The sequence below is a fragment of the Phragmites australis genome, chromosome 21 (assembly GCF_958298935.1).
Source record: "Phragmites australis chromosome 21, lpPhrAust1.1, whole genome shotgun sequence".
In the NCBI taxonomy this organism is placed as follows: domain Eukaryota; kingdom Viridiplantae; phylum Streptophyta; class Magnoliopsida; order Poales; family Poaceae; genus Phragmites; species Phragmites australis.
This window is the reverse complement of record NC_084941.1, coordinates 12229237-12301325: the sequence shown is the minus strand read 5'-3', so window position 1 is coordinate 12301325 and position 72089 is coordinate 12229237. Positions and strand designations below refer to the sequence as shown.

Here is a 72089-nt window from a genome sequence, read left to right as displayed (position 1 = left end):
AAGTCTATAGCCATGCCTAACAGACCGGACCGTATCTAAACGTGTCCGTACCAACTCGACCCATCAGGCCCACTTGACCAGTACTATGCTACACACACATATATATATAACTAGTCTGTACTTTCAGAGTATATACTTCCTACTATGATATACCACATAAATAAACTGGATATACTCTTTTATCACTATAAGTAGACTTATATACTTATTTTAAGATACTACGATGTGAACTACATAAAAAAAAAATCCATTAATTTTAATAGATTTTGATAATATCTTTATATTTATACATAAAATGTAATATACTCAAAAAATATGTACAAACTATAAAAAACTATACATACCATTTGGATGATCTTATATACTCACATGCTCTATATACATATCATTTATCACATGAGATACTCTTTATATAATAAAATACGTATATATTCGGTTCTAATCCTGATATCAATCTGAATATACAAAGAGGGCAACCCAACATTGTTCTCTCTGGGCCTCTCTGTTTTTTATCTCGCACACCACTCACACAGATAAGCTGCCGTGTCGATGGTTCTATGGAACTTCAGGGTGGCATTTCGGAGATGCGGTGTTGTGTTCCATTTGCATTGTAGAGGACCGAAAGGATAGTTTGTCCTAGTTCTATTTTGATCTGCGGCAGTTTTTATTAGGTGATTTGAATGCTTGTCTAGAGATGGTAATGAGCTCATTTTATTCATATATCTATGGATAAAAATTCTAACGATACGGGTTTGGATTCTAATTTTTACCCGTGAGTATATGTGTGGGTTTGTAGTTGAACTCAACAGGTACAAAGAGACGGGTATGAAATTAACTTACCAGTGTGCACTTCACCGTATACCCCTTTTACACATGTTTTATTGATATTTATTTGTATGGTTAGACTTGTTGTGTTGTTGAACAATGTTTGTTTATGTTGTATTAAGTATGATTGAATTGTGAGACAATATTGTGAGACAATATATTGTATATATGAATTTTATGTGATGTACTAATGTAATATATATGCTATTTAAGATGCATCTGTGAGATACTTATTTATTATCTCAGTTAAGATACATGTTTAAATTGATAATATTATTGTTACATGTTTGCTTTTACGTTTAATGCTTGTTTACTATATTTATGGGTATATAGGTTGTCCATAGGTGATGGGCGTATGTTTTAATTTTTATCTATGACGTGGTAATAGGTACAGACGCATGTTTAAAAATTAGCTTGTAAATACAAATTTATATAACTTCTACGCATAAATATTGTACCGTTATTATCCCTATGCTTGCCACTGGTTACTTTTGGTCAAACATATTTGGCATGGAAATACGCCTAATTGCAAGTATGACATTAAAATAGGGAATGAAGCTTTGGCGCACCATCGGAATCAACGGCACGGTGGATGCCTCGCGCCGCTCCTCCCATCCCCGGCGTGCGTGCGGCCGTCGCTGCTCCTCATGCTTCTTCTGTCTGCCGCCGCCCAACCCGGCCACCGCGCTGCTTCTCGTGAAGACAAACGATAAGGTCAGTGAGGGGTATTGTCTTACCGTATCATTCAGAATTTACAATTTTGTTTCTTTATCTTTTTTGCGCACAAATCTAACTATGTTTGCGGAAATCCAAATGAGTTTCAATGTCAATTTTGCGATTTTTTTAACAGCAAATCTTATATTGAAGGGTGAACCAATGGAGGGATTCGCAATAATTCGTTATTATATTTTCGTGTCTACCTTGATCTACATCTTGTTTAGTGTACCAAATTGAAAATCAATTACGTAGAAAGGTGTGAAGCAGTAGCATTTTAAAGTCAATCAAGGGGCAGCCTCACTACATTAAAAAAAACTCAAAAGTGACGGATCATAATCGTTATAGGTGATAGGTGTTGTACCTGTCACTCCGAATGTGTCACTGAGGACTAAGTCATAAGTGACGCGTAAGGACTCGTCATCAATAAAATCATTGATGACAGGTCAAAACTTAACCCATCAGTTATTAAGGTAGACAGAAAGGTGTGATGACGGGTGCCGTACCTGTCACCTGAACATGTCACTAAGGACTAGTCATAAGTGACGATAAGGATCTGTCACCAATAAAATCATCGGTGACGGGTAAAAACTTATGACCCATCACTTATAACTAATTTATATTTTTTCGTGTTTTTTGATAGAAAAAAATCAAAAAAATATTATTTCATCCAAGCTATCCCAACGCATGTCTATCATCACTGTTTATGAGTCATTTCTATTTTTTCAGCACTATTTTCTATCTTTACCTCAAGCGGGAATTGAACCCGCTACCTCCCCTCACGCGCGCATATTAACACCTCAGCTATCGTGTATTTGTAATGGATATCGAATATTTTATCCTTTTATTTTCTTTATCGAAGGTCATAAGTGACGGGTCACGGTTATGATCCGTCACTTATGAAGGTTATAGGTGACGGGTTGTAATCTTAACCCGTCACTAATGACTAATTTTTTTATTTTACATATAAAATTTGTATTAATATTTATATATAAAATATGTATTAATATTTACATATAAAATTTGATAGGTGACTGGTTATAATTTACCTATAAAATTATATTAATATTTTATAAATTTCTGAATATCTCATGCAAACAATCGCAATTTGATAGGTGCTTCGGAGTGCATCTGGTAAAACGGGCATAAGTATATGAACTCAAATTTTGAATTTTTTTTTGACTCTACGGATATCTATAGAAAAAGTTGCATCCGTTTCTCCCCCACTTTGTCAGGTTCAATGAATTTTTCGAGGCTAAAGACGGCTTGAAAGATTGAGTTCTCGCTTCTTGAAGTTTCTGCACCGTTTTCGAAACGTGTGTTTGTGTCTATAGCCGTCACCCCTTATATCAAACTTGAGCAGAAATTATATATATTTTCCCATTCTAATGCTACTTAGGTGATAAAAAAATAAGAAAAAAATATTAATGAACTAAATATCTATGACTATTATCATTAGTGATATGTCACAATTTAACCCATCACTTATGAGTGCTAAGGTGATCCGTCACTTATTACTTGTCATAAATGATGAGTCATCTTAGATCAGTCATAAGTGACAGGTCAAATTGTAACCATCACTTATTATTTGTCATAAGTGACAAATCACCTTGCACCATCGTCACTTATGACATGATATAAGTGACGAGTTATGTTACGACATGTCATTATTATCATAAGTAACGAGTCATATTACAACTCGTCACTAATTTCATATCTATTTTATCTATTTTTCACGTAGTGCCTCTTTAAGAGTAGAAGTAACTAGAAACACATGATAGAATTAGAGGCTAGTCTATTCTTTAACTCTATATTATTGTACAAGGTACTAATCCAGTGTTCCAAACGATTCGACAGGGGTTTATTTGAGAAATAATCCCTATACTCTTGGGAGGTCTTAATTAAGATGCTTTGCGGTCGGCTTGCCAAAACTTTTTCTCTTGTCATGATTGCTTATTATTATTATTATTCCGCTTGCAGGGTTCAATTTGTCGACGCTAACAGGTCGAAATTCTTGGTTACCGAGTTTACTGCTCCGATCCGATTTCAGAAAACGAACGCTAACTGAATTTGAATTCCAAAAAATTTGAAAACAAATAAAAAAATCCTAAAAAAACTAAGACAATTCTAAGACCTTATGTGAATTTTTTTCAAAAATAATGTCGTTTGCATTATATTTTATAGGGAGGAAGTTTGAAAAAAAGAAATAAGTTGAAGCGTGCGACTCAGTTATTAACTTATATTAAAGAAAAACTTAACATACAAACATATATTTTTATGTAGGACGTAACTTAAGAAGATCTTTAAAATTGATCTCACTTCATTTAGAGTTTTATTAATTTCTCCATGATTTTTACAAAATTCACCAGTATAAAGTGAATATGTTAAGAAACAACACTGTAATTAATTTTTTCATGTCTACCATTATTTTTTCTACATAAATAATAATATAAATAAACTAATAAAAGTGGTTTCACTAATTTTCGAGCTGTGATGGGTCAGTTATGAATTAATCTAGTCGCAACATATTTATACAATCCTGCATATTACAATAACTAATTCATAAGTTAATTTATTTTTAAAAGACATAGGATCATGTAAGAAGACTAAAAAATTAGTTTCATGATTTTTGGATTAGCAAAGAATAAACTATACATTTAACTTGGTTTAACAAATACATTTTCTCACAGAAACTTCTCAACTTTTTTATGAGTATAAATACTTTTATCATGTAGATCATGTTACAAGGAAACCAAAAAAATTTGTTTCACTTGATTTGAAGCTCAGATGAATTAGTTATTGATTTTACAAGATTGAGGCAATTTTTAGGTTTTTTTATTGAATTTCACTGAAAATCGAAAAAACCGCTCGATGAACCGAGAAAACTGAGCGGTTACCGACAATACGTAAAATTCCAGAAAACCGCTCGAAAAATCAAGAAAATCTCTCGGTAACCGGTCCGATTCGACCAGTTACTGAACGGAGAATCTGACATTTTTTGTCCAAATTTTAAATTTTAGCAAATGAATTTTGTGCGAATGTCAAGTGGTTATCGCGATAACCGCGTATTTTCGGTTACCGCTGGGGACCGGTTACCGACACCCCCAACGGTAACTAAAATCTTGTCCGATTGTGCCTGCGAGGTTCACTTTGGCCTTGATACCCTGCATGCTAGTGCTGTATTTATCTTTTTTGAACAAGGTTTATGTTTATAATTTTTGTGTTATGGATCGAGCCTCTGGCACGCAGATCAGCACAACACGACCCAATTCTATAGCCATGCCTGACAGATCAAGGCGTGCCTAGGTGTGCGCGTACCAACCCGAGCGGTTATCGACAATTCTATAAACAAGACCTTTGCAAGTGAAGAAGAGGCCTACTCATTCTATAATAAGTACGCTTCGGACAAGGGTTTCAGCATAAGAAGGCAGAATGTGAGGCGTGCCAAACACTCGAGAGCAGTGCTGTTCAGATGTTTCGTGTGTGCCAGAGAAGGCGAGCGAGAAGCAAATATCTAAATACTGAGGTTTGCAGCCGTAGAACAAGAGCTCTTGATTGTCCTCCACAGCTCGCTATCCGACTGGATAGATCCCGTGGAGTATGGTTCGTGAGTAATTTTGTAGACGAGCATAGGCATTGCCTAGCTGGGCCTGATGCAGTTCCCTTCCTGTGGTCTCACCGGAAAATGAAGGATTTCCTGAAAACTGAGATCATGTCAATGGAAGCAGTTGGAATCCGTAAGCATGTCATTATGGATGTTCTTCAATGCAGATATGCAGTTATGGTCTATAAAATGCATGTGGTCAGGTCGGTCTTTGAGGTCTAGTTATGAGTCGTCTTTTGGCGTCAATTTGTCAAATTGATTTGCGCTGTGGTGCTGCCGTGACATACTACTTTATTCCTTGTGATTGTGCTTGATTTCGTGATCGGAAATTCGTTTTTCTGTGTGCGACTTGGAATTCTGCTAAGTTCTCTTCTCTTCTGATCGTGTTCTCTAGAGACTTGTGAAATTTGAAACTTAATGCGAAGTAGTAAAAGATCTAATTGGTCTCTCATCCTCCATTCATGGATTACGCTGCTCCTGCTTCTGCATAGTTCGACACGGCCAACTACCTGACTAAAATGAAGCAGCGATTCCTACTCCTACAAGCTTCTCTGAAGGGCCGAGCGTGGCATGTGTTACCTGGGAATAGGAAGCGGTTATTCACAACAAAATGGAGTTTGCAATGACCTCCAACGATTCCTACTCCTACAAGCTTCTCTGAATGGCCGAGTTTATGAACATGATGTGTTAACGCTGCCAAATCATGCTCTTGGTCGCACCCAGTTGCTAGTGCTGTAGCGAATATATTCAGGTCGCATTCCTGGACACAGTTGAAATTTGATTCTCCAATTGCAAAGATCAAAAGTGTCTTTTCAGTTGGATTTTTTCTTACCTGGTGAGTGAATGATCATCAGAATGACAGAAAGATAACAAATCCAAGTATGTCATAGATATCAGAAGAAAATCAGAACTACATGATCTACTTCAACAATGCTAGGTTGCTCTAATTCTAATAACAAGTGTCACTTCAAGTCTCAAAACTGTTGTAACAAATGTAATTCGCTGGGACTATGAGCACCAGCAGGTGCCTCAACAAACCATAAGCTTAATGCGCTTTACAGCTTAGTCGACTGCCTGTTGTTCTTGACACTAGACTTGGCAATCTAGATGTTGCGGTACACTGAGCTCAGCTTAGCAAGAGCCGGTTTGGTCAGACTTGGCAACCTGGAGGCTACGTACACTGAGCTGCAGAAGTCGATGAAATCGGACGCGGACAACTAAAAACATTTGTGCCGTACCTCACGTTGTTTTCTTCTGAACTGAACTTCCGTCTTGTGTCTTGTTTATTTGGCGCATGCAAATATGAAATAGTTCTTCTCATGTTGTCCTCCATGCCTGACATAAGCTAATGTTTTGTAAACCCTCTATTCATTCATCTCTCTGCCCAAGAAAACAGAAAGATCACCAATTAGGCCAATTCCAACCAATTCGACAAATCCATTTTTTTCCAGTGCTACAGTACCTTGCGTTGTTACTGTAGCAGCTGCAGCGAACTCCACCGGCGTCGGCATCCGTGGGTACAGGAATGCAGTGGCAGCAAATGAGGAGAGAGGAGCAGCTTCTTTGCGGTGGCGGCAAATGAGCCGCATCGCTGTCGCTCTTCTCATTGAGGATGTCGAACGCACACAGCCGGAGCAGCCCACCAGCCGACCCCAGGGACCGCCCCAGGCGCCCCTTGGACCCCTCCACCTCTGGCGGCTCGCGGAGCACTGATGCGCGGCTGTGGGAAACGTCGTAGCGGAAGAGGTGGCGTCGAGGGAGGGCGGCGGTGGGCCAGCAGGTTGGTGGCGAAGAAGATGAACCCGTACGCGTACCGCGCCCTCAGCGACTGCCGCCTCCTCGCCTCGTACACGCCGCCATCTCCACACAGCTCCGCGCCTCCTTCCTTGGTCATCATATCCCGGCTCCTGCCGTCGCCGTTGCTCCCGAGCGAAACGCTTCCTCCGGTCGGTTCAGCGCTTGATTTCAGCGCAGAGCAACCGGATTGGTCGCCGCAACAATGCCGTACGGAATTCGGACGCAGAAGGGAAGGGGAGACGAGTAACTCACGGGCGCGCGACGTTGCTCCTGCTCGGCAGAGGCACTCCACGGCGGTGCGGGGCGGCCGAGGGTGGGTGCTGTGCTACCTCGTTCACTTTGTGCTGCAGGTGAGTTTGTACCCAAAAAAAAAGAGAGAAGATAGGGTTAAAGTATAGAGTATCTGTTGGATATGGTTGGAAAAATAGTTCTGTAATAGTGGTAGTGGATACTGTAATAGTATTATAGAGTACGAAATTTTAAGGTAGCTGTTAGAGTTGGCCTTAGGGTATATTCAGACTCTGTATTTCTGCTAGCTTCAACATCCACTTCCATCTTGCACAAATTAGATTAAAAAAACAAACACTTTGGATGCCAGAACAACAGCAGGAAATATTTCCTCCTTGCTATGTTTTGCATCAAAAAGAAATGTCCAAATTGAATAGGAACAATGTTCAGAACATTACCTTCTCAATTATTTACATCTTTGCATTTTTTTTTCGCGAATGACGCAGGAGAGCTGCGTGTCAATATATTAAGAGCAGGGAGAACTCGAAGACGAGTTTAAATACAATGCCGTTCCAACGGCCGGGTTAGTTAGAGGTGAAACAGCGCGCCATAAACTCAGCACGACCAAGAAGTGTAGGTCAACCTAGCAAGACATGCAACCTAGATGCTCCACCTAGATACCACAACCAAGCCTCCTCACGAATGTCTACTAGAAGACCATCAATTGAGGGACTAGCTCCATCAAACACACATCGATTCCGTAGCTTCCAAATAAACCATGCCACCAAAATCACTAGCGAGTTGAAACCCTTGCGGAGCTCCTTGGAAGCTTGTTTCATCGCGCGACGCCACCAAGCTTGAAAGTTTGTGTCGTCATGTGTTGGTGTCAAATACCCCAGATGCACCCGTTGTAGCGTTTTGAACTAGATCTTTCTAGCAAAAACGCAATCAGTCAACAGGTGTTGCACCATTTCCTTCACCTAATCACAAAGCGGGCAGCTCGGTGGGTGCTGCAAGCCCGCCGCGCGAGCCTGTCCGCTGTCCAACATCTATTCAGAGTCGCCAACCAGACAAAGAACTTGGCTTGCAGCGGAGCCCACGTCTTCCAAATCCTCTTGTATGGTTCAAAGTTAATAGCACCCGTGAAAAAACGATGGTAGGCCGAATGCATCGAGAACGTGCTGAAAGCCACCGGGGTCCAGCGGTGCTGGTCCAGAACCCCCTCATGTAACTGAAAGCCCGCGACAGCATCCCACACCTGCAGGAATTGCTAGGTCGCCAGCCCATTGAGGGTTGCACTAATGTCTCTAAGCCAAGCCCGATTCTGCAAGGCCCATACACCGTCCTTTTGCCGACTGCCCTTTTCGCAACAAAAGGAAGTAAGTTCGGCGCCAAATCTTTCAGAGAGCGACCAAATAGCCATCTATCCGACCAAAAGAGAGTCGAGTGCCCATCTCCGCCTCGAATATCATGGATGCCGCAAACATCGCTTGGACCTTGGTGGGTATGTCCAGGCTGAACATCGACGGTGGCCTATTTGGCAGCAATTTTTGCAACCAAAGACATCTCATCCGGAGGGACCATCCCAAGATCTCAAGATTGTGGATACCAAGCCCTCCAAGCTCCATCGGCCGGCAGACATGAGTCCAGGCAACCGCACAATGACCATCTTGAATTTCCTTTCGCCCCTTCCAAAGAAATGCTCTCCACCTCTTGTCAAGAGCTTTGATCACCCATTTCGGGATATCCAGAGCGAGGAGCATGTATATCGGTATGGCAGTGAGCACCACACGCACCAGGACCGAGCGACCAACGCTGGTCAATAAGCCGGCCTTCCAGCCAGGCAGCAAGTCATCAAATCTGTCAATGAGTGGCTGTAGGTCCGTCTTTCGCAACTTGCGAACAGAGAGAGGTAGGCCCAGGTACCTACATGGTAGGTTTGCAATTGAGCATGGCAGGACTGAGGCGACCAGCTCCAAATCTGACTCGCTGCAACCAATGGGAACAAAAGAGCTCTTTAGCATGTTTGTATGCAACCCAAAAGAATGTCCAAAGGAACTCAGAATAGCCTTGGACAGAGAGATATCACGGGCGCTTGGTTGTAGGAACAAAACGACGTCATATGCGTATAAGGATAGGTGGTGACCGAATCCCCTCGCCGCCAAAGGTGACAAAAGACCTTCCTCCGCAGCTTTGAGGAAGAGGGAATTTAGCACATCCATCACCAGGATGAAGAGCATCGGCGATAATGGGTCGCCTTGACAGAGGCCTCGGCGATGAACGATGACCATCCCCGGGCACCCATTCAGAAGAACACGGGTTGAGGAGGACGAAAGTAGCAAACATAAGATGTTCATCCACGAGGGCCGAATCCCAAATGCGAAAGTACTTCCAAAAGAAACGACCAAGAAACCGAATCGAAGGCCTTTGTAATATCCAACTTTAGGAGGATCCGAGGCAACTTTTGCCTGTGGAAGTATTTAGCCATATGTTGAACCATAAGAAAGTTGTCATGAATACAGCGACCCTTGACGAACGCACTCTGATTCACCGACACCATGGCCGGCAACCGGGGCGCCAGCCGGTTAGCCAATACCTTAGTAGCAAGCTTCGCGAAGCTATGGACCAAGCTAATTGGTCTGAAGTCCCTCGGGTGGTCGGCATCCGGAGCTTTGGGGATGAGAACAAGTAGAGCCGAGTTCAGTAGGTTGAGATTCCTACCGTCCCCGCCATGCACCGCATGTAAAGCCTCCATGATGTCATCTTTAATAACCGGCCAACACACCTTATAGAAACGACCCGTGAACCATATCTTTTCTTGTGAGCCAACACACCTCCATGACATCTTTGCATTTTACACGGTTTGTTTCTACATCTCATCACTTACTTAGAAATCCATATCTTTTCTTGTGCTTGTGTAAATTGTACATGATTCCAAGGAAACAAAGGCTAGCAAAATGCGGCCTGAAGTGATCCTAATTCCAGTTACAGCTTAGGTTCCAGACAACCAAAATTTCAGGCTGAACTAAATTGACTACCCAGGTTCCAAAATAACATGCAAGAACAATGTGATTTGGTGCTCTGCAGAATGACCTTCCCACGTATTCTCATGCTACTACATTCCTGAGCCAACAGTGCTATAAATTTTTTTTTTTGGCTATGGTACAACAAAATTAATAGCACTCAATCGGGGTCATACAGTTTCAGTCATGACTATGGAACAATTTGCCAACAAGATTAATAGTCAATTTCACAATAAATTGGCAAAAGATCTCTCATTTTCAATACGGAACGAACTCACTCATGTAGCAAACCGTAAAAGCAAGATTTGGGTTGCTTACCAACAAGACGAAGGATTCGGTCCAAGTCTGATGGGTGGATCTCCGCTCCAAGCCAAAATCGGTGACGAAATGCGCCGACACCACCTAATTGGGGAAATTCTTCAGGCACCAAGCCATGGGTAGATGTCGCTCGGACGGCGGCGGACTCGCCACCCACAGGGGAGCGGTGGTGCTGCACCAGGCCCCGCATCTAATGCTCACCGTGCGCACACCCCCTCCTGCTCCTCCATCCTCGTTAGAGCCGGCTCTGAGGGGGTCGAGCGGGCTTGCGGCCCCAAGCCCTAAAACTGAGGGACAACTTCTCTTATACCTGTGTATAGTATGCATGTCTAACAATACGATAGCAGATAGAATTAGGTTTAAAGTAGTAGGTAGGCCAAGCAGTCCGCACGGTCACAGGTGGCATGGTTCCTCTGGTCCATAAAAAATCAAGTAACCTGCCTGCCTAACCTATTTGGTTGTTTGCCTATTTCGTGTTTTCTTCTGTCAACATAGTTCAGTTTCCCGCGTTCGGGGGACCACAACTCCAAGGTGCCCCGCATGCCCGCAACTTAGATTGAGAACATGCGTCAATCATTGCATATGAGTTTTCGTTGCTGATTTTTCTCCTATATAGTTTCTACTCCACCTCAAATGGATCTGACCCTTGCTAAGATCGCACGTTTGAAATATGGAAAGGTCTTCGCTCACTCCGATAATCAATGGGTCCAGCGTTTGTACTGTGGTGCTGACACCTGCGAGCAGATAGATTCAAAGCTACTATTGTTGTAAGCTACCTGCTGCATGTACCGATGAGTAACTAAAGTTGCACGTAGCAAGTTGTACATAAGCATGTGAGTATCTCTACCTAGCTATCATGCATTAACGCAAGCATACGTACGTGTACTCCGATCCCTCACAATTTTGTTCCCGCGAGTATTTACGATAATTTTGTTCCAGCTTACCGTAACGGACGCATTCCAGATTGTTCAAACTTATCGTAAATGCTCGTGGAGTCTACCAGAATATTATATTTGTAATTGATATATAAATATTGCAATATTTATGTTCAATGGGTCCTATTTTTAGTTTCGCCCTGGGTCACTGAAATCTCAGAACCGGTCCTGGTCCTCATCCCCGCCAACCGCGCCATCCTCCACTGACTCGACGTCATGTGGACGGCGCGACGAGAAGGGACCTCGACGATGGCGGTGCGCTGCCAAGCTGCGATCGGCGAAGGGCGGCATTGATGTTGGAGGCAACCCTGTGAATGGAGGCGGCGTGACGGAATGAAGTTGATTAGATCATGAACCTGGGTCTGGGCGGGGCTGGGCTGGCCGGGCCGGGCCTGGACAGATTTAACAGATTAATTAAGTCGCTTAACTATCCATGGCTGCTTTGGGATTCGTGCAACCTTTTAGAAAAAGCTCCACCGGAGCACTTCTCTTAAGAAATACATTAGATGGTTTAAATACACAGTTGTATTCGAGTTGTACTCAAATAGTTGTACACGAATCATTTAGGTTATGTGTTTATCTATGCCATGTGTTATGTTCTTGAAAAAATTACCGAATGAAGGCGCCATCAGAGGACACTTCACGAAACTAACATGCTGAAAATAATAAAAAGGGGAATCGAGTAGGCAGAAGCCAGTACTAATTCATTGACCATCTAAAAGAATATTAATGTCTAATTGACATTAGTTACATGTGATCCATTTGATCAAGAGTCTCTACAGGGCTGTTTGGATTCGGCCCCAGTTTGCCCCCGCCAAACCATCGGCGTGCCAAATCCTAGGCGAAGATTTCGGCCGCCGCGTATTTGGCTGCGTGTGGGCGTAAATTAACACTGGCGCGGACGCCGAACCAAGCAATGAGTCAATGACCCTCGCGAGTGTTGGCGCGCAAATTTTAACAGGGCGCATACTGGCTATGAACCAAACAAACCATACATCTTGCTAAGGTCCAAACTAATCAATCAATGGAACTCTATAGCGACTTCTGTGGTTTCGTCTCACATCCAGACAAGTTGGCAAGTGCCATCGCTGCCTTGTCACTGTCACTTCTTAGTTGTGATCTAATGTATTGGAACAACAAAAGGGCCCCGAGATGCTCAAGCTGTGAGAAGTCACCAGCTCAAGTGTTCAACTATATGTAATCAAAATCACTCAGGTTTTCTTTTTTTTTTTGTTGTATCCTCTTTCCAAAAGCTGATATATGTGAATGTATAATTCTCACTTGCTGTTCTATATACGGTGCTTTAGACTAATGAGGAATGCCCAACATAACATCTATAATACAAACTTATAAATCTTTGTCGGACCTATCAAACTTATGCAATGTCCACGTCAGGGATAAGGTCAATTGTACGGTTTTCGCAGCACACTTTGTGAGACGGACAAAAAACATCACAAAAATATTCTATTTATACGGGTTTTGAGATGAAGACTAGTTGGCAAATCAGAGTGATAAGGAGTCTTACATTTGATAAATTAGTCCTTGCAGCAACCTATCATGAATGGAACACTTGAAACAGTTACATAGCGGAAAAGCTAAGAGAACAGAAAGAGGGACATTTCAAATAGGTTAGCAGAAAACATATGGTGGACTTGACATAATGCCGTGTTAGCGACTGCTTGGACTAGAGGGATTTTCAAGAGAGGAATAGCAGAGAATTTGAGGCTGGGATAGCAAGCATAGCTTCATAGGTTGGATTCAGCAAGAACAGAGGAAGATCGAGTTCATAGAGTAGTTCATATGCTCGTTAGCTTCCTCTCCACGCTCTCTCGCCCCTTTAATAGTGTTCCTTACATGGCCTCTGGCCCACACTCATCTCCAACACCACACGACGCTCACGACAGCTCATACCCATCCAGGCGGACATTAGGATGCTTGGGCCTTCTGGTTCGCTCGGCCTGAGTCCTCTGCATGACCGTCTTCCTCCTCAGCCCACAGGCGTCGTCATCCTTAACACCCTCCCCTCCTTGAGAAACAGCCTGACCCCAGGCTGGAGCATGAGGGAAGCGAGCACGAAGCTGATCCATGTCTTCCCAGGTGGCGAGATGAACATCCTGATTGGACCACTTGATCAAAGCCTGAGAGACCAAGGCGTTACCCACTGGAACACGCCGAGTCTGTAGGATAGCTTCTGGGTACTGATAAGGATCGACGGCGGGAGGTGGTGCTGTGACGGCACGTTCTTTGTCTCCCAAGGCCTTGTGCAGGTGTGAGACGTGGAATACCAGATGGATGGAGCTTGAGGGTGGTAATTGGAGACAATAAGCGACAGCACCAATGTGTTCCAAAACTTGATAAGGTCCAAAATACTTGAAGGAGAGCTTTTGATTGGAACGAGTGGCCATCGAGGACTGCACGTATGGCTGTAGCTTGAGGAAAACCCAATCGCCCACCTTGAAGATGCATCCAGTTTTGTTCTTGTCCACCTGTTGCTTCATGCGTTGCTGAGCTCGATGAAGGTGCTGTTGGAGAAGCTTGAGCACCAACTCACGGTCACTGAGCCATTTCTGCAGATCGTCAACTTGACAGTGCTCTTTTGGGTCGATGCTGAAGTGGCGGGGGGAATGACCGTAGAGAACCTGAAAAGGAGACTTGTTAAGAGCAGAGTGGAAACAAGTGTTGTACCAAAACTTAGCGAGAGGAAGCCAATCACTCCACTTACCCGGGCAAGCCTGGACAAAGCAGCGAAGATAAGTTTCGAGACACTGATTCACGAGCTTGGTCTGGCCGTTCATCTGAGGGTGGTAGGCGGAACTCATGCGAAGCTGAGTGCCTGTGAGTCAGAAGAGTTCTTGCCAAAAAGCAATTGTGAAGATGCGGTCACAGTCTAAAATGATGGATTTGATAACTTGTCCACAACCATCAGAATAAAGTTAAAGGATGATGAGCGAGGTAGGCCTTCGATGAAATCCAAAGAAATTATTTGCCATGACCGAGTAGGAATGGGAAGGGGTTGCAGAAGACCTGGATAGGGAAACCGCTTAGGTTTTGCTTTTTGACAGATATCACAACTCTGAACATAAGCACGAATGTGCGCTTTCATGTTTGTCCAGAAGAACAACTGAGAAATGCGCCAGTAGGTGACAAGTAACCCAGAGTGGCCGCCTGATGCACTATCGTGTAAGGCTTGAATCACCTTCAGTTGAAGAGAAGAGTTGTCATCTAGCCAAATGCGGTCGCGATAGTAGATGATACCTCCCTTCAATGAGAATCCGACAGCAGAGGGACTGGAAATAGACAATTCAGTGAGTAATTGCCATGCGCGGTCACTCGAAGAATAACTAGCGTGCACTTATTGCAACTAGACAGGGACCCCAGAAGAGATGGCGATCAATTCGGCATCAGGGGCATGAGGCCGACGGGACAAGGCGTCGGCAGCGCCATTCTACAGGCCTTTCTTGTACTGAATGGTGTAATCAAGGCCAAGAAGCTTTGTGAGGGTGTGTTGCTGCCATGGAGTGGTAAGACGCTGGTCGTCCAGATGCAAGAGACTGCGCTGGTCGGTCTTGATGGTGAATGGTCCATGCTGAAGATAAGGACACCATTGTTCCACTGCTAGGAGAATGGCGAGGCATTCTTTTTCATAAGTGGAGAGGCCACGATTGCGTGGACCCAACGCCTTGCTGAGATAAGCCAAGGGATGGCCATCCTGAAGAAGGACGATGCAGATGCCGGACTCGCACACGTCTGTCTCAACTGTGAATGGTTTCTGGAAATCAGGCAAGGCGAGCACTAGCGCCTGTACGAGAGCAGCCTTGAGCTCTTGGAAAGAGGCTTCCTGTTCTGAAGTCTAGATGAAGAGAGCATTTTTCTTCAGTAATTCAGTCAAGGAAAGACTAATGATGCCAAAATTCTTGACGAATTTGCGGCAATAGCCAGCGAGGCCTAAAAATCCATGCAGCTCTTTGGTGGAGAAGGGCGTAGGCCATGCCTTGATAGCTTCAATCTTGACTGGATCTGTGGTGACGCCTACCGCACTGATAACATGACCGAGGTAAGCCAATTTTGTCTAGGCGAAGGAACACTTGGAGGCTTTCACCTGGAAGTGATGTTGTTTCAACAGTTGCAGCACCTGGGTCAGATGTATGACGTGGTCCTCCAAAGAAGCACTATAAACCAATATGTCATCCATGAAGACAAGGACAAATTTGCGGAGCATGGGGGCCAATAGCTGATTCATACCGCCTTGGAAGGTCACTGGAGCGCCTGACAAACCAAACGGCATAACATAAAACTCATAGTGGCCACTATGCGTTTGGAAGGCCATTTTGAACTCTTCCCCAGGTGCCAGACAAATTTGATGAAATCTAGAATATAAGTCCAATTGTGTGAACCAAGAAGCACGGGCCAATTCATCAAGAAACTCATCAATGATTGGAAGGGGAAATTTGTTTTTCACAGTCATCGCATTGAGGTGCCAAAAATCAACACAAAACCTCCAAGACTTATCCTTCTTGGAACAAAAAAGACAGGGGGAGGAGAAGGGACTTGTGCTGACTTGAATCATGCCCTTGCTCAACATGTCAGCGATTTGTCTTTCAATTTCATCTTTCTGCGCAGGTGAATAGCGGTAAGGTTGAATGTGGACCGGCTTGGACCCAGGCAGTAGAGGGATAAGATGATCCCAGGAACGGCGGGGTGGTAGCTCCTGGAGAGGCTCAAATACAGAGGCAAATCATTGTAACACAGCCTGAACAGCAGAAGGGACATTTTCAGTAGTATCCAGTATATGCAGAGGGCAAACGTCCTGGAGGTGGCACCAGGCAGTGGAACTGCTAGCAATACAGAGTAGGGAGGAAGAAGAAGATGATTGCCAAAGAGATGTGTGTTGGATGCCCTGAAGAAATACGTGTTGAGAACCATGCAGAAATTTCAGAGTCTTGAGCTTCCAGATAACAGTCATGGGGCTGTGATGTTCGAGCCAATCCATACCCAATATGACATCGTAGCAACCTAGAGAGAAGATCTTGAGGTTAGAAATGAAGGTGACACCCTGCACTTGCCATTCACCCTGAAGAATTTTGTGAGTACACTGCACAATAGCTCCATCTGCCACCTTAACCTGGAGAGGCTGTGGAAGAGGTGTAATACCAGAGAGATGGAGCATGACCCGATCAGCAATGAGGCTATGTGTGCTGCCCGAGTCAATAAGAATCAAAACTGGTTGTTGCTGAATCTGGCCACTCATACGCACAGTACAGGGAGCATGCGAACCTTAGATGGCATGTTTGGAGATAGCCATGAGGACTACATCAGAGATAGCATTGGCTACTGGCACGTCTTCGTTAGCTGAATCAATGATTTGCATGAAGTCCAAAATTTCCTCCAGCACATGGATCTGGACCGTGGTAGCACAGCGATGATTGTGAGACCATTTCTCGCAACATTTATAGCAAAGACCGCGCGCTCGACAATAGGCGCGTAGAGCGTCGAGTTTGTCAGCCACGCCAGGTGCTCGAGCCGCTTCAGCGCTCTTCTTGTCATAAATAAGTTCGCTGAAGGTGGATCACGACTTGATTGGTGGAGGAGGCAGAGGCCATGGGGTAGGGGGCCTTGATGGAGCTTCAGAGAAGGGGCAGGTTCTGCTTTCACTTGTAGAGATTGCCGGGCACCCTCACTAGCTTCTTCCTACAAGCCAGCAAGAGCAATAGCAGTATCCAAGTCGCGAGGTCGATGCACAAGAACAACGGTGCAAATGTCATCGCGTAAACCATCAACAAAATGAGTAACAAAATACATGTTATCAATTATTTTGCTGTAGGAAAGCAATTGTTCCATTAGTGCTTCAAATTGTTTAATGTAATCTGCTACGGAACTTGACTGACGCAAATGAAAAAGTTGACGAATCAACTGTTGGTATTGATCACGACCGAATCTATCAGAAACCCAAGAGCAGAGTTGTGCCCAGCTAGCCTTACGAATACGGTGTTTAGCAAATTGAGCCCAATGGGCAGCATTACCCACAAAGTGCATCGTGGCCATGCGAACCCATAAATTGGCTGCAATACCACAAACTTCGAAATAGGTTTCACATTTTGTTTGCCAAATTTTTGGATGAGAGCCATCAAATTGAGGAAAATCGAATTTCGACCGAGACATGCCAAAAAACTGAGACCCATCAGGAGGAAACAATTCGGCACGAGCAGCATTGTCATGGCGAACAAATGAAGGATAATTGGAGGTGAGGTTTTCGGTCGCACCTGTGACCGCATGTAGCGCATAGTTGGTAACCTGCCTATGCGCGACCCTCCGGTGATGAATATCATCGCAGTGCCCAAATGGGCCGAGTAATCCGTCTCTAGAGAACGCGCTCGGAGGAGGACGAGCGGGTGATGGGTGAACTCCTTGAGGTGCGGACACCTGAAACGGGTCATGGAAGGCATTGGATGGGGACGGAAATGTAGGTGGTGGAGGCGGGGTAGCGGGCGCGGGTGCAGGAGGAGCACCCGCAGACTGCTTGATGGTCTCGATATCCGATCTCAACTCCTCGACCTTGGCCTCCATGGATGGCTTCCAGGCACCAAAATCCGCCATGCACATCGAGATCCCTTTAAGGGACGCGACGATGGTGTCGAGGACGCCGAGCTTGGACTCGATTCGCGCACCCATGGTGTGCATCTCACCTTCGAGCTTGGACTCAATGCCATCGATCCGATCGCCCACGGCCTTCATCTCTTCCTCGAGTTGATGCATCTTCTGTTGTTGCTTGGTGCAGTAGGTGGGACGATGGAGGTACTCGGGGATCTCTAGGATGCTAACGAATCTGATACCAGGTTGTTAGAGACTACTTGGACTAGAGGGATTTTCAAGAGAGGAATAGCAGAGAATTTGGGGCTGGGATAGCAAGCATAGCTTCATAGGTTGGATTCAGCAAGAACAGAGGAAGATAGAGTTTGAAGAGTAGTGCATATCCTCGTCAGCTTCCTCTCCACGCTCTCTCGCCCCTTTAATAGTGTTCCTTACATGGCCTCTGGCCCACACTCGGTGGGTGACGATGAAGCTCACGGGCGGCTTGGACAGAGCAAAGGGTGACGGATTTGACCGGTGGCAAGCTCGGTCGAGGCGACTAAGGTGGTGGGCGGTGGTGGGCTAGGGTTGGCGAAACAGATCGAAAGAGGGGGGGTCGTACTTATATAGGCGGGGAAAACACCCACGAGGGAGTCGGATAAGGCCGGGGGGTCATTGGGATTTGGGCTCAAGGAGGTGGTAGTGTCATATCCGAGTCAGGCGGCGCGGGTTTCAGCTCGGGTCGGAGGAGGAAGATGGCACGGGGCCTACATGGCGGTGACATTCGATGTGAAGGCAGCTTTTGGTTAGGGGCCCCAACCGGGGAGGCGGACAGAGCAGCAGCTGGGCCTTGCCTTCGGACAACCCAAGTGGGGAGGTGGGGAAGGACACATGCTCAGCCCTAAAAGGCGGCCAGACGGGAGGGAGGTGAAGGAGGTCGGCTCGGGCTGCCCAACAGGCTTCGGCCAGGGGAAGAAAGAAGGGTGGGCCAAAATGGAAGAAAAATCACTAGCATTAAAATTATTAACCTCACTTACCAATTTCTTTTTACCTTTTGCTATAAGGCACATAGGAGAATTGGTGCGAGGGAATGAGCACCTTGGAGGAGTGGATGATTCACTTCCAAGTTGAGGACAATCCATACAATAATGTCTATATTGCTGACATGTATAACACATCTTGTTTGTCCTTTATCTTCTTCTAGGTAGACATCTCTTCTTGATTTTCCTTGTGGCCTTTCCATCTAAGCTTTGTCTCAAATAAGCTTCTATTTCCTTCAAAATATTAGTCTCACAAATACTAATAGAAATAGATGCATTACAATGAGGACGATTAACCATATCATCATGATATATATGCAATTTTGCACTAGATGATATGCAAGGGTTAACAACACTAGCAGATATAGAAATTTCATTGCAAGTGTTGTTAAAGTCTAGAGAGAGACTTGGATACTTACTAATCCCACTCACCATTTCATTACCTTGCTTCGAGTTGTATGTGGGTGAGGCAGTTTTTGCGGCAAGACCACTTTGGTCGATGGAGGAAATCATTTGAGGCTCTTCATGACGTGTTGATGAAGTTGAGCAATCCTCAATTGACACCTCCAAAGGAAGTTCTTCTCCATCACATTTGGGTTTGTCATATCTTTCTTTAAGTGTAGTACAAATGAGATGAGCGTCTTCAAGCAACATGATGGATTAACCCAGAACTTCCACACTTTCGAAATCAGCACAGCAGACCCGATTCGGACACTTTCACACTTTCGGCACCGGATTCCTAAAGTGAACTCTCAACACAACCTCAAGTTAGCACTACCCGATATTCGTGGGTGTTTTTGTGTCTCTCACTTTGGATTGGTTAGATACTCTTCAGCACTAAGACACGTCAAAATATTCTACGTTTCATCTCTCTTAATAGTACGGCATATCTATACTCAAATTCAAACAAAAAACTCGTTTGAACCACTTTGAGCCTTTGAATACCTTCAAGTACCACTTCTTTGTTTCAAACCTTGAGGGTTGCCAACGTTCATATAATTCTCATTCCATCTCCTCTTGATTCTTCATGTGATTGATGCGAATCACTATTAGCTTTCCATGGCCTCACACGGCCCATTGGCGCAAACCCTTCACCCGCCTTTCGCCACCGCCTTGGTCCTTCGGCGTCAAGCCCTTCACTTGCCCTTCACTACCGGTGGTCCATCGCAGCTGAGCATCGTTTGCCCTTCACCGTCTTGCCATAGAAAACTACTTTATATCTGGCGTCTTCAATAAATTTACTTTATCATATATGGAGTCCAATCTTTGTTCTTCACTCTTGGCATATTGGATATCTAAATTCAACTCATACCTTCTTATGGATCCTAACCCCAACTCACTCTCAAGTATAAAGCACATGGGTTAGTCCGTAGAACTTTATTGATAACTTTATACCTTAAGTTACTTGACCTCCGCAAGTAGCTTTGCCTAGCTTCATGCTTCTTGTCAATCTTATTAAGACCATCCTCAACATTCAAGATGTCTTCCACTCTAGCTTCTCCTTCGATGCATATCTCTTGATCTTCATGGCATTCCTCAATGAAACCATTCTCTATTAATCATGCATCACCTATGGAACATTCTACAAACAATTCTCAACATAATTGTTAGTCCATAGGTATTGTCATTAATTACCAAAACCACACTTAGGTGCTAGATTCACTTTCAAAAACATATCGCTCCAAAATTATTCTATCATCATGAATTATAGAAAAATGAAGAGATAGAAATTTTGCAAACAAAATCTTATGATAATCTTGCAAATCTATTCACAAAGTCTCTACCGAAGTCTACATTCCAAAAATATGTTCATGGAATTGGTATGTGAAGACTCCAGGATTTGCAAAGTTCAGTGTAAACTCATGATATGTAATATGTTAATAATCTTCACAACATACATATATTGCACTATTTTCCTTTATGAGTTTACCAAATTTTGTTTCTCATATAAAGTTTTTAATGAGGCAATAATAATACAAGAATATATATATATATATATGCCATAATATTACAATTATATTTTTTTCTCATATTTTTCCTATAGGGTTTTTAGAGGAATCATCAATTTAATCTATACAGATAACGGGATTGATCAAGGGGCACAAAGATGATCAATTGCCTCATGCCCCTTCCGGGAGTTGTTCGTTCGAAAGGGATGCCTTCCGAATGGACATGAACTTACCCATTCAACATGTTTGAGAGAGATCAATCAATAAAATATATAATGAGTTTCACTCTCAATTCTTGCCCGATTGTTGTGTAGTCAGCTAGTTGTTGGTTTCGCCAACTTGTAATGATCGAATAATAGTAAAAGGTGAACAGTAACTTTTAAATAGTATAAAAAAATCAAATCTCTAGATAAGGTTCTGCCTTGTCTTCTAGCTCCTAATTTCTTCATTTAATCTCCCAATTTGTCTATATATTTTTTCTAAAGTCCTTACTCTATTAGCTAATATTATTTCATCTGATTCTAATTCTATCTCCTTCCTCCACCTTTGCTTTTTTGCCTTTAAGCATTCAGAACATGCCTGCTTTAAACATAAGCTGCACGTCGCTCTGTTTTCTTGGCTTGGATAGTAAATACAAAATGCACATTTTATATTATAATCTCCTTTTCCTCTAATCCAATCATATTCACATTCTAATTGGTTCATCATCTCAACCTTCAACCCAGCTAATTCATCTATTAAATTTAATTCATCATTACTTGACTCATATTCTTCTTCATTATTTTCAATTCCATTTGTTTCTATAATTGAATATATGGACTCGTCATCATTTATCTCATCATCACATACTAATATATTTTCATTCACACTATATATTGTTAGCACTCTTTCTTGTTCTTTGTATTTTCTTGAATATCTTTTTTGGTCTTTATTTGGTCATGTTTTACTTAAATGATCTGGATAATTGCATATAAAGCATCTACATGTTCTATCATAATTTTTCTTAGAATTATAATGTCTTACATTCCTTTTATGCAAAATGATGCTTTATTATCTGACCTTCTTGGAAAATATCTTCTTCTTGTCTTCAAATTGTTTCTTCCTCTGTTTTGAGTTTTATAGTGGATCTTAGTTCTAGGTCTATCCTTTCCATAAGCTAAGGGTATTTGGACTATTTTCTTATAGAAATTATACTCTGAATACTTCATGGATCTCTATGCTTGTATGTTTGTGCAAATTTTTCTTAATTGCTTAAACACAAATGTTATAGCTTGAGACAAATTTACCACATTGCCGTCAATTTTCTTTTTATATTCATCAAATATCATAGTTCCTAGAGGATCACCTTTCTACTACTCCTTTATTATAACCTTGTTTTGTGGTAGTTCCATTATATAGATGATGTTATGAAAGTTTCTTTATGCCTTTCCAGTTAGTGAGTGTTAATTTTTCTATTTCTCTTAATCTTTCAGTATGTAATCAAGTATATCCTAACTCAGGATCTTCCGCTATAATAATGTTTTGATATTATATTCGCAAAGTTATATATATATATATATATATATATATATATATATATATATATATATATATATATGAGAGAGAGAGATCAATCAATAAAATATATACTGACTTTCACTCTCAATTCTCTCTCAACTCTCTATTTGTCACATCCCAAAATCTGTAATTACATAATTAAGCATAAATATGCTTCTTAAGCATTATGTTTAATTTTGTGTGATTTTGTTTTGTAACATAAAGCAATTCGTTTAAAATCATTTGGATAAGATAAATAAATTTAGGAGAGAAAAGAATAGAATTTGCAGTTAAAATAGACCCATTTTCTCCAACACGTGGGCCCCACAAGTGGCCCTACCATCCCAACCACTAAAAGGGGCAGCACCACCTACTCCCTCTCTCTCTCCTCCCTCACTCCCCATGCCCTCACCTGAGCAACAAAGCTGCTGCTGCTGCCTCTCTCTCACTCTCCCTCAAGCTCTCTCTTTCTCCTCGGATTTTTCTCTCTAGGAGCAAGATCAAGGTATGCATGTGATACTTCCACGATCACGGGCTCGTAAGCTATCCATCTCTCCAATTTGTTTTCGTTTTCCCAAAGGATTCAAGCTTATTTTGGTGTCTTTTGGTGTTTAGGGTAGAAACGTGAGGAACACCGGATTTCTTCATCTCCCGGGCGATTTCCTCCATTTCCTCTATCACCCAATGATCACCCAACTCCACAACCATCTTGGGTAAGTCTCTTAGGTTTTCCATGGCAAGAATACATGATTTGGTTGGTCGATTTTGAGTTTGGAGCTTATGTTATGATGTTATGGTGTTCTTGAGTTTTGGGGTGAATTAAAGGATTTGGATGAGTTTTGAGTTAGGAATCGAGTTGCTAGGTTAATGAGTGAATTCTGAACCCCATGAACTATCCCAAACATGTTCCCCTTTGGCTTAGAGAGGCTCCCAAATCAAACTGGCTAATTTTTGCCCTCAAAACGGTTGTTCTGGAGCAACCCTGTCGGAGGGTGAACTCCTCAAGCAGGGATCCGAAGGGACCCCCTTTGAGATTCGGCCGGGGGTATGATTCTGAACCTGCTTCGTAGGTGAAATAAATGAGAGTAAATGAGATGCAGGTGGGGTGGAATGATCGGATGCAGGAGTAAGTAAATGCTCAGGAGATTTTTAGACAGGTTCTGGCCGCACTAAGCGTAACACCCTACTCATGTGTGTATGCTATAAATGCTATGCGAATGTCTCTCTGAGGATCTGCTGTGTTACAAGAATGTTTGTCTAAGTCTAGAGCTTCGCGCTCCTTGTTCTTCGGTTGATCCAAGTCTAAGTCTCCACCTTCTCTGTCTTGTGTGTTGCCTAAGACTCGTCGATGTGTTCCGTGTCTTCTTCTCCGGGGAGCCCGCCCCGCTTATATACTCGTCAGGGCGGTAGCATGCCCAGAAAGGATGGCGCAAGTTCCAAGGCATCATAAATGGAAAGCAACCATCATAGGTGCTGCGTGAGGTGACGGGGAGGGTTGAAAATGCACCCCTATCCGGTCTTGTTTGTCGTCATTCTGCTTTTCGGCGAGTACTGCGGGGGGCCCATCGGGCAGCCACCGAGCAGCCCCGCGTGCCCGCCCGGTCAGAGCAGGTTTGACACAGCAGGGCGACAGGCGGCGTGCCTCGAGTCCTGCGATGTTATCCTGAGGTGCGCCGGATGACGCGAGATGGGACCCGTGCATTAAATGTCCCCACGCCTCCCTGCCAGGCCGTGGCAGGGACTGACAGCGGGCGTGGGGGGAGTGGTTGGAAGTGACAGGCCACGTGCCCTCTTAAATGCAGCATCGGGCCTCTCACCAGTTGAAGTCTCACCGCTGAGCCCTTGTGGGAACCATCGGTGAAGGACTTCTCAGGCCCTCAGGGAACTGTGAGTGCTCGGGGGCTACTATTCACTACCCCGAGTACTCTCTCCCGGATATGCTCTTTTCTTGGTCCTCAGGGAACTTGGGTACTCGGGGACCACTGTTCGTGACCCCGAGCGCCCTCTCCCGGTACTGTACTGCTCGGGTCCTCGGGGAACTCTAGTGCTCGGGGACCACTGTTCGTGACCCCAAGCACCCTCTCCCGGTACTGTGACTTCACTTGTCATCGGGGAACTCGGGTGCTCGGGGACCACTGTTCATGGCCCCGAGCACCCTCTTCCCGGAACTTGGTCTTCTCGAGTCATCAGGGAACTCGGGTATTCGGGGACCACTGTTCATGGCCTTGAGCACCCTCTCCCGGAACTTGGTCTTCTCGGGTCATCAGGGAACTCGGGTGCTTGAGGACCACTGTTCATGGCCCCGAGCACCCTCTCCCGGAACTTGGTCTTCTCAAACCTCGAGAAGATAATCCCCGAGGAAGGGCGCCACATGGCACATTGCTGTCCTGGCCTCGGGACTCGAGAACCCTTGGTTCCCATGTCACCGACAAACCTCGAGTATCCGGATCAACCCGGAGTATCCGGGCGGCCCTAGCCGAAAATGACAGAAAACCCCCTCGCGGAGGTCAACTTGGAGTATCCTGACGGTCCCAGCCGAAGATGACAGAGGACCCCCGCCTGGAGGATCACCTAGAGACTCCGGAACCCAAAGTGTCCGGCCCAACCCGGTTAGTCCGGATATACTGTTCATCATAGGTTTTTCCTGTTTGTCTACCTTTGCTGATAGCTTGTAAAATTCATAGTTAATTCATACGAGCTTAAAAAATTATGAAACCAATTTTGTTGGCTTCATAATAACCTCCTCTACCTGTTAAATGTCACCAGCCATTAATAGTTAATTAAATTTCTAAGATTAATTAATTAGGCTGAGACTTCATTAATTCACCTTTAATTCTCTACAAGTCCAAAATTAGCGAAACCAATTTTGCTAGTCTCCTTATGACTTGTTCTAGCTAGGAATAATGTTTTCATGCTTTATATGGTATATTTTATGGCAATTCATTATATGCATATTGTAGCATGCATTATTGCATTTTACTCATGCTCATCATTGCATGCGCTCTTCTTTAGTGAACAAGGAGCCGGAGTGGGAGACCCCTGTGGTTGAAAACGATGCCAACCTACTGGAATTCTGCGAGTGTTGTTTAGGTAATTATAGGCAGTCACCAGAGCAGCAAGGCAAGCAACTAAGCATATTGCACCATTGTTCAATTGAATGAAGTCTAAAATTGATAAACTATGCTTATATATATTTGCATGTGTCGAGTCGAGATCGGGTACGAGTGGGTAGATCCTATGTTGAATGCATTACTTCTACCTTGAATTGTTGTTCATCCTTTCCTTGTCGCCTTGACTATGTTGTTGGTGTCTAGATTACAAGTTAAATCAAAATGCTTAGCAATGCATAGGTCATTCGGTAGAAGTCGAGTGGTGAATTGTTTCATCGTTCGCGAGCATAGGCATTACTTACTTTCATAATGATCACAATATTAGATATGGGTTGATGATGGTTGTATGAGTGGTGAGTATGAGACGAGACGTGGGCGGTGCTAGGAGGTGTTTGGGTAGGTCAGAAGGGGAAACTGGACACCGTAGATTGCTTGCGCCGTTTAAGCACCAATCGTCGGTGTAGTCGGCTTTAGCACTTACCGTACTCACCACATGCCGATCTAATGGTAAGGCGAGCCAAATACCTTTGTAGTTGTGGTCATTTGGGATCTGAACATCGACGGTGTGAGCGGGCGGGCTTGTAGTGGTACTAGTTTGCTCCAGGAGTAGTTCTAGTACCGCCGTACCGAGCGATGCATGTTTCAAATGATCGGGGTTTATTGTGAAATGTTGACACGAGTATCCTCTTGTGTGCACTTTAGCGAGTGGCACAATTCGTATGGTTCTCGTGTCGTGTGGGTCCAGGAGAATTCCCCTGCAGGGTGTAAAAATATTTCGAAATGCCATGCTCTCGGTCATGAGCAAGCTTCTGTCTATCTACATTGATCCTAAAGTTTTCGCTTGTGGTTGATGGTTGGATATGTGGAAGATGATTTAGTTGGTCTTTGTTACATGTATGTTCATAATGGTTCCAGTTATTTATGTTTAGTTGGTTATGGCAGGTGTCAGAGGGTGAACTCCTCAAGCGGGGATCCGGAGGGACCCCCTTTGAGATTCGGCCGAGGGGGATGATTCTGAACTCGCCTCGTAAGTGAAATAAATGGGAGTAAATGAGATGCAGTGGAGTGGAATGATCGGATGCAGGAGGAAGTAAATGCTCAGGGGATTTTTAGATAGGTTCGGGCCGCACTGAGCGTAACACCCTACTTCTGTGTGTATGCTATAAATGCTCTGAGAACGTCTCTCTGAGGATCTGCTGTGTTACAAGAATGTTTGTCTAAGTCTAGAGTTTCGTGCTCCTTGTTCTTCGGTCGATCCAAGTCTAAGTCTCTGTACCTCTGTCTTCTTCAAGACTCCTCTCGTGTGTTCCGTCAAAACTCGTCCTCTTCTCCAGGGAGCTCGCCCCTCTTTTATACTTGGCGGGGCCGGTGGTGTGCCTAGGAAGGATTGGCGCAAGTTCCAATGTACCATAAATGGAAAGCAACTATCATGGGCTGCTGCGTGAGGTGACGGGGAGAGTTGAAAACGCGCCCCCGTCCAGTCTTCATCGTCATCATTCCGCTTTTCAGCGGGAGCAGCGGGGAGGGCCCGTCGAGCAGTCACCGAGCAGCCCCGCGTGCTCGCCCGGTCAGAGCAAGTCTGACACAGCAGAGTGGCAGGCGTCACACCTCAAGCCCTGCGACGTTATCCCGAGGCGCGCCGAATGACGCGCGATGGAACCCGTGCATTAAATGCCCTCACGCCTCCCTGCCAGACCGTGGCAGGAACTGACAGCAAGCGTGGGGGGAGTGGTTGGAAGTGATAGGCCACGCGCCCTCTTAAATGCAGCATCGGGCCTCTCACCAGTTGACACCTCACCGCTGAGCCCTTGTGGGGACTACTGGTGAAAAACTTCTTAGGCCCTCGGGGAACTGTGAGTGCTCGGGGACTACTGTTCGTAGCCCCAAGCACTTTCTCCCGGATATGCCCTCTCTTGGTCCTCGGGGAACTCGGGTGCTCTGGGGCCACTGTTCATGGCCCCGAGCACTCTCTCCCGGAACTTGATTGCTCGGGTCCTCGGGGAACTTGGGTGCTCGGGGGCTACTGTTCGTGGCCTCGAGCACCCTCTCCCGGAACTGTCTTCTCTTGTCATCGGGGAACTCGGGTGCTCGGGGACCACTGTTCATGGCCCCGAGCACCCTCTCCCGGAACTTGGTCTTCTCGGGTCATCAGGGAACTCGGGTGCTCGGGGACCACTGTTCATGGCCCCAAGCACCCTCTCCCGGGACTTGGTCTTCTCGGACCTCGGGGAGATAATCCCCGAGAGAGGGCACCACATAGCACTCTGCTGTCCTGGCATCGGAACTCGGGGACCCCTGGTTCCCATGTCACCGACAGTAAGGTAGAGTTATGTTGTTATTAGTTAAGTTAGTTGCTCACACATATATGTCTGAGTTGCTTACCGGTTATGTTTAACTTAACCATGTAGCTTTTCTTTTCTAATGGCTCAATGCATAATTCTTGGAGTCGAGTTATGTATATGTGCTCTATATGATTTAAGTCTTCCGAGTACCTTCGTACTCATACATGCGTTTTCAGTGCTACTGGTGAGTAAAAGCTGGTATTTAGCTACTTTGTGCCTACCGATCAAGGTGACGGACAAGAGTAGTTCATCCTACTCTCAGAGGTCGTGCTTTTGGGGTGGAGCTTAAGGGTATGTGGTTTCACTCTCTTTTGTTGTATAGGTTTATGTTTCCGCTACGTAGATGTTGTTACCTTTTGATATAAATTATTGTAAATAGTTGCATGTTAAAGACTTATAATATAAGTGTTAATTACTTAATTATGTTGTGATGCTAAATGTTGAAAGATATGTGTTCTAATTTTGGACATAAAACATGTGCCGAGACTATCGAGATAATATTCTATTTAATTATTGAGATTATCATTATGAATAATGATCCTCTAATGATTAGTTAGAATATTATTTCGACGATTTCTCGTACTATTGTTATTCATACCGAAACAGCCGCATGGGCCGCAGCAGGGCAATTTCCTCCTGCTGCGTCACGCCAGCGGCAATGTCCATCGCCAGGGCATCCCGCTCGGCGCCCATCATAGGTCCCTCTTCCCAAGAGGTGGATCCTCTGCCATCACCGATTTGTCCACAGCTACGTCCATCTGCCATCCCCGTATTTTGGCCTCAAGGTTGATGTTCATTGCAGCCATCATCTCGATCTGCATCCCCGATTTCAGCTTCTATCGACTCCTTCATCTTTGGTTTCTTAGATTCCCTTCCCCTCATTTCTTCATCCTCATCCTCTTGCTGTTTCCCATGATCCAGATCATTAGCCTCATTTGGGTTTTGATCAGTAGAGTCCTTGTGCACAACTTTCTCTACTTCGAAAAAGACTTCGTAGAGACTATCATCAACTACAATGTCTGCACCATCAGGAATACTTCTTCAGGAGTCTACTATCAATCTTTGTACAGTGTGATCAATTTCAGCGGAGTAACCCTAGTTTTTATTTCAGCCTTGTGGAAAATACATATTCCTCCTAGAGTGCATGTTTTCTTGTGGTTTTTATCTTAAGGAAGATTCCACAGTTTATCATTGAATAACTTGTTATATTCTTTATATGCTATCATTATGTCGATGACAATTGGATCTAGATCTCACATCTCATCCTCACATTGGATGATATATTATGGATTAGTCAATTATTCGGTGGCATTTCGTGGATTTGTCCCTTATCTAAAAGCAAATTGCTCACTAGGTTTATGTTTATATTTATATTTTTTGAACAAGGTTTACGTGTTCACTGCTACACGATATAACTATTTTCTTATAACTTGAGTACAACTCAGGATATAATGGAGGCGCCATCAGAGGTCACTACAAGAAAATAACGTGCTGAAAATAATAAAAAGGGGATCGAGGTAGGCAGAAGCCAGTACTAATCCATTGACCATATAAAAGAATATTAATGGCTACTTGACGTTAGTTGCATCTGATCCATTTGGTCAAGAGTCTCTACGTCTTGCTAATCTCAAAACTAAGCTTCGAAAGTGTGAGAACACTTCATCTTTACTCACAAGAAAGAAGACCCAAGAGTAGCGAGAGAAATCATCAATAATGACAAGAACATACCCCTCCCCACTTGTCGAATGAACTCGAGAAGGACCAACAGTGTCCATATAGAGAAGTTCTCCCGGTCGTTCAGTCATCACCATATTGACTGGTGGGTGAGGAGCGGCAACCATCTTGCCATGCTGACAAGGAGCACACACAATGTTCTTCTCAAACTTGAGCTTCGACAATCCTCAGATCAAGCCTAGGGCACTCAAACGAGTAAACAAATCAAAGCTCATATGCCCTAGTCTCCTATGCCACATAAAAAGCTCAGAAGAAGGTTGAGCAAGTAAACACCAAGAAGATCCAGAAGACTCAAAAAAATCAGCTCCAAAAACTCTACCAACTTAAGATATCTTGCAAATCAAAGCGCCATAAGAGTCAAGAACTCGAGAAGTATTGCGTTTGAAACGTACATCCAAGTCCTCATCTAGCAACTGAGATATAGAGAGAAGATTGTATCCCAGATGCTCCACCAAAACACATATTTGAGAGTGAAGCTCTCATTTACCCTTATCATACCTTTGGTTTTCACCCTTCCTTTCTGATCATCCCCGAACGCGATGTACTCGTGTCGCTTCACGGGTGTGAGGCTGAAGAACCATGATGAATCTTTGGTCATGTGGTGCGAACAACCGAAGTCGATGAGCCATTTGTTCTCTAGGTCTCTGCCTGCCACCTCGGAGGGATCAAGCTTGGGGTCACTGTTGTTGTTGTCGTCCGCCATGAAGCAGAGGCTAGTGAGGTCCTTTGCCTTCTTCTTGCTCTTCACTTGCGGTTCATCCTCCTCTGAGCTCTCCTCCTTGCTTGAAGAGGTGTTGATGTGACTGAGAGCTACCACGAACGCCCTAGAAGCCGCCTTGGCCGCCTTCTTGGCTATCTTGTCGCGGTTCTTCTCGAAGAAGGGCTTCTTGTTCTTCTTCTTGTGCTTGTCGTAGTCATGGTCGCTGTCTTCCTTCTTCTTAAGCTTGGAGCAGTCCGCCTTGAAGTGAGTGGTGTCACCACACTCAAAGCAGGCACGGGAACTGCCCCTCCTTCGGTCTTGGTGGTTGTTGTAGAAGCGGGTGAATTTTTTCATGATCAGTGCAAGATCCTCATCATCAAGCACATCCACCTGCTCCTCTTTAATAGAGACTAAGGAAGACAAAGCAAAACCACCAGATAAAGTGTTAGCACAAGAAACACCAATTCCAGACTGGTTACCACCACTAGGTCCGAAAACCAACACCACGTTCTGAGACAGGGGGTTTCCGAGACCAATTCGAATCGCATTGGCTATCTCGATGGACTTGATCTTGCTGAAGAGTTCATCACAAGTTAACGTGTCGTAACTTGATGACTCTTCAATGCTCGAGATCTTCACTTCCTATATGCTACGATCTGGAGTATAGAGAAGCTTGATCGCTCTCTTGTGGTTAGAATAAGGCAAAAGACCAATTGATCGAAGATTGCTAACAATTCCATCAAAGCGAGAAAACATGGCATCCAAAGACTCTCCGAGGCCTTGCACAAATATTTGATATTCTTGGTTGTATGTGCTTTGGCCTTAATCTAAATAGTGCCTTCATGAAAGACACTTAGAGTAATCCAGATCTCTCGGGCAGTATGGAGGTATTGGACCCTGTCAAACTCATTCCGACTCAAGCTTGTGAATAAAATATTTTTGGTCTTATTGTTGGCCTCATACTGTTCGATTTGAATCTGAGTCGTGCGAGCAGCAGGGATCTCGTAGTTAGAATCAACTACCTCCCAAATTGCACTTCCTTGGCTAAAGAGATAAGCCTCCATGCGCACCTTCTAGTACGAAAAATCACGGCCATCAAATAGCAGAATCTTCCCACTTCTCTCCAGGTCACCTACAGACAAAGCCGGTTAAGGTCAACAAGTGATCAAACCGGCTCTGATACCAATTGTAGGAACGAAATTGGTGATTAGAGAGGGGGTGAATAGGCGCCTCAACAAATTTCTTGCGAAATTGATAATCTTCTCCTATTTGGATCACCCAACGCACCTCAAAACTCACGCGAAAACAAAAATAGAGAGAAGTTTTAATCGAGGCAACATGACTCTACGGATGGTATATGAACCATAGATTTCATTTAAGATCACAACTTGCAAACAAACAAGAAAAGATGAACACGGAGCAACGAAACTCTCCAAGTTGATTATCTAGAGGCAAGGGAATTCAAGACCCCATCACACAAGCGTGTGTATGTAAATTTTATGCCTCTAGCAACAAGAAGAATGACTTCACAAGGTGCTAAAATTTCAGCCCAAAAACTAAAACGAAAATCAAAACCGAAAACCGAAAAACTTGCAAACTTGCAAGGGAACCAATAAAGGGAAACTAGAAGGAGGGAAATTCAAGCATATGAAAAAACATAAACTTCATTACTAAAAAAGATCAGCCCTATTTTAGACGGATTACAAAGATTTATCTCTCAAAACTCTCACCTATTACATAGGCTAAGCACTCATTCTTCTCTGCTCTAAAATCCTAGCTCTAAGCTCTCAAATGGGTGGCACAAGATGGGCTCAAGTGGCTGGTTCAAACTATCATATAGTCATACCCCTCTATTTATAAGCCTAGGAAACTTGACCCCTAAGTTTCCTAATTTTTTCCCAAAATACCTCTCTCTTGTAGTACACTCCTACCTACCACCGAGGGTATTTTGGTCCATTTTATTCTCCATTCATCGGACGGCCGTGGCGCCTTCACGACTTAGCTTCGCATTGACACAAGCTTCGCGATGGTGTGACACGTACTCCTCCACTCTTCCCACGGTTTTGAGACCAAACCGCGAAACTATTTGCATATTTCTCAAAGCGTGACTCACTGCCTTGCTTACACCTTAAGCAAGCACTTCGATGTTGACGCGTGTACTCCATCATGCGATCCTGACCGCCGGCAAGTCTCTTCTGCTCCCAATCCCTCGGGCCACCTAGTCACTTGCACCGGCATCCCCTTCGCTTAACTTTGTCAACACACCGTCTCTATCCGCCTTCGATGCTTTGTTTGGCCTCCACATGTTCAACTAGGATCATTCTTGACTCCGCCCGGTCTCCTTGATCATCTGCCACTAAGCATTCTATCATCTGCACATCATGAGACAAGCAAACACATATCTCCAACTCTAATTTCAATTAGTCCATAATCAATATGATCAAATGAAATCCCAAATTAATTCAAATCACATCAAAACTCATATAAAATCGAAAATCATCAAACCAAATAAATGAAAATATCAATCACTCATCACAAATAAACCAATATACATTTCAACTTGATTTCTCATATCCAATTAAATCGGTTCCGTGATAGTGCATGTCCAATTATCAATGGCAAGTTGAGAGCTAACGGAATCTTCTCTGTTCCAAATCCATCTCAGGTACCTGAGTTACATCTGGCCCATTTGGCCTTGACTCTTGAGCCTACGCATTGCTAGAGCTGGCTGATCGATGAACGCAAATGCGATTTCTGTGGTTTGATTGATATTTTGTCTTACATATGGACAGGTTAATGCTTGGGATGTGCCATCGCAGCTTTTATCACCGTCGCTGGATAGTATCCATTTTATGCATTGCAAGATCAAAAGGGCCCCGAGATGCTCAAGCTGTTAGAGCATATGAAGTCACTAGCCCAAGTGTACAACTATGTGTAGTCCAAATCACTAGTTTTGGTTAGTCTCTTTCTAAAAGCTGATATAAATATATAATTCACACTTTCCTTCCCATGGTGCTTTAGACCAAGGAGGAATGTCCATTATAATCAATTAGCGATTAACTACACAAATAGAGAATGGAAGCATTTCGAGTTGCCGGATCATGTAATCAGCAATTGAGATAACAAAAAAGATCAAAACAAATTAACTAAATTAATTAAAGAAACGGACACCATTTCCTTAATATTCAGTCCAGAGCATAATTTTATCCAGCCTGCGTCCCATCCTCTCCATACGTCCATGTTACCATTGCCTTGCACTCTAAATTATCTGTGACCAACCTACCAAGTTTCTCAGAAAATTGGTCTAAAAAGGTTTCTCGGAAAATTTCGCTAGAAGAAAACCAGTCTTTTTTTTATAGTCAATACTTTGAATCTTTATCGGACCTATCAAACTTAAGCAATCTCCATATCAGGGAAAAGGTGCATAATTGCACCATTTTCACAGTCGATTCCACCTTTTCACATAATGTGTTCTATTATATTCCATTTGGCCGACGACGAGACCATAACAAAAACTATATTCCATTCCTACAGGACTTGAGAGGAAGACTCGTCGACCAATCACAGAGAGTGAGGAGTCCCAAATTTGGCAAATTAGTCATTGCTGCAACCTACGGGAAAAGCTAAGAGAAAAGAAAGAAACAACTGCACCATTTCAATAGGTCAGCAGAAAATACCGTATTGCACAGTTGAGAGTGACTTGACATAATGGCATGAGAGATAGCAAAAGGAAAATGAAGAAAAAAATATATGAAGAATGGATGAATATGGGCGCCAATTGAACCATTTGGGTCATGTCAGTAAACCAACCAAAACTACGGTTATGGTTTCTACCAACTTAGCATTCCTCTAAATTACCTACCGGGTCATCACTATTTGTTACGAAGGTTAGCAAACCTAGGCAGTTCGTCTCGATGAGTATGATGATTGGAGGTGCTGCATCAAGAACTGAGCAGAGTGAACATGACGAAGCGATGAGGGCATTTCGATGTTGGACATGTCTACGGCTGGTACTTCTGCTGCTATTTCCTCGGTCGTGAAAGGAATGCTGCAATCATGACAATAATAAGAAAGGATAGTGATAGTAGAAATGATTTAAGACAGATTAATAAGTGCATGAACCGAAGCTCCAATTTTCTGGGATCACTAACCTTAAGTCATCATCCAGAAGAAATGAATTTGACACAGGATTTTGTGCGTCGTTACTCACCATGTCTCTCATTTGGGCAACAACCTGCAAAGAATCCACGAGTTAGCTGCAAGCCTGAAACATGGCTGCGTATCACAGATAGCACAGGATAAGACGAGAACAAACCTCAGATGATACACTATGAGTACCATATTTGTCGTCCCAGTACATAGTACATAGACGATATATTTGTCTCACACTTAACGCCTGGCAGAATCAGTGAAGCAAAATAAGAGTTTTAATTGGGAAAGATGATTCTATCCGAGAGCATAACTTGTACCATATAGAAGTTCTGCTATTAAAATTTGTCTATACCGGGCAAATACTTTTCGTAATCTGCTCCAGGGTCTTTTTGCTTTTCTGTGGAATGATCTGCAATGCCATGTAATGCTATTAGAAGAATGCATGAAAATAATATTGTAATATAGCTATCTAGACATGGTACTAAGTTTTACCAGAAAGTCAACCGCTTGTCTGATGTACTTTAGTTCCTCCCAAGCTGCACCTGCATGCTACAACATAGAAAAGAATAGGTGCACCATTGAATGTTCATCATGATTATAAATGAGAGCAAGACCTGCTGCGAACCTCTTCTTTAGTGTCCACAATCCATTTCTCCAGTACACAAAGCCCAGATTTCACATATTCCCCATTCGAAAATGTGCAACACTCTCGTCGTAGGAGCATACTAGACATTAGAAAGACAAACCCAATGAAGAGCTTGTTGACCCGAATGTTGTCTGAAATATAGTTAACATGTGCAGACTAACCTATTGAACAACTGTACATTGATGAAGGAGAAAACTTGAGTTACTAGCTTGCGGATGAAAAAAGAAGGCACCTGTAGCAAGATTTGATTTAAAGATCAGTAGAGTGCTCAGATCATGAAGACAAAAAATTACCAAATTAGAAATAATGGGTTCCCTAAAATAAATAGGACGATAAGTTCAAATGGAAAATTGGATCAAGGCTTCTCTTGTGCAATCAGGCCCTGCTCAAATTTGGTTTATATGGGTTATTGCACTTCATTGGGTTTTACAGTCAATGCCCTATATCGAATTTGTGGAACTAGATCCCGGCACTTCATGGGATTGTGCAAAGCAATTTCTTCTGTTCAGCGACAAACAAAAATCAAATATGACCTGCTTTCTGATGCCAGTATGACTCCCTAAAAGATGACTCAACGAAAAACACTTAAAATAATCATGTGGACCAAACAGCCAGATTGGATTCTTCATCCTCCTACAATTATTTTCTCCATTTAGCAATTTAGGATGGACATTTTCTCTCCAGACCATATTAACATGCTAAGCCCTTGGACTAAGTGGGTAGGTCTTGATGCACCATACTTTGAACGTACAGGGTTCCAGATTCAAAACTGAACAGACTCAGAGCGTGGCAAGTTGCCAATAGTATCAAATTACCTACATCGAGTCAAAGGATATAGGAATTACGAAAGTATCAGATCCCAAAGTACACTTGCATGACTATGAAGCTATAATAACTGTGCAAAAAACATGTAACAATAGTAGCCTCAAATGGAATTTGCCAATAAACTGTTGCATATTTGGAGTAAATACAGGCAGTATTGTATGGAGCAACTCACAAAATTTTTATGTAGCCTATCCATCAAAGTGTCCAAAAACTTTATAATCCGATCCCAATGAGTACTTATTGGTTGCTGCAAGGTCACATCGGGTGATCTCGACCTCCTACCAGTGCCTCCTTGAGCAAGTTTTGGTGCCTTGTGATTAACGCAATAGAGGTTAAAGTTGTTGCTTTCCAAATATGAACAGATCAAATGTACAGCCTCCAGAAAATAACTTCACTAAAGAAAAGTTTGTGCTAGATGCAGATAGCAAGCCACTGAGATATTAGATCACATACCTGAATGCAAAGGCTTAAAAGTGGTGATATCTCTTTCTTCAGAGTGTCACGAATTAAGCCAAAGATTTTCTCCAAGGAAGCAGTTAGTTGTTGCTTAAATAACATGGCTGGGTATCGAGCATCAATGTGTGACATGCTTATCCGTTGTCCAAAGGCTTTCAAAGGAGACCGGAATGTCTGTAAGAATACTTAGACGTGATAAGAAATAACTCTAAATATGTAGTAATACCTTTTTATTAGATATGTAACAGTATTTGTTCCATAACAATCCCAAGTTCCTCATTTCTGGGAAATGCTGGTCCCAGCTGCGATGCCATAAACAGACTGGTTTTCTGGTAGATTCCAGCCAAATATCTATTCTCTGTATTTTTCTTCCATAGCTCCCATGTATTTGTATTTTCTTAGTTTCATAAGGTTTACATCCTTTCAAAGAGGACTAAATAAATCTAGTACTGATCGGTACAATCATACTGGTCAGAAACAATTTAACTTGTAACAGTTAGTAACAGGCTGGTTCCCAGAGACAAATTGAACCTGATACCATGTGACCACTGTGCGGCTCAACTCTATAGCAAAGGCACAAAGGGCAAATATACAAGAGTGTGGGTGTGACAATATGCAAAGAACACCCTATAAAGAACTAAAATACAACACAATGTATTTACATCTAACAACACCAAACAGCATGGACAAATACTATTTATGCAAAACATCTGTGTTAATACTGAAATAATGCATTTGTTAAAGTTCTGTTTTAACATAAAGAAACTCTGGTTGGGAACAGAAGAGAGCCACAAAGTGTAAACCGAAAAGTGAATAAGTTGGATGGATTGGAACTGACTTCATTTGCCTTTTCACTTAAGTGAGTATCTGAAGAAGATCGAGACGGTGCCGTGATGAATCCTTTTGACCTTAAGTTTCTTTGCAACATGCATAGAAGAGCAGAAGCGTTTGCTAGCCAGTACGGCAAAATGCTGTTCTCGTTTTCTGTCTGAAAAACAAAATGTTGAAGACCAATAACCAGAGCAATACGGTCACATAGTTAAGCATATAAACAGGATTCTAACCTTAAGAATGGTATTGATTGTGTGAATTATGAAGTCAAAAATAGTTGTTCTTTCAGCCTCGAATACTCCCCAATGGAGAAGGCATTTGTAAATGATACAGGCGGCAACTGGTTTTCCCTTCTTGAATCCCATATCATCTTTGATGCACCGTTGGAGCACTTCATGATAATCCTGAAAGTGTCACTTTTGATGGTGAACATGCTTAACTTCATACGAGAAATTCATCCTGGAGATGATTAATAGCTAGAAAGAAAATGTACAAAAATGCGGGGTTTTTTTTAAGTAGAGAGAGATATTCAACCTCATGTCTATCAGAATTCATCCTTGACCTTCTTAATTCTGTCAGGTTTTGCGGGAGAGGTGCTAGTTTTACAGGTGAAGATTCCTGAAAGGAGATACAATTTCATTTATCAGTAACTGATATGATTCTACATTGAAAAAAGAAAGTTAAGTTGCATGTCTTACAAAGGATGACCGTGGGCTGCATGGGGAAGCCACCAAAGGGTGGCTCTATCAACAAAAACAAAAATATTTATTAGAACATAGTATTTATTGATCAAGAATCTAACATGTCTTCAATTGAATAGACTCGTTTATTATCCAAAACAAAAGAAAAAACGAGATGTATGTCTAGAATGAATAAGAAAGGCTCCATATACCCCAGTTCGGCTGTGCCTAGGAGATAAGTTTAAGGCCTTCTGTCTCAATAAATGATTCTCATCTTCCAAATTTGAGATCTTATCCTCCAAGCTGTAAAAATAAGATCCAAATTATTTAGTTAATGGGGTTTGTGTGTGTAATTGTAAGAAATAAGATTTTTTTCTTTCATATAGCTATTGAGGAAAAAAACAATGAACTGTTTCAGCATAAAATGCTCAACTTATACAAAATACTTGATAATGGATAATAACATTTACATACTGGAAGTCTTAGATGTTACTGTAACAAGAAAGCATACTTTTGCAAGTTATCCCGTAGATGCAGATAGTTCTTTTCCACATCATGCAGCTTGTCTATATTATCATGGCTGCATTGTTGAGCTTTTAAGAGCTCTTGTTCCATTTCTGTGTTCTTTGCCTGCATTAAAAAAAAAAAGATTGGTACCTTTAGAACACAAATCTAATCAACCTATCAAAGGTAACATAAGAGGCACTAGAATTGTATTTGAATCTTTCATAAAAGGGATGCTTAGCTTACAGCCTTATTTAGGTTGCAAAAGGCATGTTAAGTAAATACTTGCAAATTAAGAGAAATCACGAACTAGAATACAACTATATTACAACATTAAGAGCAAAAATGAATCAGTCACTAGTATCACATTATTGAGAACTAAAAGGGTAAGTGACACATCCATCAAAATTGGAAAGTAGCATGAAATTTGAGTGCAAATTGAATTTGAAGTAGGGATGTTAGACTAAATTAAATTATAGGTGCCACAGCACCTTCAGTGAAATATTTTCCCTCTTCACTTCTTCTATCTGAGAAAGACTGTTACGGAGAGCTTCTTGATCCTTGGTCCATAACTCTAACTGATGTTGGAGTGAGGCAATTTTCTTGCAATTATTTTTATTTTCTTCGTTTGATGCCTCTAATTCAGACTTTACCGATTCCAAGATTTTAAGAAGCTTAGAGATCTCCAATGTCTTCGACTCTTCAGCAGAGAGCTGCGTACAAACACATGATTACATAATTGATAATCGTCGATAGAAAACAATCAATCTAGAAGAATTCGACTGCTGAGAAATATGAAGAAAACAAATAGATGATATTTTTACCAAAATGCATATACATTGTATACACATTATGGAACTACTTTAGATGCTTTGCTGCTAATTCTTATTCGTCGAATCCTTAAAGTCCTCTTTCCAGGTTACCAAATCTCTATGCAGAGCATCCTGTATCTTCATATTGAAAAGCACTTCACTTTTGTAGGTTTTTACAATAAAAAAATCTGTATCGCATAGAAGCATACCCTTTGCCTCCTCTCTAAAGTGAATCGCAAGGTAAGATCTTCTAAGCTCCTCTCTAGTTTGCCTTTTGCTTCACGTAAAGCTCCAGTTTCATATGCAGCCTTGAAAATGAAGTAGATTAGTACTTGAAGTGAATTGAAATAAGAATGTTAATATACCACATAATTACACTACATGGCATGTAAATCATCAATAATACGAAAAATATTTAATACAGAAAAGGTAAATGAAATGTTTATGGCACAAATAATGGAGTACCCGCGGAATACATTTAGAATTTAAACATGTGGAAAATTGAGTTTCATGCACCAGCAATCTCAACTAAAATCTTAAGCCGTTGAGGAATGGTGTGCAATATATTACAGCATTCCCTGTTAGTACATCATGTCAAGCCTTCACCAGGCTTGAAGTGGATCACGATTTTTTTTAAGAAAATTGTGTTAAACAACCCTCAAACTCAGGAATTTTGGCTCTAATACCACACTTAGTTTTATGCATCAACCAGTTCACCCAAAAGCTTAAGCTATTGATGAAAGGTGTGGAGTATACTTCGCAAGATTCAACACTAATTTGGCTAAATGTTAAATACATCCAGGAGATGCAAGAATGAGAAAAGCTACTGTGTATTCATCTGCAATGGAAAGGATTTTTCTGTTTTAAGCAAGCAGAAGTAGCCATCATCATCATATGCCTAATTTAAGCTTTGGATCTCATGAATGAACTATAACATAGGCATAGTAATGTTTTGTAACAAGGGTATCATCAGTTCATCACTTCATTCCTCAAAAAAATGGTCAAGTTGCAAAAGAACAGAAAAAATGAATAAACTAAAGAAATTGTAAAATAGATCGTCATGTCTAATGGCCAAGTTGTACTACCTAGCCAAACTTGCTGACAATAACTATCATATTTGAATCTTGCTTACAACAACTAACATATTTGCGTGTATGTTGGATTCCCACCCTTTTCAGGAACCTTATGTTTATCTCTCAGTAGTCGTGCCAGATGGGAGGCGTGGGGGTGGTGCTGGTGCCGGCGTGGGGGGCGTTGGGCCCTCATGGTGGCGCCCTACTAGCCGCCTGCTTGTTTGGGCGCCAGCACGACAGCCGCAGCAGGAGCTGGCACGCTCGGTTCTCGCCAGTGGACGGGTGCAGTGTCTCTGCTCGCCGCCCCCTTCTGCCGGTGTGGTGGCGTGGGTAAGGGCAGACACGCCCAGGGCTGGGTGCAGTGGCTCGGTGGCAGAGTGTTGCGGGACGCTGCGGCTCTTCACCATGGCAACGAGTGCGGCCTCGACCCGTTTGTGGTGGCTGGCCTCAGACCCTCTTCGTCTTGCATTGCTCGGCCTCGGACCTTGGCTACTGCCGGCACTCCTCCCCTTGCCAAACCTCTCTTCTCCTGGTTTTGGCCCATGGGGAGCTCAGTGGCGTGTTGGTGGTTCGAGGACGGTCTCCCAGTTTTCGTTGCTCCTCCCCTTGCCTAGCCTCCTCTTTTCTGCAAGTCGGGCCTGCGAGGAACTTCGTGACGGTGGGTTGGCCAAGCTGGCAAGGGGGTGGCGAGCCTACTACCTTGGTTGTGGCCCACGTGCTTGTTGGCCGTTCGCGAGGGGCGGAAGGTGGCAGCCGTCAGCAAAAGCCTTGCTTGGTCTCTAGCCAGCATCAACGACGGCGACGCCCACGAGCACCGTTCTCCTCCTTTGAGGCGTTGTCTTGGCGTCTCCCGGCCTCTCTCCCCTGGATTCTCTAGGTGAAAACCTTGTTTGGGCAACCGAACAGGCGACGGCGGCATCTCAACATTGCGCCCTCCTTGGAGGCGTCGCTATGGAGGTCCTTCTCTGCGCCGCGGTGGCCGTCGCCTTGTGGCTTCTCGACCAGGTTCGGCATTGGCATTGGCTAAGCTTGGACTTAGCGGAGGCCAAGAGTTTCGATGAGGTTTGCTATCTATTGTTGCTATCACGCTGCGCTCAGTTCGACTGATGCGCTTTGGGATGAGCATGGCCGTGTGGAGTCGGAGCTGCTGCATCGATGGGGCATGACAGAGCCCGGCAACGATGACACATGGTTGTGCTCCCTCCTGCGGGGTCAGTGGACTGCGGTGGGAACATGGAGAGAACAAGGCAGCGGTTATGGTCCGTGTGTGGAAGTCGAAGCTGTTGCGCCGTTGTATGGGCTGGACAACGATGACCTATGCCGGACGCGGTCAGTTGGTAGGGTTGTGTCAGTGCCTTGAAGTTGTTTGTTGGGTCAGTCCTGTTCCAAGGTTGTTCGGTTGTTGTTGTTTGGGTTTTTCATTGGTTTCTCATCAAATAAACCGCTTTGTGAGGTTTTTGGACTCAGTTTCCTCTAATAAACTGAGTAAACTCTCTTCTTCTTTAATAAAATCGGTAGAGCTCGTGCTGTCCTTTCGGAAAAAAAACACTCATTCCGACAATAGACAGAACACCCTCTCCCTCTCCTCTGTCAGCTCATTAGTCTGGGTCTACCGAGCTAGTGCTGGGATATTCGAGAATGGTTTTCATGAATTCAAACAATAGAAGTTGGAATATAGTCAATTAGAACATTAGAGGGTTAAACAGTGACGATAAATGAAGAGCCTTGCGAAATAAGATTGAAGAAAGTGTATGTGCAATTTTATGCATTCAAGAAACAAAGAAAGAATTTATAGATTACTCTTTCATCAAGAAGTTTGCTCCAAAACGCTTCAATAAGTTTACTTTTGCTCCTTCAGATGGAGCTTCAGCTGATTGGTGTTTCACTTCAGTGAACTAGACCCTTAGTTACCCCAACACCTTGATAATTCCAATGGAAAAGCCAATCTCTAATCACACTCCTTGCACAGTCCAAATCGGCACTTCAATGCCTCAGAGCTAAAATTTTCAGATTTGAAAATTACTGGCTGAACAGCCGAGCTTCTTGAGTATCGTGTGAAGGTGATATCACATATCTATGTTAATGTACTTTTAAAAAATATGTTATTCTAAGAATGACTACCTTTTATATTGATTGGCAAGTATGTGACTTGTTCATGAAACTCTTTGTTTTTATCATGATGTTATTCTTAGTCGATCCTTGGTCGCATATCATTGTGATGATACATAAGATTAGCACATATATTGATTAATGATCACATTTCATAGATATAGAGATACCAAGTCAATAATGTGGATATTTATGTTAGAGAACATGATGTTGGATAGACCCACTTTGAGATACTGCTGGGATTGTTATTTATGATGTGCCATCAGTTGTTATCATAAATGGTGTACCTACAGGATCCTTAGACCTGAGATCTTCATTGATTCCCAGAATGTGCAGTGGCATACTTTGAGGCTGTCAAACGCTGTTCCGTAACTGGGTAGTCATAAAAATAGTTTTCAGGCTTGTCATGAAATATGTCGTGGACTGTGAGCGATCAAGATGAAATTTTGCCCGTCCTTGATAACGGGAGAGATATCTCTGGGCCCCTCGAGGTAGTTGGATTAAGAAAGTACATGGCCATACCAATATGATTAAAGAGTTAGTTATGATGAATCCACTACTTGATTAAGTGAATGGTCGAGCTATCACAAGGGTAGCACGTATCTCGCCTTGAGTTTGACTGGTATCGTGAGGTGAAGGGATCGGTGCATGTGTATATCAAGGTTCAGCCGATATGATTTTTTGTGTATACTCGGGAGTCAACATGTCCTATTAGGGACTGCTATTGATTTCGGTTTGGAAAGGGTTTCCGAGTCGTAGCCGTTTGTACATGAACCTAACAGGTCACGCACTTAATGGATTGAAATAAAACATGCGAATTGGATTCGTATATGAGTTTTGATTGAATTGTGATCCATGAGAAGTTAGAGTCCTAAAGGGCTTCCAACGTGAGAGTCCATTGGCGAGCTCTAAGGAGAGGCGTGGGTAGGGTGTGCTAAGGTTGAGCCACTCCAAAACCCTAGCCACAGCCTTCTACACGATCTTCCAAAACCCAAGTCGCGCGTGCGGTGCTAGCACATCGGCGCTCGGCGTTTCTACCCAGTACATGTGGATACTGTAGAGACACTGCTGCTATTGCGACACTAATGTTCTCGACGAGTTGATCGCGACGTGTTCGGGATTGGTCGCTGGCCGTGAAGAATTGGTCGACGTACCTGTTCGTCTGATCGTAGAGTACAACACGACCACTCAGATCTGGTCGGAGAGCACGACACGACCACTCAAAACTGATCGAGGATGCGACAGACCTGATTGGGAGCTAGTCGAGGAACTGGTCTAGGAGCACGACCACCTGCTCGGAGTTGGTCGGGGGGCGTGACCACTTGCGCGGGGCTGGTCACGGATCTGATTAAGAAGCTGCTCGAGGAGTTTGACGCGCATGACGTTGGATTGGTCTACTCCAACTATTCTTCCGCTACACTACGCGTTGAGCAGTAACGATCTATGATCTTCTACTAGCATGGTTTTCTGGTGAATACGGTAGGAATTTTTTGTTTTAGACTAGCGTAGTCTGCTCGTTACCCAACATCGTGCAATTCTCATGGAACTTGGAGGTTAGGGCCACCTCTAGCACTAGCAGGATCACAACAAAGCTCAAGACACTAAGAAGAGTCCTTAAAAGGTGGAGCAAAAATTTGTCGTAGCTTAACAAGATTATTCAGAATTGTGATGAAACTTTGGAAGTTCCGGACAGACTGGAAGAACAATGCCCTCTATTCAACCAGGAAAGAAATTTCAGAAACATCCTCAGGAAACACACTCTGTTAATGCTAAAATACAAAGATGATTATTGGAGGAAAAGGTTTACCATTCGGTGGGTTTGTTTGGGTGATGCAAACAAAATTCTTCCAAGCAGCTGCTACAGAGAGGTACAGGATAAACACTCACAAGCTTACAGGCTGAGGATGGAAGAGCTGTGACAAACCATAGTGAAAAGGCTACAATCATTTGGGACACCTTCAGCCATAAAATGGGACATTCTGATCACCCAATTATGAGTTTTAGCCTACAGTTTGTCCAGCCAGGGGGCAATCTTGAGAGGCTAACTGATCCTTTTTCTTTTGAAGAAATTGACTCCATAGTCAGAGATATGTCATCAGATAAAATCCCAGGACCTAATGGTTTTAATGACCTTTTCCTCAAAAAATGCTGGAGTTTTATCAAAGGACTTTTACTCCTTGTTTTCTGACTTCTTTTATGGAATCATTAATCTTCAACTGATCAATAACTCTCTCATCACCCTAGTCCCAAAGGTCAACACTCCTGAAATTTTGAATGACTTCAGGTCTATCTCCCTGCTCAACACTACTTTTACTCCTTGTTTTCTGACTTCTTTTATGGAATCATTGATCTTCAATTGATCAATAACTCCCTCATCACCCTAGTCCCAAAGGTCAACACTCCTGATATTCTGAATGACTTCAGGCCTATCTCCATGCTCAACACTTCGCTCAATATAATCACCAAATTGTTGGCAAATAGGCTTCAAACTGATATTACAGAACTCATTCATAAGAATCAGTATGGTTTCATAAAGGGAAGGGCCATTCAAGACTGCCTAGGATGAGCTTTTGAATATCATCAGTGTCATCACTCCAAACAGGTAATGGTAATCCTCAAGCTTAATTTTGAAAAGGCTTTTGACACTATTGAGAACCAGACTATCCTGCAGATGCTGGAGCACATTGGCTTCAATGAACGTTGGATGAGCTGGATTAGGTCCATTCTAGCTTCTGGTTCCTCCTTTGTCTTGCTTAATGGGGTACCTGGAAAGACCTTTCAATGCAAAAGAGGAGTCAAACAAGGGGACCCTCTTTCCCCTCTTCTATTTGTTATTGCTGCTAACCTACTGCAGATTATAGTCAATGAAACTACTTGTAGAGGTTTGCTTAGTCACCCTTTGCCTCTTCCTCATGATTTAGATTTCCCAGTGGTTTAGTATGCAGATGACACAATCTTGGTTCTTAAAGCTCTCAGAGAGATATCTTTTGTTCAAAATGGCTCCTGCACTCTTTCAGCACTTCCACAGGGCTGAAGATCAACTATCACAAGTCTTGTATGATCTCCATCAATGTATTTGCAGATAAAATAGAGCTTCTTGATGGGGTATTCGGGTGCAAAATTGGATCCTTTCCTTTCACTTACCTGGGTCTACCCCTTGGCACTCATAGGCCCAAAGTGGAACATTTCTCCCCTTTTATGAACAAATTTGAGAAAAGACTGTTTGCAACCTCTTCTCTGCTAGGTATGGTTGGACGGATGATGTTGGTCAACTCGGCCCTCTCGTCACTCCCGACCTATGCAATGTATATGTTGAAGCTCCCTAAGAAGGTAGTTGAAAACATAGATAGAGCTCGAAAGCATTGTCTCTGGAGGGGATCAGATATCAATGCTAAGGGAAACCTCTGGTGGCCTGGAATCATGTATGCACCCCAAAAAATAAAGGTGGCCTAGGTGTTGTCAACTTTCGTGTGCAAAACAAGGGCCTACTAATGAAACACTTGTTTAAGTTCTATAACAAAATGCGTGTGCCTTGGATCAATATGATCTGGGGCACGCACTACAATGGAGGACTGATATCTCGTAACATCCCGCCCAGAGGATCATTCTAGTGGAAGGATATAGTGAAATTCTATGACCACTTCAGAGGGGTGGATGCAAGCTCACTAAGCTCACTGGGAGATAGCTCTACAATCTTACTCTGGATATATGTTTGGAATGGACGGTATCTAAAAGAACATATTCCAAGGCTATTCTCCTTTGCAAAAGACAAAAGTATCAGTTTGCAACACTTGGAAGCCATCAAGATCAGTTCCCTCACCAATGAGTCCACAAGCTCTTGGTGAACTCAACATACTTCAAGAGTACATGAATCAAGCTCACATCTTTTAATTTGGCTGCTCTTCAAAGACAAGCTCAATTCCAGGAATCTTCTCAAAAGGAAGAACTTTCATATCAAAGAGGACAACTACAATTATGTTCTCTGTTCACAAAATGTTGAAGAGACCACCTATCACCTTTTCTTCATTTGCCCATTGGCCATAAGATGTTGGTTGTCCCTTAACGTCATTTGGGATCATTCAAGACCTTTCTTCTCCATGATCCAAGAAGCAAAGCAACAATTTCAGCTCCCCTTCTTCATGGAGATCTTCATGATTGAGGCCTGGGAAATCTAGAAGCAAAGAAATATGAAAATCTTTCAAAGGGTTGTGCCTTCATTTCAATATTGGAAGGTTTGCTTTGAAAATAGTGTTTTACTACATTTGCATAGAATGAGATGACTTAAGCCTAGATGTTTCCTCTTGGATTAACTCTCTCCCTTAGCCCTCCTTCTCCTTTGTGTTGGATCTTCTTGATCCAATTGATGTACAAGTTTCCTTTTATTCTTTTCGTTTATATTAATAAAAATAACACAGTAGGGGCTTCCTCTACTATACAGTTTCGAAAAAATAAGTATCATATTTGAATCTTTCTTACAACAACTACCATATTTGTGGGTATGTTGGCTTCCCACCCTTTTAAGGAACCTTATGCTTATCTCTCAGTAGCAACCAAATATTTACACACTTTCTAATATATCATCTGTGACACTGTTGTGCTAACTACTAACAACTAGTTCAATCCATAGTTTCTAATATATATAGAAAAACTAGTCTGAACTCTCGTGAGTACATACTCCAGCTCAATCCATAGTTGATCCTATTATAACTGAAGTATATACTACATTCTGAGATGTGTATACTATTTTCTGAGATGCATATACTTCTTTATAAGTGAAGTATATACTTTTTTAGATGTATATACTACCTTTTAAGATGTACATACTCCTTTACGAATACTTATTAGAGGAGTTTGTACACCCGGAAGTACAGAGAAAGGCTTCCTATATAAATGTTTATGTATATGTGTATATATATATGCATATACATATGTATATGTGTATATATACACATATGTATATGTATATATATAATATATATATCCACTTATGGATGTTTTCAGTTTGGTAGAGTAAATGTTGTATATGCTTAGAAAATCAGGCTTTGCTTACGCGTGGAGTATAAGATTACTTGATAAACTAATTGCTCATCAAATTTAGTAGACATCTTTTTACTCACAAAAAATTTAGCAAGCTTCCAAACAATTTAAAGTTGGCTTCTACTTCTAGGTTCCAACCAGATAATTGAAGGAGATTGTAGATAATTGCGTACATGTTTAAGGTTCCACAATGCCCTTTTAGCAAGCTTCTGTCTCCAACAACACTGGACGAGAACTGTTGCCCATCGGTATTGCTGATGGACATTATGGAGCTTCCGCATCCTCCACCAAGCCTATATATAAAATTGACAGGGTTCTCAGTACACGTGAACTATATGAATAAAGGCAAAAACAAAAAGCATAAACATACAATAATAATGGAGATTTACAAAGGACAATTACATTCTCAATTCAATGAAACAATTCCACAACTCGAAAGTTAAAACTAATGGTCAAAACCTTGGTCCAAAGAGAGAGAACGAGGGAGAGATTAATTGCACCAAAAAAATAAAGAAACATGAAGGGGTGTACTTTGATTTTATTTTATTTTCATTCATTTAGTTTAACAGACTCAAAGATGAGCAAGACCTGGATAACAGTAGAAGCTTTAGCATTCTTTAAATGCAGCAATCTCTGAACTGCTAAAATATACCGAATGCCTGACTGGATGACAAGAGCAGCAGAACGAAGATGCATATATGAACAACGACACAACCATCTTCGAGCATATTTTTCAACTGAAACAGCTGCTGCAATCTGTCTCCTAGCTTCAAGAATATTTCGTGCTAAACACCCTGCAGGACAAAATTCAAAGTGAATTTATAGTGCATAAACCATTAACCCTGTTGAATTTTTAGAATATTGGTTTTAGGCATAGAATGCAGTAAGAAGGAATTACATACGAACTTCTTCAGGATAAGATTTTGTTAAAACATTGGTCAATAAGGTTTCTCCTAACATGTTTAAAGAATCCCACCAAATAAACAAAAAAAAGATAAAGCACGTTAGTTGTGACATAAAAGGAAAGCACATTTGTGACAAAAGATGAGGGTAGGCTCAAGAACAGATTTAATCTTCAACGCATCTAGTTGGTAGAAAGTGGTAGTTTGTGTGCTCTCTATAAGAATTTGTTTGTTCATTCTTTTTTATCATTCTAGGACCTTTGGACCTACTATGGTTTTGTTGCCAAGTACACTAAAATAGGCACGTTATCTTGTAGAAAGAAATGGTTAATGAACATATTTATTGCTACGACTATTGCAGCGGATGACTCGGATGTTCTCCCTGGTGCGCGGACTGAGCGCCACTTACACGCTGCAGTTCCTCACCATCTCCTGGCCGCATCATTTGGTGGGGTGGCGGCGGCAGATGGGACTGGCACGGATTCAGGTCGCTCACGTCGTCAGCCTCGTAGGCGTTGGCCATCTCACGCTGGGGCGTTTGTTAACCATCCCCCACAGCCTCCTCACCAGCCTGTTGGAGATGGCCGTGGGTCGCGCGATCCTTCCTTGACCAGGCAGGAGAAGAAGATCACCGCAACAACAATGGAATTTTCCAACTCCAAGGAATTCTGTGTAATCAATCGTTCTGAGAACATTGCTTGTACTGAGGCGGACCTTCGTCGGACGGTCTCCCCTCATGAAGCGGTGACGGAAATTGCACGCATATTCTCCCTGCCTGTTGAGTCTTTGGTCATCCATTGTCCCAGGCCGGAAGATTTCCTCCTATTTCTGCCTGATGAAGATGCAGTGGATAGGGTCCTCAATGGTAGTCGGGTGATCCAGACACCATTCTTCAACCTACTCGTCAAACGATGGACCCAGCATGCCCACTCTATGGGCGGCACTTTGCCTTGCAAGGTTGAGCTTGAACTCCATGGTGTCCTCGTGCATGCATGTAGTTTGGCAATGGCTGAACAATTGCTCAATCCTTACTATTGGATCATGGGACTTCAGTCGGCCATGGCTGATTGTTCTGACTTGTCCATGTTTCGTCTCACTGCATGGGCTCCTCACCCGGGGGTTTTCCCGTCAAGCAAAGACTTAGTAATCATGGAGCCGCCAGAGCATCATAGGTCGTTTCTATAGATCTTGTTGGTCAATTATCAATAATGATATAATGGAGCCGTTGTGGGCTGCTCAGCTTGGTCGTCGAAGGTTGATGCTCCTCAAGTTAAGGATTTTCGTCCCATAAGCTTGATTCATAGCTTTGCTAAATTAGTGGCAAAACTCATGGCCAACAGACTCGTTCCAAATTAGCCACCTTACTCTCAACAAACCAAAGCACTTTTGTCCGGGGGAGATGCATTCATGATAATTTTTATCTTGTCTAGCAAACAGCAAAATGCTTACATAGACAAAAGGAGCCTCACATCATCCTCAAACTGGATATCTCTAAGGCTTTCGATTTGGTGTCATGGCCTTTCTTGTTGGAAGTTTTTCAAAATTTGGGCTTTGGACGTCAATGGCGCAACCTTCTATGTACACTGTTGTCAAATTCTACTACCCGAGTTCTTGTGAATGGGGAACCAGGAGAGGAGATAATTCACTATCGTGGACTTCAACAAGGCGAACCTCTCTCCTATGATTTTCATTTTGGTAATGGATGTTCTTAATTCTTTGATCAGCCAAGCTTCTTGGGATGGTTTGTTTTAGCCACTTGCTGTTAGGGGTGTGCACCACCGAATGTCGCTATATGCCGATGATGTGGTAGTGTTCCTCCTACCAGTAGAAGAAGATCTTGTCTTGATTAAAGGACTACTACATGTTTTTGGTGGGGCTTCTGGACTTATGACTAATATCCATAAAAGTTCTGTCACTCCAATCCAGTGTTGTGATGACAAATTGGCCATCATACAGGACCTTCTTCCATGTGAGGTCAAACACTTCCCTTGTACTTATCTTGGATTGGATTGCCCCTGTCATTCAAGAAGCTCACCAAAGCTGATTACAAACCGCTAGTTGATAAAGTAGCTGACTACTTGCCAGGTTGGAGAGCTTCTTTGATGACAAAAGCTGGCGAGTTAGTGATGGTACGTGTGGTTCTCACAACTGCACCAATCTATTTGATGATTGCAATGGACCTTCCTAAATGGGTAACCAAAGCAATTGATAAGAGAAGAATGAAGTTTCTTTGGAAGAGGCAGGAACAAGCCAATGGTGGTAATTGTTTGGTCTCGTGGCAAAGGGTTCAATGGCCTATCTAGTATGGTGGGCTGGGCATTCATGCTTTGTCTCTCATGGGTTGGGCGCTACGTATCAGATGGCTGTGGCAAGAAAAAACAGACCCTTCAAAACCATGGGCAAGTCTTTAGAATCAAGTTCACCAAAATGCTAGAGCTTTGTCCTCCATGGTTGCGATAACATTTGTAGGCAATGGCTCAAACACAAAATTTTGGTTGATAGATGGTTAGAGGGAAGGCCAATAGCTAAGGTAGCTCCTAATCTGGTTGTTGTTGTCCCTCGAAGAATAATCACCAAGAGAACTGTGCTGGAAGCCTTGGATAGTAGTTGGGTGAGCGACATTAGAGGGCCTCTCTTAGTAAGTGCATTGGATGAATACCTCCAATTGTGGGAGATGCTAGAAAACATACACCTTCAGCGAGATGTCCAGGGTCAGCATATTTGGAAGCTTTCAAGCTCTGGCATCTACTCTAGCAAATCGGCCTACAAAGTGTTCTTTGTTGGGACCATAGATTCGCACCATGGAAGAGGATTTGGAAGTCTTACGCTCCGCTACAGTGCAAACTTTTCATATGGCTTGCTGTCCTCAACCGTTGTTGGATTGCTGATAGATTGTCAAAGCGGGGATTACCACACCCGGCGACATGCCCACTTTGTGATCAAGCCCCTAAAACCATTAACCACCTGTTGATTTCGTGTGTGGTCGTGAGGGAAGTTTGGTTCATTGTTTTTCAGAAAAAGGGCCTGCAGGTTCTATCTCCACAACCAGATGTCGTTTCCTTCTCCGGCTAGTGGAATAGGGCAATCAAGATATTGGATAAGGAGCACCGAAAAGGCCTCGATACATTGATCATCTTAGTGGCCTGGGAGATTTGGAAACACCAAAACAACTGTGTTTTAAAAAAAGCTAGCACTAGTGTGTCCTTGGTAATGCGGATAGTAGAGGAGGAGGGAGCCCTTTGGCGTACAGCCGAGGCTCATGGCCTCTAGACCCTTTTCTAGGGTCCAACATTCTTACACTTTGGTCGTTTCCTTTGTTCAAGCGTGGCGCGCATGTATCTGTTGGACTAGAGTGTTTGAGTTTAGGTGTGTAGTGTGTGTGGTGTTGTACATTTGGTACTCTTTCTTCTTAATGAAATAACACGTAACTCTCATGCGTCGTTCGAGAAAACTTTACATGCAATATATGAAAACTACCTAAATATCCAACATACCTCGGCAATACATTTGGAGACAAATAGAAGCTTTCCTAGTAGAAAGAAATCTCTTTCGAGCAATAAAGGTTTGAAAGTGACCCTGAATGATCCTAGCAGCACTATCTAGAATCTCAGCACGTCTGGAGTCCAAAACAGCAATCTGGCCAGCCCGGAGAAAAACTTTTGATCTGCCAAGCTGAAGAATATAATCAGATTCACAATAGGTCTTATATCATATAAATGTTTATTTACATAAAACTTAACTCATTAATAACGTCCCATCGAGAGGTGTTTCTGTGCTTCACCCTTTCAACGGGAGTTGCACAAATCTTGAAGCATTTGGGGCAAGTATGTAGAAACTTGGGTTCTACTTCAAAATGTGCAACTCTCAAAGGTCAAACATAGAAGCACCTCGATTCATATGCAACCCATGTAACAATTGCCTCTTTGATTGTTTTGTCTACCTCTACTGGTGATCTACATTTAAAAAAAAAAGAAGAAGAGCTATGGACCTTTTAATTCTTGAACTTCATAATTAGTTCCAAGTGCTGAACAATAACTTATATCATTAATGTTTTAGTTAAACGACACAAAAAAGGGAAAGCAATAACAAGAAATGGCAACCGAATGACTCATAGGTGATAATTGAATGCTTGAGTGTAGTTGAATGTTTTGAGTGTTAAAAATTAAAATGGACTCAAGACAAAAGGATACTTATCCCTAACAAAATGAAAATAAAACTTCCATAGTCCAAGGCTGGATAGAATTAGGATACTGTACTTGGAAGTTCTTGAGGTTTAGTTGCTTTAGGATTATCTCTGTCAATGATCTCTCATCAAACCTGCAATATGAAAAAAAAAATGCAATACCAATAATCGTTGACTCTATAGTAACATATTGATAAAACATTCTGCAAAATGAAACATAACAAAAAGTTGGCCAATAGAGCCCTGGAAAGTGCAGAAACGACATAAGGTTACAACATAATAGATTTACAGTATGACATTATTTACCTCATAAATAATGTAATATTAGTAGACTCCTACACCAAACTAAAGATGTTTAAATCAGCATGTCTAATCCCCCATCATGTTCATCTTATGCCCAGAACCTTTTTTTTTTACGGAACTGGAGGGGTGGGAGCCCCTACAGATTATAGATAAATAGATCAAAAAGGCTAAACAAGGTTCAGGTACAACAAGTTAAGGAGGAAAAAAACAAAAGTACAACTAGCTAAGACTGGCAAGGAGATGCAAAGCTAACTGTGCTGACTGAGCCATGTTATGATATGAGGAAAATATTTTGCCTTCGCTCTGTGGATAACCAAGTCGAATTCACGTATGAAACCCTCTTTGCAACAATCAACAGTAGGATCAATTTGGTTAAAAAAACCAGTCATTCCTCATCTTCAAAATGCTCCAGGGCATGAGAATAATGATCTCCATATAGAAAGGGACTCTCAATTTCTTGAAATAATTGAAAGCACGTGCTGGCTGCAGTGGCTTGGTAAATGCAAACCAATAGAGGCCCAACATGCTTTAGCAAAATTGCACCAAAGAAACAAGTGCTATAAAGTCTCTTCTCTTTGTAAAATGCAAAGCTCACAAGTGTAAGAATCTAAGGCCATTTCTTTCCTCCTGAGAAGACCCCTGGTATTTAATCTATCATTAAGAAGTAACCAGAAAAAAACCTTATGCTTTGGTTGGCAGGAAGACTTCCATGTCCAGTTAAAAATTGGATGAACAACTTGATGTCCCATGAGGACCTTGTAGGCTCTAGATGGCGTATATTGCATGGTACCCTAAATATATGACCAAGCATCATCTGCGTCATTTAACTCAATGTTATTTATGAGGCCCTGAAGCTGAACAAATTGATCATAAGCTTGGATGGATAGAGGCAAGTGAAACTGATTATGAGGATGTCTCACATGGACCATAGCTGAAACTGTCGTATCCCCATTTTTTAGCAAAGGAGTAAAGCTCAGGGAATTGATCCTTGAGAACAACATTATCCCACATATCCTTCCAAAAGAAAACTGTGGATCCATTTCCCAAGGTGGGAATAGCAATCCCTTTATATGCATCAATTAATTTGACAATATTTCTCCACCAAAAGGAGCCTCTTTTCCTCATACCAGGGAGATGGCCATTTGAATAGTAATTTTCCCACAGCAGATTCATCCAAGGGAGATTGGCTTTTGAGAAGAATTTAGCAAATTTTTCAAGAGCAGAGCATCATTTTGGGTTCTCAATCTGACTACTCCCAGGCCACCTTCCTTTTTCGGTTTACAAACCATCTTCCAAGCTGCTAAAGGAGGCTTTTTGTTATTAATATCAGATCCCCTCCAAAGACAGTGTTTTCTATATTTGTCGATTTGCTTGAAAATGGCAGTTGGGACCTTCAGCGTGCACATATAAAAAGTGGGGAGTGAAGACAGAATAGAGTTGACCATTTCCAATTTTCTTGCTTGAGTCAGATAGATGGAAGAGGAGGCTAATCTTCTCTCCACTCTTTGTGACATGGGGAGAAAGTCCTCAACTCTTGGTTTTGTTAATCCAAGAGGCAAGCCAAGGTAAGTAAAAGGGAAGCTACCGACCTAACAGCCAAAAGTTCTAGCTAAGTGTTGCATCATGTCATTGCTTACATTGATGGGAAGCATAAAGGACCTTTCATAATTAACTTTTAAGCCTGTGAAGTCAGCAAAAGTATTAAGGAGCGTTTTTAACACATAAAGCTATCTTGGGCAAGCTTCCATGAAGAGCAGTGTGTCATTTGCATATTGAACTATAGGAAAATCAGAACCAGCACCCAAGGGAATAGGAAGGTTAAGGAGACCCTGGTCTGTGGTCTTATTCACAATTGATTGGAGAAGATCTGTAGTTAAAACAAAAGGCAAAGGAGAAAGGGGATCGCCCTGCCTCACTCCTCTCCTACAATGAAAAGTTTTCCTTGGAACACCATTCAAAAGGACCGAAGAAGTTCTTGAACTTAAAATTTTAGAGATCCAAAGAGTCCAATTCGGTCCAAAACCTTTATGTTCAAGATATCCAAGATGACATGATGCTCAACTTTATCAAAAGTCTTCTCAAAGTCTAGCTTTAGAATAATCATTTCTTTTCTTGATTTATGGCATATGTGGAGATATTCAAAAGACCAAGCCAAACAGTCATGAATTGCCCTTGACTTTAGGAAGCCATACTGATTCAGATGTATAACATTCAAAATGATCAGTTGTAACCTGTCTGCCAATAACTTAGTAATCAACTTGATAGTGGAGTTGAGGAGTGAAATTGGTCCGAAGTCACTTACTGTGATGGGATTATCCTTCTTTGGAACAAGGGTGATGAAGGAGCCATTTATACTCTGAATGCAAACATCGTCACCATTGAAGAAGGCATCACAAAGATCATAGAAGTCTTGACGAATTATTGGCCAGCATTTTTCCAGGAAATCGCCATTAAAACCATCAGGTCCAAGAGATTAATCAGAAGAAAAGGGCATGTCCATCCATTCAAGATTTTCATTCATCTGGATGAGTGTAGTAAGGTTGAAGTGCATAGTATTACATTCAGAAGAACCCAGCCTATCTTTGTAGGATGTCCACAAAATGGTCGCTTTTGATGTGTGGGAAGAGCAAGTATTACCCTCATGGTCTTTCAAAAAAGTGACCGCATTTTTCCAATGCTTAGTGGTGGCATTTGCATGAAAAAAAAATTGGTGCAAGCATCTCCATCTTTTACCCATTTAATAGTTCCCCTTTGCTTCCAATAAATTTTTTGTTGCAACAGTAAGGAATCAAGATGATGTTTCAAGATATTCCTGAAGTTCCATTCTTCCAGAGTTAGGTCTCTCACTTCTTCAAGCATGTCAAGAAAAATAATAAGGCTTTTTACATTTTCAGTGTTAGTAGCCAAACTGGAAAGCTCCTTCCAGGCTCTTAAAACCCTTCTCAAAATTTTAAACTTTGCCATAATAATTTTAGCTATGTCTGTTTGTGGAACCAGCACATTCCAACCATGCTGAACAATGTGCAGAAAATTTGGGTGCTCCATTAGATAATTTTCAAATCTAAAAACTTGAGCTTTTGGGATGTTTGTGGTGATAGAGATAACACAAGGCACATGATCTGAACCTTCCCTTGATAAAGTAAAAGTTGAGGTTCCTGGATAAGAGACCGTCCAAGAAATAGAGGTGAAGAACCAATCGAGTCTCTCAAGGAGGGGGTTTTGTTGCATATTAGACCAGGTAAAAGACTGTCCTTTTAGAGAAATATCCACTAAACCAAGGTTATTGATGGCCTCATTGAATGCTAGCATATCATTAACATTTGCACCAGGTCTGTTTCTATCATTTGGGGACCTAATTAGGTTAAAATCACCCACAATCAGCCAATCTTCATCCTCAGGCATATCAATGTTTCTAAAATAGTCTAAAAACCGAACCTTCCCTTCAGATGTACAGGGGGCATAGATATTAGTCAGGAACCAATGAGCACCAGAAAGCAAAGAAGTGAATTCAACTGAAATTGCAAACTCATTCTGAAAGACCAATTGACCAGAAAAACGAGAACCCTTCCAAATGATAATGGTCCCACCAAAGGCACCAGACGATGGATGAAAGAAAAAGGAGTCAAATTGTTGATTACAAATTTTTTTGATGTATGAAATGTCAAACTGCTCTCTTTTTGTTTCTTGCAAGCAAACAATGTCACACTGAGCCTCTACAATTTTACTTTTCAAGGTTGTCCATCTAGAATCTGAATTTATGCCCCTGACATTCCAGCATAGAACACGTCAATCTCTACAAGCTCTGTTATTTTGTTGGTCCATAAACACTCAAAAAAGATACAAGCACTACCCACATACACAATATGCAGGAACACGAGAGCCACTTGCTCGACTTTTGGATGACTTATTATTGGGAAACTTCTTCTTACTCTTCTTGGCCTTAGAACCTGATTTATGCTGGAGATCATTCTCTTCCTCAATAGTTGAACATTTGTCACCAATAGTTGTCTTGGACTTTTTCTTTGAGCTTAGGGCCTCATCAGACATCGCCTGAGGTGCTATCTTTGCAAAAGAGGTGCCTAAGCTCTTGATAACTTTTGATGGGATTAAAGGAGGTTCAGCTGAGCAAGCAAAGCAATATTTATCAGAACAACTGCTTTTCTTGAAACCCTTTTTCATTTCCCTGATTCTCAAGCTTCTTCTCACTTCTGTTTCTACCATAGGCACCTGTCTTCTTTTCTTCTTGATACTATGGATTGCAGAGGTACTGTTGGGAAGATTGTCACTAGAAAAAGAACGAGGAGTAGAATGACCATCCTTATCGCTGATAGTTTGCAGAAGGAATCTTGGAGTAGAGTCTAAAGGGCATTTGTTAGGCAAAGTGAACTGGATCTTGTTTTGCTGGGAGGACAAAGAAGCAAGGAAGGTCCAAGCCCTTGAGGAAAGAAAACTTCTGACCCAGTCAAAGTGGCTAGGAGTAAGAAGCATGGAAGTGAAAAAGGCAGCCCAGTCAGAAGGAACCTCAATCACAGAAGCAGCTTGTTCTTTAGGTGCAAAATACTTGGCCCACAGAGAAAGACCCTCCTCATTATACAGATTACTAATATTCTGACCATTATTCAGATGATGCTCTTCCTTTGCGCCCATATGCTGACCATTATTCAGATGAGCTTCAAGGCAATTGTTTAGCTGTTGCAAATTATCTTGATTGCCATCCCGAGATAAGTTGGGCACTGACAGGGCCAAGAACAAATTTGGCTGATCATCATCCTGATGAGGAAGATCCTCTCCTTGAACAACAGCCAAAGGCAAATCAGTCAAAACCTGATTATTGTTCCCATCACTTGCATGATTATTAGTGTCCGCATTCCAAATACCCCAATTGGTCTTATTCCCATCCCAACAATATCATTATCTCACTGCTCATTATCAAGATTAATCCCTTGCTGCCCAAAAGTGAGGGTTGGATGCCTCTCCAGGCTGTAAGTCCTGTTTTGAATCCTCTTTCTATAGTAGACTTTCCTGACTGGTTGTCCATTACTGAGAACATCTTTTGCTTGATGGATTTGCTCAATTGCTAACTGAGGTGGTGTTATGAGGATAGGAACGGTTCTTGTTGCAAAGATTGAGCAGTTTGGTTCTGTGAACTTGTCTTGACTTATGAAAACTGGGCCTGTGATCTTGGTGCTACTTGTGTTGTACCATGGCATGTCCAGCTTGATGCGAGAGGAAGGGATGTTGAGAGAAGTTATGCTCCTTCCACAACTCTGAGGTTGGTTTACCCAGACCATCGTCAGGTGCCTGATATTGTTTGCAAAGAATTGAGGCAGCTTGTCTTCCTACGTTGCAGAGGGAAACTGGTTGTGGCCCATGTGTGCATCAAGCTGCATCTGCTGGTTGTGTTGATCTTGAATAGCTGCTTGTGTTTTGGCTATTGGAAGTTGTTGTTCCGGAGATTCATTTTGTGGCTCTTGTATTTCAGGCAGCCCAGTGGGACCCGGTCCGACAACAGAAGCGCAACTAGAGCCACTATTGGTGTTGTGCTTAGGGACCCATTTGCTGTTATGACTAGAAAGCCTCTTTATACATTGTTTGGCTCTATGCCCATAATTGTAGCCAAAAAGGCATCTAAGCTGGCTCACACAGTCACTGGCAAGGTGACCTAAGCCAAGGCATTTTAAGCAAGATAGTTTTGGGTGAGGGAAGAGGGTTTTGGGAAATGCACCTTCAGCTGCCAACATGCTTAAAGGTTGTGCATGAGCTATCCCCTGCCCCTTTGGCTGCCTGACCATGGGAATAAAGCCAAGAGCACGATTGAGATTTTTGGAAATCCTGTTGACTGGAACTTGACTGCCTAGAGATGAATTGAATAGAGCTGGACGGTGAACACCAAAAACTAATTTTGCATCAGAATTTTGGAGGGGGCAGTAGAGACTTCCAATCTTGACCACCGAGCTGAGCTTTACTGGTTTTGATTTCTTGATTGGTGAAGATTGAACTATCTTTCTTGCGAAGGATACTCTTTTGTCAGAGTTCTTCTTCTTTATGCGCTTGTGCGTGACATAGGTCCAGCTCTTCTCTTCTTCTTGAAGACATTTTCTCTTTTCTGCCACCTAGTTGTTAACTCCATCTCTCCATAAGCGAAAGTAAACATCAAAGTGCTTGGTGATGATTCTCTTGAGAGCACAGACTAGAAAGCCTACTTGGGTTACTTGTTTTGAAGCAACCGAGAAACGAAAATGACGGTCGCACAAATACTCCACATGAAAACCAGCAGAAGAACCACCCAAGCAAGCATGAAGGGCTAGGCTGATAGCATCTTCAGATAGGCGAAACATAAAATGACGAAACACCACAAGTAAAAAGAAAGATCCTTGTGGAGAAGAAGATGGATGATGCACAGACGATCTAAACTTTTGCAGAACCTCAGCCCGAAACCTTTTGCCTAGAGTGAAGTCCCAATCCTTTACAAGGTTCAACAGCTGCTCAGAATGAGCTCCATAGCAGCTGGGGAACGAAGAGGTGCGAAATCTCTAAGAATGAGGCGGGGGCACACAGCAGCAGCGGCGAGGACGCGGGCCTGCATGACGAGCGGCGAGACTCGGCGGTGTTGCCCGCGAACGGCCCAGCGAGCCTTCAAACGGCGACGAAGCGCCTCGTCCTCGCGCGCCCGACGAGCCGCCGGAGACGGCGCTGACAGCCTAGCACGCTGCAGGCAGCGTGACCGACGTGTAGATCCAGCAGGAGTGACGGCGACCAGCAACTAGATCCAGGCGACGGGATGGGGGAACGGAGAGGGGAGGCTACAGATCCAGCAGAGAGACCACGTCAGCCAGCGGCGACGGTGGTGAACCGGCGACGGCTACATGCTGAAATCTTTTTGCAGAACCTTTTTGTTTTACATGACACATAGCTCATATTGACTTAGCTCAATCTTAAGCTACATGCTAAACCAAGGTTTTTGTGATGACTAATTGTAAAATGAGTGAAAGATGTATTGAAACTTTTGAGTGACTGCATGAAAACTAAAGATTTGTCTAACAAAGATAGAATTCTAATTCTTGTTAGAGATATATTTGCGTTTTAGTGTGTCTGTGTAATATCCTCATTTTATAAGGAGCTTTCTGCATATTACAAACCTGTATATGTATATATACTACTATATGGCCTATAAGGAATATAAGTTGCTACACCTAAAATAATATCAAAACTATGTTTTCCTTTAAGGACGCAGCAACTCATCCTGATATAGCCCACCCACCCTTCCCGATCTCTCGTCGGCTCCCTCCTACCGTCTCTCTCTCTCTCACAGATCGATCTCACACCACCTCCCCGTCTATGCCGCGCCTCCTTCCCATGTGCTGCCGCACTATATCATCAGCTTATTGCACTACAGTGAAATCATTAATGCAAGATGCCATATGCCAAGGAGGTTCTAAAGTACTCATCAACAATGCTAACATATTACCTTTCATCCATGTGTTCTGGCACAAGAAGTCCAAAGCGATTAACGAATTCAGAGTATGTCCTCCTTGTGGGATAACCAGCCAGACTTATCCTAATAGCCTCTAGTACACCCTGGAGTGAAATCCAATAAAGAAACTAAATTACAGAGATCACATGATCTGAGATGGGGCAGAACAGTTTATAGGATTCCCAGAATAAAGCGTATCAGAACAAAAGAACGAGTTGAGCAGAATGGAAAAATCATGACATGAAATCAAACTTCAAGTGACAATACATTAGAGTACGATTGGAGAAAATCAATGGTACTAACCCCGCTACGCAGTTGCTGTAGTACACTGCCATTTTCAAATTTCTGAGGATAGTTCAGAGAATTTGGTTTTATGCAGCGGATGTAATGAGGTTCAGTTGAGCTAAGTGTCTCCATTAGCGCTTGGAGTTGTTGCTGTTGAGAGTAGATAACTGACCACATCATAAGTAAAATCAAATAAAAATGAAATTTACTCGTGCATTATTCTTGAGAGAGCAATTAAAACTTCCAAAGAATTTAATCATGAATTCACTAGCGTGCGCACACACAGATTCATGATGAAATTCAACTGTGTTTCCTTGACTGCAAGAATTTAAACATATACATAAGAAATATTAAGCTTTGAAATATGCATAGGGCTTTTTCTTTCTTGTTTCCCTTTATTCTACCATGCAGAAACGCTGTTTATAATACCACACTGGTCAGAAGAACAAATACAAATAACCCTAAATAAGGCCATAAATTATCCAGTAAATATGAGGAAAGAAAATGAATTTGGCTTTTTAAGTCCAGGAGAAAGTAAGAAAACAATAAAGTGAAAGACTATACCTTAAATCGTGAAGCTACTGAAGAAAACTTATAAGATGGTTTTGATGGATCATCTTGTTGCGAAGCAAAGATGCCAGAAACAAATGAGCATTTTGAAGAAGACAAAAGATTCTGGTGCTCTGCAATTATATAATCTCGGTTCTTCTCCAAAAATAAATCAGTTTGGTAGGTCACCTAAAAACAAGTAGGCCAGTCATTGCCACATGCTCTAATCTATTCAAAAGAAACAGAATGCTAAGCATATCTTACAAGAAATGTTGGTTCACGGGACATGCCTTTCCAGCGAAATGAGATAGGGCAAAATCTGTCTTTGAGAGCTTTGGTTTTTCTAGTCTTGGGTGTGCTCTCAAATTCTGAAATAACTTCATTGCAAAAGTCTCATGTGTTGATTTTCCAAGCATGCTGTTTAACAACACTAGAACAAAATGAGAATGTGGAACTCACAAGCTGTTAACACCACAACGTGAAAATCTTACCATGCTTCATCCAAAAGTGAAACTATGCCAATTGGTTTCTGCAGAACAAAACAGCATTACCATAATCAAATAAACCATACATAGATAAACTAACATAAAAATAGAAGAAAATTTAAGCACTAGGTATATATTTCATGATGAAATCCTCTAAGGCCGATATGTTTTGTTTTATGCAAATTTGGTAAAAGAAGTACAAAATCTTGCATCAAATATGCATAGTTCGATTAAATATTCACTCAGGCACATGCATAAAATAATGACACCCAATAGTTAAAGTCAGTTATTAAAGGTACAGTTATTTTGAAGTGTTTTTCATTCATGCAGATAATATGCTAGCGTGAAACATAAATCACATCAACAACAAAACCAACAGTATGATAACTGTTTCCCTCAAAAAAAAAAACCAACAGTAGACACTGGTACTACATAATACATAACACATAAGCTACACACAATCTTTATCAGAAGTTCAAACATGCAGCTAAATGTACATTAAAAAGCAAAAGACTACAACAACATTCCTCGTCATAACTATATCCAATTCTATATTGATTTCTAATGTTTGTTTTTATGTACAAAATGCAAAATATTATTAAGATAAACGTTCCAACATAACTATGGCAATGCCTCTACTGTAAAATGGCAAGTATAATTTAGCATACTGTTGTCATCTGGAAATCAAATAATAACTACCACATAGGTGCCATATTTACCATATTTTGTTAGGAATAATAACTTATATTCCCTGGAGGTCATAGGCAAGTATATATACATGTACAGGTGACAATATGCAAAGAGAGTACGGGCAGGCGGGTAGAAAGGCGGCACGCATGAGGTCGGAATCGGTGGGGAAGAGGCGAATCCGACGGGGTAGAGCTGGATCTGGCTTAAGGAAGAGGCAAATCCGGCCAGGAACAAAGGAGAGGCTAGATCGGGATGAGTTGTTGCGTCCATAAAAGAAACTCTAGCTCTAATACCGCATTAGGGATAGCAACTTGTATTCCCTTGAGGCTATACGCCAATATATATAGAATTACAGATGGCAATATGCAAAGAACCCCTTATAACACGGGAATATTACACAGATGGCAATATATATCTAACAATTCTGTGTAAAAACAATTTATGAATAGAAAGTTTAATAAATTATACCATGTTGGATGTTCATTGTGTGCACAATGGTACATAAATTAATAGGAGTCAGTGCAAACTACGTAATCAAGAGAGCACAACTGCATTGTTAGAGATATATAGTCTTTTCTATAATATCCCCATATTATAAGGGGTTCTTTGCATATTGCTCACATGTGTGTGTACTGGCCGATGGTCTCAAGGAAATACAAGTTGTTATTACTAACATGGTATACAGAGCCAAAGCTAGGGTTAGGGTTTCTCTTCTCTAAGTCGTTCATTTCGTGTTGCAACTTCCACACATCCCACCACAACCCTCTGTGCCGGTCTTCTCTTCATCGGTTGGCCTTCTCCCACCCACCCGTCTCACCCGTCGCGCCGCTCTCCAATGAGCCGCGCTGCCTCTAGTCTGCCTCCGCCGCTCTGCCTACCGCATGCCCGCCAGATCTACGCTGCCTCCTTCCTGATGGCTCTGCCCCCTCCCCGCCGGATCTGCGTCGCTACCTTCTTGACAGCCTTGTTACCTCCCCGCTAACTTAGCTCTGCCACCTCCCCCACCGACTCCTCTGCCTCCCCGCCGGCTTGGCTCAGCTCTCTCTGTTCTGGCAGAGGTGCCCTCGTGTGTCGTCACCTCTCTTTGATCTATTAAGAACAGAGAGTAATCCATCAATTCCAAAAAAAATTGCGACAACTACCATGTTTCTTTACGCTCTCACTGTCGCTCGCCACTAATCTTTTTGTGTTCTCGTCGTCGCTTGCCGCTACTCCTTTGTGCTCTTGTCATTGCCACTTCTTCAGGATGTCGTCGGGCACCGTTTCATTTCCTCTGTGCTCGATGATTTTTTATGGTGTCAACTACCAAGATTTCGCACAGCATATGCGCATTCACATGCATGAGCTTCGTCTTTAGGGTGTTCTCTCTGACGACATTTCTTGTCTGCCTTCCCCTGTTCTTCTGACGGAGCCTATGCAGCCTTCTGCCAACAAAGCAGACAAACAAGCTACTGAAGCCACCACCGCTATCTATGATAAGGCTGTCTCCGCCTACCAAGATGCCTTAAGCTATACCGAGATCAGTTGTCTGATTATGCTCAGTGATGCTCGTGCAGCGTCCATTCTGTTGCTAGTGTCAAACCTCGATTTTCTTCTAAGATTGTTTAGTTCTCTACTGCTATTTAGATGTGGATTCATCTTCGTCAGAACTATGAGCCTTCTGAGGATGCTCTCTACATGTCTGTTGTTCGTCAAGAGTAGTCTCTTCAGTAGGGTGATGCCACTGTTGATGTGTTGTACGAGCTTCATGAAGCATATTAGTGTTGATGCTTCTTACACATGGACACAGGTACATGATGAGGTTATTGATCTTTAGCATGTTCATTCAGAGTTTCAGTTAGTTGATTTCTTCACGAAGGCACAGAGTATAGCTCAGCACAAGTTCTATCTCTCCAAACTCAGTATGGTTGATCTCCCATGAGTTTGAGGGGGTATTAGAGATATATTGCCTTTTCTGTAATATCCTCATGTTATAAAGGGTTCTTTGTATATTGCTCACATATACATGTATATACTGACATATGGCCACCAGTGAATACAAGTTGCTATTCTTAACATGCATAAGGAGGGCAAGGATTACTACAGTGACCTAGCAATGCCACAATGGCATACTGACATTCATTCACCATGGCAAAACCAAGAAAAATTGGTAACACAATCTTTCAAATGTAACTTTATAGGTTATCTTAGTCTTCGAAAGTTTATACCTTTTCAATAAGATCCAATATATCTTGGTTATCAACAAATTCAATGTAGCTCCAATTAATTTCTTCTGTTTCGTATTCCTCCTGCTCCATCTTGAAAACATGCTGGATTGAGAAACAAAATAGATCAAATATGTGAGTGCATGAGAGGGAGTGACGGGAGGAGGGAGGGTCATAAATACCTTATTAAAATGCTGTTGAAGCTTTTCATTAGCAAAGTTGATGCACAACTGCTCAAAGCTAGCAGAAGGAAGGGTCATCAGAAATTCCACTAAGATAAAATAGAATTGACTAAATATGAAACTATCAACAGTATTGACAATCGAGTTAAAGAATTTGAAGCAAGACTGCTAGCAGTGTACGTTTGGAATTGTAGTGCCCTACAGTGTGGCTTTCCAGTTTCCACCCTACTCTTTTTTGTTCTCTTGTGTTTGTGTGTGTGTGCCCTTATTCATAATTCCTTGCCCAAGCGCAAGCTATGCAAGAGTGGGCTAGGGAACCAAACATGCCTATAATGATTGTAGTTAGTTACAAGCTAGCTGGTCATTTGGTAACCAAATCTGGCACTACTTGTGTTTCTACAAAATGGTAAAAATTAGCATCGCATAAATAATTTAACTGGGTATTATTTAGAATCATGCAGCTCCTTCAAGAATGCACACCAGCACAAACTTCAATTTCGCCTAATCTGCTTTCTGGAAGCTGAATATAAGTAGGCCTTTGGTTGTTCGCTTGAAGTTTGTACAAAATATTAAAAGTTAGCATCGTATAAATATTTGTAGTAGGTAATTTGAATTAAGCTGCTCCTTGAAGAGTGGACACCAACAAAAACTAAAAAGTTTAGTTATTCTGCTTTGTGGCAGGGGAATATAAGTAGGCACTTGCTTGATAGCTTGCAAGAAAGGACAGAAAGGCTGACCTGTTATATTTAAAACACTCAAAACCATAGATGTCCAAGACCCCAATCTGTGCCCTCGACTCCATGTCCTGCCCAATGGACTTATTAATGTTGTCAACAAGCCTGCAGTAACCACCTTATAAGCATCACATTCAAAAATGTAAAACAGTCATGAAGAGACGTGGTCATACCAATCAAATAATCGAGCATAAACAGTCTTTGCAAGAGCATCACGGCCGATTACAGCAGAAGAACTGTCAACTGCCTTGATTATGTTTGCTTCAGGAGTTTTAATTGTGCGATAGCACAGTGTTGAAAGCAAAAGGTTTGCATCAACCCTACAAACAAATAAGAACTGCTATAAAATGGTGCCTATGCATCACATAATTTATAAGTAATGGTAAATTCTCAAAAAAAATGTATAGGCAATGCTCACAAACAATCAATACCCATGTGCCCACGCAGTACTGCCAATATCATTATTGCCAACTAAAAGAAAAGAATACCTACGAAAGCAATGTTCATACCTAAGAATAGAGATGAATAAAAAAACACTCACATAAGCAAATCAGCAACCATCTGGAGATGGAATTGGCACTTTTCATCTTTGATAGCAGACGAATCGAACTCTTTTCCAGGAGAAAAATCAATATTTCCTAGATGAAGGATAGCAGCCACAGTACGGAATATGGCTTCCTGAGAATGCAAGGTAGTATCGTGAGTCAAAGCTATTTATCAAGAGGACAGTAATTGAGTAATTTTCTTTCCCAGGTAGGAATAAAGTCAAGATTAAACCTGATCGGCAAAACATATGCCGACAATGTCCATTGCTCTCCGTGTTTTCAAATACTGCTCCGCATCACTGACCCCTTCTAACTCGTATGTATGGCTTTGATTCAGGTAGTTAAAGTTCCTACGGTGAGCAAGTTTGTATTTATCCGCATCCTGGTGATACAGATGTACATACCATAAGCCATCAATTGTAAGCTAAATACTCATAAGTTTGAGATTTTTCAGATCCAACTTTTATAATTTCATGGTATGGGAACATCAAAATTGGTCTCAGTGATAACAACTAATACAATCAACAGTAGGTCTAGAGACAAACCTGCCTAGATGCACAAAGTTGGTAAAAACAGTGGTAATTCCTTTCAGATTCAGATATTTGCACAACACGAGACCTTTCCAGGAGATAAGTTCGAACTGCAGCGCCAGAAATTCTACCTGATTTGTCAAACTGAATCTCAACAAATTTTCCGAATCGACTGCAATAAAATAAAATAGTAAGTAAAACATACGGGTATACACAAGAAAACAGTACACCAGCAAGTGGAGCTATCATGCTTATATACAACCTTTTCCCCACCCGTTTACATATGATATACAGGTTGGTCTTTTGAGCATACTGATAAGAGCAAATACAATAAGGGGCTTTATAGCCTGCTTACATGGCACTTTTGCACATATGGAGGAGAGAGATAAGAGAAAAAGAGCGGAATGGGCTCTCATGCAAGAGCCCGGCTCTACACGACTCCAAGCGAGAGAGAGAGTAAATGAAGATGAGAGAGAAAGAGATAACAAGGAAAGAGTCCCATTAGAAGAGATAACTCATTGTATTAGTCGTCTCTACGGTGCTTTTGGTTGGGGGTAATTGGTGGGAGGGAAAGGGAGTTGAGGGATAGGGGCGTAAAAATCTCTTATCTGTTTCGTGGTAGTGGGAGTTTTGGTGGGATAGGGAATGGGAGTTGAGGGATGAACTCCCACCGATCTCTTTCCAAGGGGAGGGGTGGTAGTTGGGTGGGAATTGTATTTTAGTACAAGATGAATATATATCCATTGTTCATCACAACTTAAGTTAATACAGCCTGTGAACTAAATCAATTCCTTACAATTTTCCACCCCCAAACCCACTCGCCAAACAAGGGAATAAAAACTCCATCTTGAACTCTCTATTTACTCCCATCACATGCCAAACAAGGGATTGGGACTAAAAGTCAAATTCCCATGCTAATTCCCTCCATTAACTCCCACCTCTAATTATATGCCCCTTTACATCGTTTGCCAAACACGCTGTAAGTGTTGTCTCTAGATGATATAGCATGGGCTTATAGACAATAGTGAGCTCTATTATCGAGCATGCTCTAAGAGTTCCTAGCTTCATTTCTTTCGTTCATGCTCAATTAATAACTACAGTACCCTCAGTGTTCTAAGCATATCAGACGATATATGTATGTAATTGCGCTGCACAATAGAAACAAGTTTTTTTATGAAGAAGTGTCAAACAAGTTGATTGACTCAAAGGAACTTATTGAACAAAGCTCACCTGGAGTTATCATTTCTCACTGTCCGTGCATTACCAAAAGCCTCCAACAGTGGGTTTGACTGTATTGAAATGCAGAAACAGATGTACAGGTGAGAAACCATACAGTCATGTGAAACAGTTGGAAAAACTCACTTTCGGTAGAAAAAAATGTTACTGAAACATAAAGCCTTTGACAGGACACACTAATTGTTCCCCAAAAGCATATCTGGGGCGTGTTTGGTTCTTGGCCTTGACGTGTCCAGCCAAATTTTGATCGTGTCCCATTCATTTGGCTTGTGTTTGGTTTGTGAACAAAATTTGGCTGCACCCAAAAGAAATTTGGTTGGCCCATCTACAGTCAACATCGAAGCAGGGTATTTTCCGGGCGGCCAATTTGTGCGCCGCGATTTTGGCTTGGCCCCATGGACAGCCATGGCCACGTGTCGCCTCGTGAATGGTGCATTTAATGCCATGCTTTTAGTATTATCAAGTTTCTAATGACACTATTTGCTAAACTGTACATCCGATTACAAATCTGTTTGTACCATTGTATTTCTTACAATTTAATCTATAAAATAAGACCTCATTTGAATATATTTTGATACTAAAAATTAATAACATATGAACCTTATATGTCATACTCATAGTTTTGAAATATTTTAGCCTGACGGCAATCCAAACACCAATTTTACCTTCGTCTTTAGCAGAGGCCTAACTTTGGCTTAAGTACAAACCAAGCACTACTTTTTTACTTTGAATTTGACCCTGTTCTGAATTTGGCCATGGCCAATATTTGGTCAGGCTTTTTTGGATCGACAACCAAACAGCCCCCTGATGACAAAACTTGAAGTTACCTCTAGAACTTGTTGCTCCACGGAGCGGATATCACCAGTTGCACGACCCCCAACAAAAGTAAGATATTGCATGATGAGCTTGGTAGTCTCCGTTTTTCCAGCACCGCTCTCTCCACTGACTAATATGGACTGGCTACAGTTCTCGCCAACCATAGCTCTTGAAGAAAGACAGAGAAAAGTGTTACTTGACAATCCATATTAATTCTAACAAGCTGCAAGCATTCCCATGTTTCATACCTGTATGATGCATCAGCAATGGCAAAAACATGCGGGCTCAATTCCCCGAACTGCACGCCTCTGTACTGCTCCATCATATGCATATCATAGATATGAGGCAACTTTGCAAAAGGGTTTACTGCAATCAAGATGCGCCCTGTGTATGTCTACAGAGACCAATAGAAGCGTTGGAATGACAATCCATAGTAGCAGATGGCATACAGAACACCACATATCAGCCAATGATTATGAAGTTACAAAAAATATAACCATTTCAGCTGGCATTTCCCCGTACACATACATTAGCCACTTGATCTTACAGAAGGTCACTATTGTGCTAGAACAAGAGTCCTTACACAAGAAACCAGTCGACATTGTGAGGACAGAGAGAGAACGTGAGAAGGGGGGACACTCACGTAGATCTCATTGAGCGCGTAGCGCCGCGCGAGGTTGCAGAGCACCCCGGGCTCATGGAGGTAGACGAGCTTGGTCATGTCATCGACGCCGCAAAGGTCTGCCTCCGTGTCCCTCGGCAGGACCTTCCTCCCGTCCACCACAGCCTGGCCACACCACCACCAACACCCACAAAGTTAACCCAACCCAATCCAACCGGCGGCCAGGCAATTCGACAAACACGTCTGCTGCAGCGCACGCAAGGGCCGGGGATGCTCACCTTGACGCCGCTGGAGAGGACGACCGTGACGGTGGATGGTGAGGAGGGGGTGGAGGCGGAGGAGACGACCTCGGCCTCAGCCCAGGCGAGGTCCGGGTGCTCCACCCACACGGCGGTGCCGGGGCGGAGGATCATCGCGGCGGCGAGGAGGAGGAGGAGGAGGAAGCGGTGGCGGTGCTGGTCGTGGGGGGTCTGGGCCGGTGGAACTGGTCATCTGGAGGAGCGGGAGGAGTTGGAGGATGGGGAAGCGAAGCGAGGGAGATGGCGGGAGTCGCGCTCGGGCGCCCGCGTGTCGGGCAAACCGACCGTTGGAGTCCTCGCAGCGCGCTGGAGAGAGAGAGAGAGCGCGCGCGCGAGATGGACATGCAATATTTTCTTCCCACACCATCTGTATACGTAGGGATGAAAACATACGAAAAAGGTCAAAATTATTTTTCAGTTTTATATTTTTTTAAAATGAAGTCGATAATAATAATATCGGAAATGAATTCGATATCAATAATACGAGAAAAGCAAAAACAATGTTGCTAGAACGAAAATATATCGGTATTGATCAGAAATCGATAATTTAAACTCGAAAGCATTAAACTATAACTCTTAGCGCTAGAATCATGAATAGTAATATAGTACAATACACGTGAATTTGAGCGTCAGAACCATGAATCTAGGAGCCGCAAAGGCTGGTTACCGGTGAACACATGGAGGGAGACGCTCTGGTGACTATGACTATCTAGGGTTTGGACTAGTCGGCTGGCTGGGTGAATAGAACATAGTAGGATGGCGTCACTAGGGCCTGGGAGGGTGGGAGGCTTGTTGGGCCATGAGCAGGAATGAGAAATGGGAATTCTCAGTGATAATTTTTGGAACAAAACGAAAGAACCTAAAAACATCGAAAAAGACCAAGGTCATTTCCACTATTATTTTGACAAAGTTTTCTCGTTTTCATTTTCATTTTTTATATATCGTTTCCGACTGCTACGGTCAGAAAAAAGTTTAAAAATGATCTTCAGAATATCAAGAATTACCTTTTTATTTTTATCCCTATGCAAACGCGCCTAGTCCGGTTTCAAAAATTCTTAAAAATTCAAAAACATTGTGCAAAAATATAATCATATGAAGCTGCACAGAAAAATAAAAAAGATCACCTTGTAGATCTCCTCCACATGATCATATTCTTGCAGGGGCGGATCCAGGTGCGTCCCTGGGTGTGCCCAGGCACACAAAAAAAAAACGAAAAAATAGTATAGGTATAGGCATAGTTTAAAGAAAAATTAGCAAACATTTACATAGGACACGCCTGTATCTATGGGCTGCAACTTCGGCTGGCTAGGAGACACACTAGCCAGGCCATACCCCAACCAGCACAGCAGTCCAACTGCCACTACTACAAAACACCACATATGTGTCGGTCCATCAGTACCGGTTCAACAATAAGCAGTAGTGTTGATGTATCAGTGTTGGTTCTTAAACTCTCACGCGTGAACAACCACTGAGGAGTTAAGAACCGGTGCTGATAATATCCATATACTAACCGATACTGATGTGGCCATCTACATCGCTCCTTGTTTCCTGTTGACCTCCTGCTCCCTCGATCCTCCTTTCTCGGCTCAACCTAGGCACGCAGCGAGCCAGCGAGTGACGCGGCTAGCCCAAGCGCGTAGCAGGTCGACAGCAGGATAAGGCCGCAAGTTGCTAGTAGCCGACGCCGACGGGCAAGGATGTCGTTCGCCAACATAGGCTACATAGTCATGCAGCAGTAGGTATTCCGTCCGGCCCTCTTCCTCAATCACACTTTTGGCTCTATTGATTATGAAGGCACACCAATGAGAATTTCTCTAGATCTGTTACCGTATTCTGTCCAAACTTGTGGTATAGTTCGGTTTCCTCCACCACGCCGACGGCTCTGGTCTAGCCAACTGCGATGACCCCTTTCGGACTCAGGCTGACTTCTCCGTCAAGGACGGAGGAGCTAGGAATTTTGTTTAAGAGGGGCCAATAATCTCAATATTGTGTACACATGCTACGTTCTACCAAGAGAGGGTCATTTGTATGCTTACATGAATAAATCTCATGTATGATAAGGCGGGTTATAAAATTTATTGCATGCATGGGGAAGCCAAGGCCAGTGCTAGTCACTGGCTGGCTCCACCCCTATTCTCCATCATCTCATGGACGTACACCTCCATCTCGGATGACATCCTCGACTATGCTATGGAGCCAAATCAGATTGCTCATGATCTCTGGGTTACCGTCGAAGCCTTGTTTCGTGACAACAAGGAGCCTCGCGCCATCTATCTCAACGTCCAATTTCACACACCGGTCTAGGGTGACCTCTCCATCACCGAGTACTACCAACGTCAAAAGACACTTGCCAACTCCCGACACGACATTGATCATCCCGTCTTGGACTCCCAACTCATACTCGACATCGTCTGGGCCTCAACAAACGGTTCTCTAGCACTGCCGACATGATCTCCGTCAAGGAGCCATTCCCATTGTTCGCCTAGGATGCTCCATGCTCCTC

General features: G+C 42.6%; 1 protein-coding gene across 2 annotated transcripts; it reads right to left on the bottom strand.

Moving 5' to 3' along the window:
• Nucleotides 1-34055: 34055 nt before the first annotated feature.
• LOC133902949 (protein OPAQUE1-like) lies at nt 34056-69936 on the bottom strand. 2 transcript variants are annotated; one of them, XM_062344276.1, is made up of 38 exons: nt 69566-69936; nt 69309-69452; nt 68914-69059; nt 68677-68833; nt 67844-67902; nt 66629-66785; nt 66316-66465; nt 66080-66216; nt 65712-65858; nt 65542-65643; nt 64805-64862; nt 64626-64727; nt 61735-61772; nt 61534-61660; nt 61259-61432; nt 60713-60844; nt 60404-60513; nt 52706-52766; nt 51944-52121; nt 48136-48341; nt 47721-47840; nt 39538-39636; nt 39008-39229; nt 38524-38642; nt 38225-38315; nt 38031-38075; nt 37867-37950; nt 37566-37736; nt 37340-37489; nt 36499-36675; nt 36218-36355; nt 35382-35452; nt 35200-35299; nt 35067-35123; nt 34927-34983; nt 34738-34818; nt 34574-34656; nt 34056-34470 (listed from the first exon to the last, which is right to left on the bottom strand). In XM_062344276.1, exons 1-38 carry the CDS (start codon nt 69698-69700, stop codon nt 34320-34322), a joined length of 4536 nt encoding a protein of 1511 aa, XP_062200260.1. In that variant the 5' UTR covers nt 69701-69936; the 3' UTR covers nt 34056-34319. The 2 variants fall into 2 exon arrangements, with proteins under 2 accessions (XP_062200260.1, XP_062200261.1); XM_062344277.1 differs by lacking the exons at nt 67844-67902; nt 68677-68833; nt 68914-69059; nt 69309-69452; nt 69566-69936 and adding an exon at nt 66969-67263.
• Nucleotides 69937-72089: the final 2153 nt, after the last annotated feature.

Coding starts and splice junctions, on each gene's coding strand:
- LOC133902949 (XM_062344276.1), bottom strand. CDS start 69,700: ATGATCCTCCGCCCCGGCACCGCCGTGTGGGTGGAGCACCCGGACCTC. Junction 66,786..67,843: donor GTGAGAAATGATAACTCCAG/GTGAGCTTTGTT, acceptor ATTTTATTGCAG/TCGATTCGGAAAATTTGTTG. Junction 35,124..35,199: donor TTGTGGACACTAAAGAAGAG/GTTCGCAGCAGG, acceptor TCTATGTTGTAG/CATGCAGGTGCAGCTTGGGA.